General features: G+C 43.2%; 1 protein-coding gene across 3 annotated transcripts; it reads right to left on the bottom strand.

Annotated features, from left to right (window-relative positions):
- Positions 1-12,440: 12,440 nt before the first annotated feature.
- NDP (norrin cystine knot growth factor NDP) lies at positions 12,441-33,975 on the bottom strand. Of its 3 annotated transcripts, none has more exons than XM_058829553.1 (4): positions 33,685-33,975; positions 23,698-23,754; positions 22,672-23,026; positions 12,441-15,529 (listed from the first exon to the last, which is right to left on the bottom strand). In XM_058829553.1, the coding sequence occupies exons 3-4, from the start codon at positions 22,888-22,890 to the stop codon at positions 15,302-15,304; spliced, it is 447 nt and encodes a 148-aa protein (XP_058685536.1). In that variant the 5' UTR covers positions 22,891-23,026; positions 23,698-23,754; positions 33,685-33,975; the 3' UTR covers positions 12,441-15,301. The 3 variants fall into 3 exon arrangements, with proteins under 3 accessions (XP_058685536.1, XP_058685534.1, XP_058685535.1); XM_058829551.1 differs by lacking the exon at positions 33,685-33,975 and adding an exon at positions 32,708-32,845; XM_058829552.1 differs by lacking the exons at positions 23,698-23,754; positions 33,685-33,975 and adding an exon at positions 32,708-32,842.
- Between the last annotated feature and the right edge of the window lie 34,913 nt (positions 33,976-68,888).

The following is a 68,888-nucleotide window of genomic DNA, read 5'->3' as shown; positions in this document are numbered from 1 at the left end:
AGAAAAGAGCCTTAACATGTAGAAGCAGACAGACATTTGCCTCAGTCACGGTGCCTTTTGGAACTGTTCAGAAACACCTGGACAAAGGCACAAGAAATATCTCATCTGATAATTCTTTTGACAATTAAATATGACTTTTAATCTGTGTCAGTCAAGTGAAGCAATGGAAGCAGTTCTGTCAGTCAAGTCTTCTGCATTCACAGGCAGAAATGCCTTCGCACTGAGGTAAGATTTTAATAAACCAGGTGTATTTGCATACTTTCATACTTGAAGAATGTGTATAGACAACGCCAGAAAGCACTGGCCTTTTGAATATTGGTTAGTGATTTCAAACACCTTGAGTTCATAAGAAAAGTCAGCATTTCACCTGGGATTGACTGACCAATGAAAGTGATAGACATAAGCAAAGTAAACATACTATGATTAATTAGCAAATATATGTGGTATTTTGTATTTCTGAAAAAAAAATCCTGACATTTTCAGATGAGGCTCTGGGATTGCACATTATATAACCACGAGGCTTGCTTAATGAAGGAAGGTATTCTGAAATGAGATACTTTGATGTGCCTGTATCTTTTAAACTAAAATAGCCACATCCCCATGAACACTGGCTTTTGCTACATTATATCAGTCCCTTGGCAAGCAGGTATAGCTTTCCCCCTGAACCAGGTGTTACACACCATGGAATTGCACAGCTCCTGGAGATCACTATGCATAAAACCCTCTTCGAGGTTCAGCCCCTCTGCAGACTGTGTTGCAGAGCTGGGCTGGCCAGTACTGCCTGTATTTACTCAGGTTGATCAAAAGGTCAGGGATAAATTGACCTTTAAACCCATGCAGGCTTCATGTGAGCTCTGTGTTGGTGGAGGGCCATGCCTTAAACCACGACAGACTCCTTCCAGGGAACTCATTTCTGCCTAAAAGCTTGACTCTTCTCTCCCAAGTTATTGTCTGGAATTTTCCACAGCTGGCTTCCCTTTGTGCAATTCTTTCTAAACCACTACTGTGCCTTCTAAACAGGATTGTGAAATTCTGTTGTGTAGTTGTCATCTAGTGGTGATATGGCAGTGCTGCTGAGCCTACACCCACAGTGATTTTGCTGCTCCTGAGGAAGAGGTGTCAGAGCTACAAGACTTTGCAGTGAACAGCACACAGGGTGATGCAGGTAAAGCTGACATGAAAGACTTTGTGGTGGCAGGAGTGCAGGCAATGATGTTTAATTGATCCAGATGTGGAATATTGTCATGACAGCTGTTCAGTGTTGATTGATTTCTTCATTAGGAATAGCTGTAATTTGTAATTTGAATTTGTCTTCCCTCCCCACTGAAAAGTACTGATGAAAACAGCCTATGCAAGGTGTCCTGGGCTCCAGATGAGAGCTGACCAACAGCTGCAGAAGGAGGCATGGCAACTGTGAATAGGACATGCTCTAATAATGCCAAGCACAGGGAGATGGAAATCTGAGATCCCTTCCAACCCCAACCATTCTATAATTCCACAAACCCAGGGCACTGTTCCTCTCTGGATAATCTTGCAGGCAAGCAGTAAATCTTATATGGCCAGAGCACTCACTTTTGGATTTGAGGACCTTCTTAAACTTGGGGACATTGGAACCTGTTTCTGAGGTTCACATTTTAAGATGATATTATGCACTTGTGATAATTCTTCCCCAAATGACCAAGGCTAGATAACCATAGAGTCATTTAGGTTGAAAAAAACCTCTTGTGATCATCAAGTCCAATTGTTTATATGCTGTAATGGACAGGAACTGTATAATTTCTAAAACAGTTTCTAACATTCATAACCTGCCTTCACATTCCACCAACTGCAAAGTGCATCCTGAACAAGGGCCTGATAATGGTGCTGCTTATTGGCCACCAAATAATCTCATTCTGAATTCTGAAGGCTCCAGGCTTGGCCAGGGGAAATCTCCACTCCTGCCCCTGGCACAAGGAGCACTGCCCATGGGTCAGGGGTGGTGATTCCCCAGGAGAGGTGCCTGAGCTCTGGAGGAAAGTCACCATCCCTCCTGTCCTCAAAACGGGCAGCAAGGAGGACACAGGAAAGCACAAGTCCATCAGCTTCACCTTCATCCCCAGAAAGGTGATGGAACTCACCCTGCATGTCATCTCTGAGCCTGAGGAATCATCATGGGTTAGTAAAAGGTGCAGAAGCTCCTCAATTGGGATCTCAGAGCTGTAGTACTTTAGCAGGGGGATACACACAGCAGGGTTCACCCAGGGAAAGACTGGGAGCCACCCAACATCTTCACTGAACCTTGGCTCTTTGCCTTTAGCAGACTCCAGTCACCCCCACAGGCTGCCCTGGGAGTGTAGCTCCATGTGCCTGCTCTCTATGGAACCATCATTTGCCTCTTTTATTTTGCTTGGTAGTTCCCTGTGCTCACCACTACCTTCTCCCCTCAAAATATCTTCTCTTGGACTGTTTTGTGAGGTTTCAAAACACATTTTCCCCTCTCTTTGACTATCCCCTTTCCTGTATAGCTTCACAGCTATAAAGCCTAAGCCTCTTATGATCTGGGCACTGTACTTCAGACCAGTGGCATAGCTGTTTAGAATCATCACTCCTGGAAACAAAATGTGGGGGAAAAAAGGAGTAAGAGCACAAGTAGAGGGGCATCTTCAACACTATGGGTTCAATCTATCTCAGATCTACAGCCAGCTGTAGCAGAAACTGAGAGTTCATACTTGCAGCTGCAAGCTTAAGCTAGATTTTTCTCTGGCCAAAGAACAGTCAGAAAAAATAGGGTACCTGATCCTTCACTTTAACATGCCAGGTGTTGCCAGGCCTCTGCAGGCTTCCCTGCTGTGTGAAACAAATTCACAGTATATTTAATTTTCCTAAATATTGTAGCTCTGCTGTCTTTTTAGCTCAGTTTTAGTGGCAGTTCGCAAGTGATTCTCCTTTTCTGCTTCCCAATCAGAGTCCTTTTGATGTAATTTTTCTGCAGCAGCCCCTCCACCAAGGACACAAGCCTTGACTTCCTCCACTTAGTTTAGTGGCACAATTGTTTTAACCCTCTCCTTGGAGGTCATGAATCACAAGCTTACCCAAGAGAAAGATGCTGTGACAAAATGGTCATGATGCACTGTTACACATCAGGGCATGGAAAGAAACTGAGCAGGTAATTTAATTAACTGCACCATCTGGAGGCAGGATTGGCTGTACCTAAACATTTATCTAAACTTCTTAAAGGTGCCCAAGGATGTGTCTTAACAGCCACCTAGTGTATTTTCACCTCTTCTCAACAAGAATGTTGCTTTCATTATGGATACTGTGAGTTTAATCCCTGCAGCTGCTTATGTTAATATTTTCAACAGATTTTTCCCTTATCCTTCTCTTCTCTAGACTCTACAGCCTAATTCCTTCAATTCTTTCTTGCAAGAAGCAGTGTTTTCATGCCCTCTGATTATTTGAATTTCTCTCCTCTTTACATTCCTCCACTAGTGAACATCTTTCTTGAGCTGGAAAGTGATCCCACTATTCTGGTTGAAGCACCACTAACACTGAATAAAGTGGAAGGGTTGCTTCAGGTACCTCATGATTCCACCTAGTATTGCATTTAGCTTTCTCATAACAACATAATGTTGACTTATGCTCTGCTGTAACCCACCATAATCCCCATATCTCCTCCTGGAGGAGGTTTGTATTTGTACTGCTGATTATTCTTCCCTGTCTCGCTGCATCTTTCAGGTCTCCCTTCTGTTTGCTTGAGGCAGTGCCTTCCATTTGTCAGGATTGCTTTGAATACTAATTTGTATTTGCAGCCCCTCCTGCGTAGTGCCACATGCAAATACAATAGGCATCCTCTCTATTCCATCATCTCAGTCATCAGTGGAAATGTGAGGGGCCTGAACTGATGCAATCTCACTCTTGGACAGTGTTTGTTAGTAGCTACTCTTGGTAGGTACTCCAGGTGTTACTCACCTCTCAGAAGATCCATCTAGCCCATGTTTCCTCATCTTATTTGTGAGGATATCAGCAAAGAGATTACATTGACAGCATCTCTGTGATTCCTATTGATCTCCACAGCTGCTGTACGGCTGTACATGGAGCTGCGTTCTTTGAGTTAAAATTCTCCTTTTCCTTTTTTCTGTACTGTGTATTGATCTGTATCTGTGACTTTCTGCTGTAAGAGTGATAGTAAAATAATAAATTAGAGTGAGGAATTATTCCTCTTTTTTTCTCTTTTAAGAAAGAAATAGGTTGATTCAGCTTGAAGATTAAAACTGGAGAGGCTATGTCTACCTCTGCAATAGGTGTCTAATTTCCTGTTATAGACCACAAGCATCTAGTCAGGACAATCAGTCTGGAAGGTTACTCAGCTCACCCAGAGATGTACACTGAATGTCTGCTCAGGTGACTTTAGGCTCAGTTGTCTCACCTGGATCTTCTCCACCTGTAGTAGGAAATCAAACACAGGCCTGATTCTGGGCCCCTTAATTCACGAGCCAGATCCTGCCTGCTAAATTCTGTGTAACACACAGGATAACGTGCTGTCTTCAGGATGTTCTGGTCAAGCTTTGTTGAACATTTTTGGAGTGTAGAAGAAAACCAGAGAAAGGATAATATTTACAGTTCAAGTTGGAGTAATGCTGCACCACTGGAATTTGTTATTGCAATAGCAACTTCCAGTGGTGGGTAGTGACCTGCAATGTGAAAGGGGTAGTAAATCTTCCTAGCTAACCTGAGATCAATTTAAATTACTAATGTTGCTTACAGGTATAGTAACTGGACATTGTCCTGTAAACAAAAAAAAAAAAATTTAAAAAGAGGGGCTGAGGAGGAAAGTAAAGTAACAGAATCAGAAGCTACACATAAAATTTGTTTCCCTTGTAGGTGGACTTCCTTTCAAAACCTCTCTTACATTCATGAGAAGGAGGTCAGGATACTGTTTGTGAGAGATCACAAAATACTGAAGAGCTTTTGGCACAGATGCAGTTTCAGCTGATGAAGTCTTTTCTGGGAAACGTCACAAAACAATTTGCTTTTTCACAGATCTTCACAACTATTAGGTTGTTGTGGGGAGTGTTTCTTGCATAAGTAGAGAGAAAGATGAGAAACTTATGAAAATCTAACTGAAACAAGCAGGCACTAAAAAGCAAGAAAGAAAAGTAGCCTCTCCTGATCACTCTTTGATATCCATGCAAGATGCTCACTATGCCACAGCTGGCAGCAGGATGCCCTCAGTGTAAAGTTTGCTGTCCCAAACATCTGTTTACCCCAGGAAACTCTTAAGTGTAAAAAACATGGTAGGCAAAATTTGAGGTCATGTCATGATCTTCTGTGAGCAGGGTGGGATGTGCTGGCAGCTTCATGTGTTACAAAAGTGGGTTGCAATGATTTGACCTTTTCATATTTTGCAGATTTAAGGACCATTCCTGTCCCCTACTGCAGTCTAGAGCTTTTTCCCTACCAAGGGCACTCTCATTCTTCATCCTCCTATCAGTGCCTGATAGCACTTTTACAGTGTGAAACAAATGGGCCTTTACAAGCCTGGCTTTGTTAGACAAAATGTGACTAATTGCAGTCCTCAGTTGATTTGGTGTTTGCTGCTAGCATAGAGCTTTCTTCCACTTACTCCTGCTCCTACTCTCCAGCATGTCAGATCCCACAGAAAGGATGGAGGAATTAGGAACCACACACTTTGTATCTGATTCCCTATGCTGAGCACAAACCCTGCCCTCCTGTCCTAATCACACAGTCACAGTCTGCCCTCCCTATCCCACAGCCCAGTGCAGCCTTCTCCAGTCTCCCAGTGGAATGTGCTGGGTGCATCCCCTGTCCTGTGCTCCCATCCACACAACACCTCCAGTCTCGTTTTTCAGCTTGTGAAGAGCCTGGCTATTAACCCAAGCTGTGAAAATCAGGAGATTATTTCTGTTTCTCTCCTTTCAGGGCTGGCCCAGGGCAGCTGTGTCCAGCAGGAAAAGCAGTGGTAAGTGAGCTCCACCTAAAGGCTTATCCTCAGCTCTCTCCCAGAAAGAAAGGAGGGATTCACAGGGATTTCATCATTCCTGAGCCTCACGCTGTGCTCCACCTCCAGGGGAAAGTGTAGGTTACTCAGCAAAATCTAGGAGCAGTCAGTAATGCCTTTTGCCTCCATTGCAGCCATGTGCACTGCTGACTTAGCCTCATTTTGTATTTATCACCGTTTATTTTATTGTTTTCAAGGTCATTCATGCAGTTGTTTTATCTGACAGCCATGGCACTATCGAGGCTTAAATTCATAAAAATATATTCATGAATATGTAAAAGTAGGGTTGTGCATGTCTCTGTATGTTTCTCTTGTAACTCATCAAAGGACTGTAATATAAATAATTCCAAAAAAGCTGTGGTTATCCGAGTCAAGGCTAGAAACTACAGCTTTTCACATCCCAGAATAAACACCATCTCATCTGCCCTATGTGTGTGTGCATGTGCACATACACATCATATTCCTGTATCTATCATTACAGTTTAAAAGGAAAATATCACAACATTGTGCTCTGAAGTTCATGGTGCCTGCAGATGAGAAGCCACAATTAACACCTCTATTTCCCCCTTGAGTCTGTTTCCAAGCTGGAGAATACAGATGAAGAGTGTTGGGCTACCTGCTGCTCATTATTCAAGGCCTTCCATAAAGGAGGAATCAAATATAAACAAAGAAACAGCATGGGAGAAATCAGGGAGCATGGGAATGGCTTCTCCCAGCGTAGGGACTCTCTTGTGCATCAAAGGGAATGAAATATGTGAGGCAGTAGCAACTCTAGTCCCTGGAGAAGTAATATTTGAACATATGCAGCTCATATAAGATTAGAATCACTTTAAAGTTTGCAAAGTCTTGCTGCAGCAGGTGACACTTCCAGTTACTGGGAATGTTTGGACAGTGTGGATGCTGGAGTCTGAAACACAGAGTGCAAGCCCTTGTTTCTGATGCCTAGCTCTGAGATCCAGGAGAACACTGAATTTCATATAACATGAAATTTATGGGCATGTTTCCATGGTGAAACATGAAAACAACTGTTAAAGTTAGATAGAAAAGCTAAGTGTGTGTAGATTAGAGAGTTTTCTTAAGTCACTGAGTGAAAAAGTTAGAGTTTAAACTAGTTTAGAAAGCAGAAGACAAGATGGAGGATTTAGGGTGTTGTCTTTTTTCCTTCTTCTTTCCTCTTCATGTCCTTCTTCTAGAGGTTTTTGGGTAATAGTAGATGATTGGATAGAAAATTCTGCAGTGCAGCACACAGGTGACGGGTCATTGGGTCATAAGAAAAATAAAATACTTGTCTATTGTTAATTGGATAAGAATAGATATAAAGATGAGACAGCCACATGGTTTGAGGCCATTTTGTGCCATCAGAGCCAAAATAAGCCAGGTTGCAGTAAATTAAACTTGTGCAGAAAGTCTGGAGAGACCTGCCAAGTTTTGTGATAACATCCTAATAAACATGAGAAGCAAGACCCTAACAGGCTTTGGAGTTTTCTTTCTGACCCAGAGAACTGAGATGAGCAGAACTCCACGTGAGGGAGTATTCCAAAAGAGCCCAGCTCAGAGGAGGCTGGGAAATCCACGTGTGAGAAGAAGTGCAGAAGAAGCAAGGCAGAATCAGAGAGAGAAAAAACAAAGAAGTTACATGTGTCTGCCATCATCAAGGTGATCATTTCCACATGCTAAGTGGTGCAGGGTAAGTGAGGAGGAGCAAGGTAGGCCAGAAGGATGAAGAAAATGAATATAACTGTGTTTTCCTCAGTTACAAGCAGCTGACTTGTGAATATCTGTTGCTGAGGACTGCCAATATCCTGAGCAGGTTCTTTGCAGGAATGAATACTTCCCTCCTTGCCTCCCCCATCAGCCTCAGGCAGGAGGCTTTGCTGGCCAGGCTTTGCTCTCACTGAGGTTGCTGATTGCTTTTCTTCTGTGTGAATGAAAGCAGAGTTAAGTCAATATTGAGCACCCTTGAAAAATCCCACTCAGAATTCATTTAGTGTTTATTCAGTTGAGTATTAATGGTGGGATTTCTCTGGCTAAAGAAAATCCTTTACTGTCTTTTCATCAAAGTCTACAATATGGTGTCTTAGTTCCCCCAAGCATCTTCTGCTGTGTTTCATCTTCTGATGTATTTTTCCCCACAGTTACAGTCTGAAGAAGAGAACTACCTTTTTAAATATTGTTCCAGATTTGAGAAATGGCACAATTTCTAAACACCATAAAACAATTTTGTTGAAGTTCCAATAATCTCTTTGTCAATGCTCTAAAGGGGAACAAAACAAGAGTTGGGAAAATCTGCATTTAGAAAAACTAAACCCATAAAAAGCACAGATGGACAGAGTAAACACAGACATGCAGTTTCATCATGGGATTTGGCTCCAAAGAGTGACCCCTGATGTGGCCACAGAGAGCTGTGTTTGAGCAGTCAGCTCAGGGACTTGGGAGGATTTGGGCACCAAGTGGTGTTTCTCTTCAGGAGAATGATTCAGGCCACCTGCTTGCTAAATTTTGTCTTCTTACAAAGAGTGGTGAAACATAGCGGCCTTCTAAGAGCATCAGAGAGGCTCTAGTAGAGGTCTTTGCTCTTCTCCAGGCTTTCAGAAATGGTGGGGGGCTGTGAGACTGAAGAGAGATGTCTGTGAAATAGAGCCTTGTTCTGTGCATATGTGCATATGTACATATCCACAGGAATGGGGCACAAAGATTGAGAGTAACTACTCCTAATAGTACCAAACTGCATCTTGGTAAAGCTATGGGGCTGTTTGCCCTTGTGAGTGTTTGAGTTCTGCAAAAGCATTTTTAAGCCATTATCAAGGAACAAAGCAGACAGTGAGCATGTAATTTCAACACTTCAGTACTATTTTTAAGGTTTTTTAAGTTTTAAGTTCTTCAGATCTAATTTCTAATTCACTCAGACACCAACCTGGGACATTTTCAGCCTCACAATTTTAGATAAAAGTCTCTCTGACCAGCAGAGGTTGTATCTGCCTTTCCTACAGGGACTACCTGGGACCTTACACCTGCAGAAAACTCAGCAAACCCAAGTGCAAAGAGCAGCTCAATATTTCTGCCAATGCTGAGAGCCTGCTTAGCTCACTCAGACTGCACTGCATTTACTGACAGCTGCTCTGGTGATTTTACCTCCTCACTTTTGCACAGCTTCTGTGGGAAAACTTGGGCACCCAATGGAGACTCATCACAGACCCTTGTCCACTCAGATGAGGGGTTTTGATCCCCACCTGTTACAGAGCTGGTGACTGAAGATTTCAGGGTAGAGGATTTAGCTCCAAAAATTATTTTGGAGGCAGAACTAGATCCAACAAGTCAGAGGCTCTAGTGCTTAGGGTAGGGAGCTGGGGTAATTAATCCTGCCCCACAATTTACTGCAGCTCCCCAGACTAATCTTTTTTATACAGTGATTAACTATACTACAAAATATCAGTGCAAACCTCCATTATTTTTTATGTCTGAAAAGCCTCAAAAGAATGGAAAATTATGAAGTCTTGAGATTCATGTAGAGCTTGGAATGCCAATTGTGCATCTGATCAAAACAGCTGTAACTCAGGATTTGCTCTTTAATTCTTTCAAGAATAAAAGATCACGTTAATATATGTAGATTAGCTGGGAATATGATTAACTTCTTTTAATATTTCATGGGATGCACTGCTGGTTAACATCTAAAGGAAGTATTAATTCTGACTCAGACAAATGATAGATGTCCTTTGTATTTTCATACATGTTTTTGATTCCTTGACCTTTTCTGAATGATCTATTAGGAAAAAAAAAAAAAAAAAAGGCAGAACAAATCACTTTGATACATCATTCTTGGTGCAAGCCAAACAAGATTACTTATTCTGCTTAATAAACTCTGAATATTCTTATCTTGATACACAAAGCTTTTTTGTATAAAACCACCAAGAACCATTTTCAATCATCAGACTGCTCACTAACATAGTTTGCAGTTTAGTGGTGATTATCCTCTCTCTTTTAATCAAAAAACAGAAATTGTGACCCTTTCCTTGCAAAATAAAATTAATAGACTCACAATTTGGATTTCAAATCAGCTTATTTGTACACACGTTTGCAACACAGCAAACTTAACTGGGCTGCTCATTTCCATCACTTTTGTAAGAGTATCAGTCTCACTACCTGTTAGCCATAATGTAATCTATTCTAGGAGGCTGTCAGCTCCTTGTCTTTCAAAAAATTACAGTCAAAGAAAGCAAGACACACCCTCCTTCCTCTTCCTTACACCAGCTTTTTTTAATGGCATTTGGATTTTTCAAAAATATTTATAGCCTAAGTCAGAGAAAAAATGCTCTGCTAAGCAGAACTGTGTTTTGTAGAGGGTTTAATTCTACTTCAGGCAATTTCTGTATGAAACTACTGTCTCTAAACAAGTAGAACAAGACACTGAAAAACACTCACCCACAGGAGGGAGCTCAGAGGCTTCTCTTTTTCTCACATCAGGGACGAAGAACTGAGTTTAGACACACAGAGCAGCAGAGCATCAGACTGTTCCTATGGGACAGTGACCTCTCCTCTTTTATTTCCCTCCTTTTTTTCACAAAAACATTCAAGCCACACAGTCCTGCCTGAGCTTTAGGGCTTTGTGGTAGGTCTGGAAGGATTTGGTGAACAGATTTAAATGAAGGCTTGGGGGAAAGCCCACCACAGGCTGTGGTGTTCCATGGATGTCAGGGAGTTTTACCTCTCCTTTATCGCATGAGCCCTGGGACAGTAACTTACAAAAGCTCTGATAAAGGCCACTGGGAGACAGCCAGGCTCAGGAACTCTTGGCAAAAGTTCTTCAGGGTCATCAGGCAAGGTGAGGTGTCAGGGTGGATATCACCAAGAAAGTAATGGGTTATTCATTTAATGATTCTCATAAAGGTTGAACTAGTATAGTGGCTTTAAAACTGGGAGCAAAATAATTAAAATTTTCTACATCTTGGGCTCTTTTATTCTGGCAAATCACAGATTATTCCTGATGAGCACAAACTTTGGGGGCATTGTAAGGCTTTTCTTACAAGCAAAGGACTCCACCGAAGCTCTGGTGTTTGCCTCTGGTCTCCATGTGTGGGAAAATGACTGGGGATAAAAAGATAACAGAACAGATATTATGATGGAAAATACAGCTCCTTCTCCCTGGACAGAGCGTGGTCAGCATCCCCAAATTCCCACACAGTTTAGGGGGGACTAAACAGAGGGTGCAGTGGAGTGGAGTGGAGATGCTACAGCTGGGCTCTGCTGAAACCCTTGCAGAGATGGTAACTTGGTGGGACTTTCTGATAAGCCACACAGCATCTGAAAACTGAGGGAGATAAAGATATCCCGCTGTTGAATCAGCAACTGTGGCAAAACCTCTCTCCTTGGGTAAGGAAATGTACTCTATGCATGTTGAATGATCTTGAGCTGGCTTTTATTGGGGACTAGAGCTTGTTAGGATATTGCTTTGAGTTAATATGTTGTTTGAGTAGTCTTTGTAGTCAGTTACAATCACCTGCAATCCTTGAACCTTAACCTGTGACTGTTTTATTAGAATATTATCCCATAAGCTGTTAATGTGAGACCTTTAAGTGTGAGCTGCTGTCAGTGGATGAATGTGTGGAGACCTAGAAGGAGGTTTTTATGTTTGGTGTGTGACCCTGAGCAAGTCAGCCAAACCATCCTCTGGCACAGCAGGGCTGTTTTGGGAAGAGTCTCCATGTCAGGACACTGACAGACTGGTTGGGCTCAAGGGTCTTGGCTTTCCTGGGGCACTGACAGACTAATCAAATACTAAGGGTTTGATAAAATCTCCCCTTTTCACAGACACCATGACTACAGTCAATCCAGCCAAAGCATAACCCCAACACTGCTAGGAGAGGTGACTTTCACAAAAAAAGCCAAGCTCATTTCAGAAATTTAATCAAAAGAGAGGAGGACATGGGGAGGTGACAGTCAGAAATCTCTATCACCTCATCCTGAGCAAACCACAGGGTGATCACAGCTCAACCAGCCTTTCTATGGGGGAAGACAGTGCCTGAAGGGTGAGTGAGGTACAGTGAGGGGGAAAAAAGGGACAAAGCCTCCTCATTCAAATCCCAGCAAGAGAATTCTCTAGCAAAGAACAAGCCCCACAATATCTGGAAAGCTCGACATTGTCCTCCCTGTTGTTCAATTTAAGAATCACACAGTATTCTCACTTGAAAAGCAGAGCTTTACTATCCTGAGTGGTGTCTGACTAATAAATCAGGAAGCCAGCTCATCTCCAAGCACCATTTAGACTCCTTCTCACCATGAGCTAGATGCTGTAGTTTTTACCTGAAGCCTCATTTTTGTTTGCTTCAATACACCATCTGAATTTAATATAGGTAGCACTTGTGTGCTTCATTCTGAACTGAATTTCCTAAAATACTGACAAAAAAGTATCAAAATATGGATTTTTAACTGACTTTGGTGAATTTGGTAATGAAGAATAGCTTCTGGTTTTCTGAAATGTTAATATCAAGATTGTCTGACAAAGCCAAAAGAATTTGGAAGTTTGATTCATTGTTTAATATCAAGTTGTAGGTATTTACAACTGTTTCATTTTGCCATTTATGTTATCTGTTATACTCCATCCATGCATTTATTCAGCTCAACAGTTGTATTAGAGAATGTTGAATTCACCTCAACATTTATGCCTGGAAAATGCCTTTAAGGTCACAAAGTGATGATTTCATCAGAGGAACCGAATAAAAGTGGAAGGAATGGAGGGGGGATGGGGGAGAAGAGTAAAAAAAAACCCTTGTTGAAACATAAATTTCTTTTGTGAGGCTGATTTGAGCAGTTACAGTTCTGGGCCTGTGTTAGTGAGGGGATGTGGGTATAGGTACCACCCAAGCTCTCCTCTCACTATAGATCTTCTCTTTTTTGCTAAATTGGCTCAGGCATGGTCTCTGCTGAGCCCCGCTGTCTCTTCCGACCTGAGGACTACAGTCAGTGCTATGCTCTTCTGCCAGGTCCCATCCAAGCCTTTTAGCCACTTGCAGCACCCAGATTTCATGTCACAGCCCCTCCATTTTGCACTGGCAAAGGGGACCAGTGGCAGCAGGGCCCAGGGGGAGGTGATGCTGGATATAGCAATTATCCCTCAAGCATTCCCACTCCTTAGATAGCTGCTCAGTACTGCTGGTGTGCAGCAGTGTCTGTACCCACGCTTAGAGGTCATGCATATTTTGCAGTGTAGATATTTGGCTATCAAAGGTATTGCTGACGTTTTGAGTAAGGACTGGAATTTGCTATATATAATTAACAGTAGGGGGTGGTGCTTTTTTGGATAATGAGATCTTTAGATGCTGGAGGTTGAAAGAGAGTGGAAAAGGGATGCACATATGATATTTCATATAAAGTAGTCTGGTGATAATGCCCAGCTCACGCTCCCTGGACAGGCCCTTTGATGTTCAGACCATGCATGAGATGTGAAAGGAATGACTGACAGTCCTGGGACAACACATGGTGTCTAATGAGCTCACTGGGGCTCATCACTCCCAGTTCTGACATTTCAATCTGAGCCCCTCAGCTTCTGGGGGTGGGATTCACCCTTTAGTTTGCCCACAGCTCTGTGTCTTTGAAAACTGACCATCTCTAAGTCACCTCCAGAAGACAGAGCTCTTCTCATGTATCACAAACCTCTCTGAATGGTGTCTGTGGTCATACCTGTCCCCCATGTCTTTCCATTGCTGACTGCCATCCTACTCCAGGGTTTGGCTTACAAGGCCAGTGTCTGTCTCCTCTGCATTCACATCCCACACACATTCAGCATGAGGAGGCAGAGGCAAAAGCATTAGGCTTTGCCTGAGCAGCCACAGCAACTCCTGTCACTGAGCTCCCTGTCAGACCCTGGGGATTCCCTGTCTCACGTGTGCACCCTCGAGCTGCTGCACACGGCATCTGCTGCAAATAACCTGGCTGGAGTTGAACAGATGGGCTGAACTCTGATCTTGGAAGGACTTCCCCTCCTCCCCATGGGACCCTGCCAGACATTGCTGTGCATGGGAGCCAATCCAGCCTATCCCAGACAATAACTGTAGGACTGTGCTCACGGGTGCTACTGACCCTGAATCCTTACACAGCAAAGATGCTCTCAGCACCCTCACGACTTCTACCAGAACAACAGCTCAGCCAGATTTCTGTCAACAGCACAGACATGCTGATGGCTGACTGCATATGCTGCCATTTAAGAACATAAGAATTTTAATATGAGATAAGAACTGTTATGTTTTTCCCTTGAAGCCACAATAGACTGTGACTGAACCTTCCTAAAACCTCATATCAATGGAGGAGGGACAGAGGTTCTCAGCATATACCATTCCCAAACTTTGGATCCCCTGATGTTTTGAGATTTAGGATTTGGGGATTGCCTGTCTTTAAAAGGCAAAATGGTATTTGCTTAGTGGCCTAAGAACTATAGATGAAACTAAGTCCTAGGTTTAGTCATCTTTTTGGTGACTCTGGTTCAGTACATCAACAGGTCTACTCATATTAATAAATTACTCCATTTAGTATGTGGCATTTTAATATTTGATTAGTTTTTAACTTTCAAATAAAGTCTTTTGTGACAGATGTTTTGTGTCACATTTACAGGCTTTTAGAAGGTAATAGTGAGTCTCATGACCTTTCCCTTCCCAAGAGTTGCTCAGACACTGAACTCTGATGACACATGGCACAAATAATTGTTTCAGCTAGGCCGGGTATTCCAAGCATGGCATTTCATATCCAGTTCACTTTTCAATGGTTTATTAAAGTTATCCAGCATTTGGCCACTAGGTCAGTAACAGATGACCTTTGCCGACAGCACAATGTGCTTTGAAGGCCAGTAAAACTAGAAAACTGAGAAAAAATTGATAGGTTAAGATGTTGTCTGTGGGAACCGATGCCCATCCTCTGTCCAAACGCCAGTTTCCAGACTGCAGTGCTGTCATCCTTCTGACCTTCTTCTCTGTTCCCCTGCTGCCCATGGCCTGAAGTAAAAGCACCTCTCTGTAGTCAGAGCTGAGTCTGAGAAAGAAGAAACTCTCAAAAAAATCCTTTCAGAAAAAAAGAAAGGCTTCATAAAAACAAGTCCTCATGCTTTCGCCTTTGTCACAGCCCACTCTGCGATACCAGCACCATCCAGCAACCCAGGGTATTTTGGATACTTCTGCTCTCAGATTCCATCCAGCCTGGTTAGTCCTATCCTCGCTGCAATCGGGTGCTGGGGGCACCGGCCTGACCTTGGATGGTTTCTTGGGAGTCTTCCCCCACAGCAGCACGCCCTCGTCCCCCGTCTGCTGTGCCCCTTGGTCCCTAGGAGTTGCACTCCTCGCAGTGGCAGGAGAGGATGTAGCGGTAGGTGGCCGTGAGCCGCATGCCCCCCGAGCACCGCAGCCTCATGGCCTTCAGCTTGGAGGTCTGGGGCCGGCAGCAGTGGCAGCTGGAGCGGAAGGGCTGCTTCAGGACGGTGCTGAAGGAAACCATCGGCTCCGAGCGCGAGGTCTGGCTGCAGCGGCCTTCGCAGCGGGCCAGCAGCACCATCTGCCAAGGAGAACACAGCGGTTAGCAAACGTGTCCCCAGCACACAGCTGACACCAGCAGGTGGGACCCTCCTTCCAGCCTGGCTGGGCTTTGCCCTTGGGCTGTGTCTGAGAGAGTGGGGGACATAAAGTGAGCAGGAGGAAAAGCAAGGCTCCCCCTGCAATCCCTGGCACTAACACCAACAAGGAGAGCAGGGCCTGATGACCTTAAGGCTCCGAATGATCTCAGCCAGCCCTGCTTTCCAGACACCGTGACTGCAACTGAGATTTGCTGACTCCAGATCTGTGGCGGTCAAGCCCTTAAATCATCAGCCAGGCTGATTCTTTGGTTGGGTATTTACCAGTGTTCTGAGTATACACGCCAGTGATCAGCAGAACTGGCTCTCATGCCTCAGGTTTAGATATATGGACATGTAAAGTAGAAATATAAAGATGCTCAGTTTATTGCTTTGAAGAAGCATGTTTGAGCTCACTCCTTTGCCAAATACCTCCTTGAACATGTATTTGCAATTACATGTGTATCTACGTATCTGTGTATCAGTTGTTTCTATATAAAATGCACTGCATAGCATAAGACAATAAAAATGTAAAAAAAAGTTTAACTAAGGTTGCCAAACATGAAGATTCCCTAGTGATATTTTCAAAAAACAGTGCTGCTCCAGGTTACTTCTTCTGAGTTCAGATGTGAGCTGTGACCAGAACAAGGTAACTTGCATGACAGGAGGCAGTAAGGAAACAAAGTCCATGAGCAGTCACCTACTCCCCAACAATCCCTTGAGCAGAGGACATACAGCATTAAGCACTACATAAATCTTGGAAAGGACCTTCTAAAGCTCAGCAAATGATGTGTTAGAAACAGCTGTTGCCACCTTGATAACGGGTGTTGTACAAGTTTGAACAGGCTCCCATGCTTTCATGGGGACGGAAATAGCAAATCCATATCAGCTAATTTTGCTTAACCAACATAAACTTCAATATCAGCTTATTATATCATCTTAAGTAGGCAGTAAAACAGTTGTAAGTCTTTCTTATAACCAAGGGAGAGCATTACATTTTAACCAGGTTACACATATCTCACCTTTTTTTTTCCCAGAAAACCTGAAAGAACAACTACAAATGTGACAGGCAATACCTTACAGTGTTAAACCTTTTTGGGCCTCTTTCATTACACAAGCTCAACTGGCTGAAAAATCTCTAAGTTATGCAAGCAGGTACATCAAATGTTTAATCTTCTCTTTAGTCAGAGTTGTAAGGAAAGATGACATAAAAGAGAGAGAATATTCCTGAAATCAAGTAGGAAATGCCAGCATTGTCTGTGTCCATGAGAAATGTCCCGATCATCCATTGTACAGTGCTTAAAAATTACTCTTCCAAGAATACTTGCATGCTAAATGTTTTGCTTGAAAATGTATTCATGTATCAACAACTACACTTCCAATCAACACAGGTCACAAAGACGTCTTCATGAGTTGATGATCTCTGCTTGGTACCATCATGCTTCTTAAAAGAGATGGGTTTTTGTTCCTCTCTGAGAAGTCTGTCATCCTTTAAGGTTTGTAGCATAAATTTATGGTCTCCTTCCTGTGGTACTGCATATTCATACATAAATTAACTTCAGCTGTTTGTACTAATATGGTGGGAGGGAAATTTCAGTGTATTGTTGAGTCACACCTGAGCTTTACACCTATCAGCTACACCAAGCTCCTTAATAGCAGAGTTTAGTGTATAGAGAACATGAAAGGGACAATCACTGCAGTGCTGTCACCCCATTACTCACAGATAAAGATCCACTTTTTTTCCCCTCTGGAAACAAGCCTCACTTCCCAGACAGGCAGCTGGTGAAGGTATCTAATTAAATACCTATAAATAGCTATGCAGATTGGGACATTTAATCCAGCAATTTCCTTCCCAGCATCTTGACGTCTCTTGTTAGGTGCCCTGCTTTGACCAGTTCACCAGACTGTGCACTCTGTGTTCCCAAATGTTTGGCTGAATCACAGAATCACACTGGAACAGACCTTGGAGATCATCAATAAATTTTGGGGGTGAGGAGCAATCCAACAGCACCTGACAACTGTTTGAAGGCTTCAAAGACAACAGAGTTGAGCTCTCCTCAGGAGTGGTACAGGGGGATGTGCAACAGCCAGAAATTTCTTTTGGGGAGGTTCAGGGTATCCCTGGAGTCCCTTTTAAGCAATCATTTCTATGATTTCAGCCCAAATGTGACAGCACACACTGCTGTATGGTGGGGCTGACTTCTGATGCTTCTGGAGTTGGAAAAATCAGTCATTTTCTGGTACAATACCCTAAGAATTCTTATGGCACATGTCTGCTCATGTATCTGCAGGTACTTTCAGAAATGCCAGTAAAAATAAAACATGAAACTGGCATGACTAGAGAAGAGTTGTCCAGAGTAATTATAAGGTAAAATTATGTGATGTGCCAATATCTCTGTCTCAATATATTTCCCATAAACAGCTGGCTTCCTAAGGCAAAGCCAGCCAATATTTAGTCAATGTACCACTGTATTTATAATTTATAATTTATAATTTATAATTTATAATTTATAATTTATAATTTATAATTTATAATTTGTAATTTATAATTTATAATTTATAATTTATAATTTATAATTTATAATTTATAATTTACAATTTACAATTTACAGTTTCTAAGCCTTGTCTTTAAAAACTTGTTTTAATCTGTGGAGGCTCTCATTTTAATCTGCAATTTTGCTGGCTACTTTGTTCTTCATAAGATTAAGGTCAGTGTTTATATAATGTAGATGTTACAAAAACCAATGCAGTGTTGGTTTTATGCCTTGTTTTTGGATGACAGTGTAAACTCTTACCAATGGCACAAACCCAAAGTTATCAAGTTTAACTTTCAGGCTAAAAAAATTATCAGATTTCTCATTTTCATAGCTTTCTAACCTTCTGGGCTACCTAAAGTCCTACCTAAAATTTACCTTCCTCTTCATAAATCCAGAACAGCCAGTGGATTTTGGCAGGTGTTCAAATGAGCTGGAAATAGCATGTACTTTGAAAGCTTTGCTTTGCCTTTTAATCAATTGCACCAGCTGCTTGTTGCTTTGTGTATTATAGTGCAATAGAGATTATCACCTAGATAATTAGTAATGCTATGATGGCATGGCACAATGATATAGTGTACAATGGGTGTGTATATATAGTAAATACATGTGGTTGTTTTATAACCTGACACCTCTTGGCTCCCCTTGGCCCCTGCACACATGAATTTGTGCATGTCACCTTGCAAGGCTGGATCCAGAAGCACAGTGTCCTACAAGGGAGCCACGTGGGTCTATGAGCAGCTAGGGAAGAATATTATTATCATTATCATTATTTTTATCATTATCATTATTTTTATCATTATTGTTATCATTATTGTTACCATTATCATTATCATTATCATTATTGTTTTATCGTTATCATTATTTAAAGTCAATGGTCTCACAGGTACAAAAGAGAGCAACCTGAATCTGAGGCAATATTTGACTCCGATTGTTTGAGCTGTATTCTGGAAATCTAGAAGCTGTGAACTGGTTTTTTATTAATGGCATTTGTAGTCCTCTTTTCTGCACCTTCAGCAACAAGCTGAAGCTCGAAAGCAGATGGGCTGAGATGCCTAAGAACAGATTTTCACACAGTTCCTGTGGCCTGGCTGCAAGCAGGCATTGCTGAAAATCTCCTGAGCTACCTCAGGAGTAAATGTCTTCGAACATCTGCTAAATCTTTCTTCATCTGCTCTGTGTCTCCCTGGGTTGGATTCTTTAGTGCAAGACTGTCAAGCACACTTCTGGCACATCTGGACGAAGCACTTGTGACAGCCAAAACTGGAAATTAGGAGGCTCTGGGAGCAGTGAGGGAACCCAGCACATTGATGGAGACCAATGGGTCTCTGTGACAGAGGTCGGGGTAAATCAAATAAAGTCAGGAAAGATAATACCTCATGAGTTGATACAAACATTTCCTTGAAGACAAAGGAAAACACTGCTTTTCTGGAACAAATGGCCTTCTTCCATCCCTCTTTTGTGTCTCTTTTGTGTGTTTTGTTACTATAATAGACTATGTTTCCAAAGGATTTGGAAAACTGTTTTCATCGCCTGCCTGAGGCCATAAGCAAAAGGGATTTTAATGATTAAATTATACTGACTGGATGTTTAATGAAACTGCTTCCCATGTGGGTACATTTGGCAGCCTCCTCAGAGAAACACAGTGGACGTAATCCTTTTTCAACCAGGACAGACAGCAAACATAATATGTCTTGCAACTTCTGAAGCCACTTTTAACTTCTGTAACTCTACGCTGCACCAAAAAGGAAAACATATGGAGAGAAAAAGAATATCTCAGTGAAATCAGTCTATCACCCCAAAAAAGGGCAAAGTCTCTGCTTGACACTGTCAGTCCAAGCTTCCACAATGGAAACTTGGTGGAAACAAGAGGTACCACAATTCCCACAGATACTCCCACAGAACTTTCCTTTTTTGTCTTGGTTACATTTTATCACAATATATACATAAACAGACATTGCATCCAGTTTTAATTAGCATGTCTAATATTCCTCTGTGTTTATATGTTACTAGATCCAGAACAGAAGCCATACATCTACCAGAATGATTCAGATACCCAAGACCTTAAAACCAAACCAAATCAAACAAAAAAAAAACAAAAAAAAAACCCCAATAACAACAACAAAACAAACAAACAAACAAAAACTAAACAAAACAAAACAAAACCAAAACAAAACAAATCCAAACAACAACAAAAAAAGACTTTGACTTAAGAGAGTTTTCTAGGAAATTATTTCACTTTGTATGGAAACTGTTTTCACTTTCCACTTCATGAGAAAGTCCATACAATTCACAGTATTTTTATAGAAGTGTTGTTGAAATTGTTGTGGAATTTGGGAAGCCAAATTATGTGATAATATTTTCAAACATGATTTCCATTAAAGGCTTGCTTTTAAAATAATCACTGACTTTTGCAGCCAGAATTGTGAATGTGTATGTCAACAACTTTTTTCCCTCAAAGCTCAGTTTTGAAATTATATGGTTTTCATTTCACTGTGTTCTGTGTTCTTATTCCCATCAGCCCCATTCCTAAAGGCCTGATTGTTTTTTTTGTTTTCTCTGTCATTGGGGATGTTAAAAAAAATGAATTGTCAATCAGTCCTTCCTTCCTTCCTTCCTTCCTTCCTTCCTTCCTTCCTTCCTTCCTTCCTTCCTTCCTTCCTTCCTTCCTTCCTTCCTTCCTTCCTTCCTTCCTTCCTTCCTTCCTTCCTTCCTTCCTTCCTTCCTTCCTTCCTTCCTTCCTTCCTTCCTTCCTTCCTTCCTTCCTTCCTTCCTTCCTTCCTTCCTTCCTTCCTTCCTTCCTTCCTTCCTTCCTTCCTTCCTTCCTTCCTTCCTTCCTTCCTTCCTTCCTTCCTTCCTTCCTTCCTTCCTTCCTTCCTTCCTTCCTTCCTTCCTTCCTTCCTTCCTTCCTTCCTTCCTTCCTTCCTTCCTTCCTTCCTTCCTTCCTTCCTTCCTTCCTTCCATCAGAAAACTGCAGAGATGGGAGGATTGGTGGCACACAGATACCTGTAAATGAAAACCACCCACACACCTACATTTTGTCACTTTTGCCTCTTGCTGAAGTCAAGTGCAATAAAAACAATATTGCACAGAGATGCACCTCTGCAGTTCTATGTGTTAACACCATATGTCTCCCAGATGGCAGGGAGCTCTAGTCCAGCCTGAAAGCAAATCAAAAGACCTCTCCTGAATCTCAAGAAAAGCATGATTTTACTGTTTGGATTCAGAAGAAGTAGGGTAAAAGTCTCTGGGCTCCTGCTGCTGTGAATCAGGCTCGGTTATGCTAAAACAGGCAGACAGCAGTGCTGAGAGAACAGCACAAGGAGCCCAGAGCAGAGCAGGCTCCCTGTGCCCAGTTCTGAGGCTGCCAGCCCCTCTCTGCTGAGCTGGCACAGGATGAGCCTGCCTGCAGAGCCTTAGCCAGGGCAGCAGCTGTCCTGGTGCACAGAGCACCCAGCAAGTCCTATTTTCTGTGGACACTTCTCTCTATGCTTTATTTTAGTTTTTATGATCTGCAACTGCCCCTCACCCCTGCACTGATTACAGGAGGCAAGGAACTCCTGCACACGAAGGCATCTGAGGGTGTCCACAGCCAGCACTGCATCCATCTCAACTCTGGAACCTCTCTGCCAGGATCCCTGCTGCTGGGGTTTGCCACCAGGCAGGCACCCCCCTTGTGATAAACCCTGTCACACACTGGCCTCTCATCCCTTACTCAACACAGGGCTGGCAAAAGCGCTGGAGCTGGCAGTCCTTCCCTTTCCTTAATCCTGGGATGCGAGTGCCTGAGGCAAAGCCCCTTCCCATGGGACAGAGGAACGGCCCAGTCATCTGAATGTACAGACTGTGTTAACTCAGACAGAACAAATTAGGACAAGACAAAAGGGGCCAGCAAGGATTTTCCCATTGTTTCTCCCAATTCTTTTTCTCCACACAATGAAATAAATTGCTTTAAGCTACATGTACAGGCTGCTAAACCATTTTGACACAAAACTTTTCAGGCTTGAAATCCCAAATGAAAGTCAATTTTGTATTTCTGTCTACTCCTAATCCCTGAAGTTACCATCCAAGTGTCATTCTGCATGAAAACAAAGGTTTTGAAAAGGGGGTAGGCAGGGAGAAAATAAACAATGCTCTTCACAACCTTTTTTAATCACCATTTTGCAATTTGGTTCTTTATCTCAGTATTTCATCTGCAGTAGCAATGAACTTGCCCCAGATGAAAGTTCACTTGAAGGATGGGGTGACCAGGGTGATCTATACTTCCAAACTAGCCTGTCCCCTTGGGACCATCAGCTGAGATCCCAAATGTGCTCCTTTGAATCTTGTGATTTACTGCATGTAAGCTTTACTATCATCGTGAAATTCTCCTTTTGAAAAGGTGAAAAGGGAGTCAAAGAGCCTTTATCTCCAGTCCCAGTTACGTACACACAGGATGCCTTCACATCTGCGTGTCCCTGCTGCTGGATTCTGGTAGATAGGAACTCTAGCAGAGAAAACCACCCAGAATGGCTCATTTTAACAACTCTTCCCTCGCAGCACAGAGGCCTTACCTTGGAGCTGCACTTGTAGAGAGGGTGGCTGATGGAGTCCACGTAGTGGTGCCTCATACAGCGGCTGGGGTCGGAGTCGATGAGGAAGGACCCGTCTGTTTTACTGTCCGTGTCCCCCATCATCACCAGGAGCGAGAGCATGGAAATCGAAGCAGCGAGTACATGATTTCCCATTGTCGAGGAACTTCTCGCTGGTAACAGCAGAGGGAGGTAGAGCATTAAAAACCCTCCAAATTCTGAGAGCCAGTTCCTTTCCAGGATGGTGAAAAGTCTGGTTTAAGTGTCTGAGCTGTCATTCTTCTTCTCAAGTTGGAGTCTGACGAGATTTTAATCCATCAAAGAATCTCCTGCACAGCTGGAATAAAAGCAACATAAATCACAATCCTGAGCAAAAAGACCTCTGGAGAAAATAGACAGAAATAGTATTAAGGCACTTAGGACCTTTGCTAGCCAAAATGCTGCTCAGAGTGAGCATCATTCGCACAGTAGGTAGGGAATATGGCCTTAAGGAAGGAGATCTCAAGGCCTTGTTACTTTTAGCATTTTTCTATCATTTCAGGGAGAACCTTTCGGCTTTTAACATCACAAGTGATGCAATGCCGTTCTTTTCCACTTGGTGACGATCCTATTGTGTTCCCCTCAAAACCGGTGATCGGTGATACGTCAGAAACTTCTGAAAATTGGAAGGACTCTGTATCCACTCAAAGTGTCAAAGAGAGGCAAAGCTTGGCTGCCTTCCTCATTTCAGATGGGAAGGTCCTGGGGAGCCCATGGAAAGGCTGGAGGCAGGTTGAGCTGTGGCTGCCTGGCAGTGCCCTGGAGCTGCTGTGCTGCAGGGACAGGAGACACCCCCAGGGTGGAGGGATGCTGAAGGTCCCAGCCCAGGCATGAGCAAGGTGGTCCCCCAGGGAATCGCTGAGCCCTGACCTGCACTGCATGAGGAGCTGCCCGGGCCTCTGGCTGCCCTGCCCTCTTCCAAAATTCCAAATTCCCATGCGCACACATCGACAGGCTTTGTTTGCTTACTTGTCAGGCAGCACTTTCTTGGTGTCTGTCTCTTCCCAGCTAATTAAAGAGCAGCATCTGAAAAATACATTTATTGTTCCATAATATCCAAGTACTATCCCAGCTATCACTTGGGAAGAAATATGTTCAGGTGGAGCCATATGGCTATCTACCCAGGCATCTGGATTTCTGGTTCATGTTGGAGATCAGGAGATTCCCCAGGAAACAAGTTCAGGACAGCCCCTGAAATGCTGCCCAGAGCTTTGTGCCAGCAGGGGAAGGAGAATATCTCCATCAGCTGCTTCTTCACAGTCCCTTGATCCTTCTCACAAAGCCCTTAGTCCCAACTGGATGATTAATTTCACTTTTACTACAAACAGATATAACTTGAAAGAGCTGTGAATTATCCATCTAAACACAGCCCGATGAAGGATAGTCAAAGGATACTCATCAGTACGGTTAAAAGTGCAAGGACTTTCTGAAGAAACTTAAGATAAAACAGTTCCCTACTCACAAAGAAATGCTCCGGCAGAGCCCCTTGAGTATTTAAAGAGCTGATGTGTGCCTTTACTGCCTTATACAAGCCTCTTTCAAAACTGTTTTCTGGTTTGCTGGCAGTGCTCTAAGCCGGCTGATACTCATCTCCCAAACAGCCTCCTCACCAGAGTGCTTGATGATTTGTATGTTGGTTTCTAGCCTCCTCCAGCACTTCTGTGAGAGAGAGGAGTGCCTAGCCGTGACAAACGCTTCCAGAGTTCATCCAAGTTGGGATGGCGCTGATGTGACATCCGAAGTCTCATGCTGGGAAGAAATGTTATTAAGGATGCTCTGTGTGTTAGAGAAACAAAGATGCTCTGTGTATTAGACATTTTTGTTGTTGTTGTTTCAGGCTATTATCCATGTGCTTAAGTAGGAAAGGAAAAATTACGTGACTGTGGATTTGAATGACAATATCTTTTTTTTTCCCAGGGTCCGACATATGACCTGGTATATTTTCCTCAGCAAATGGGGCATTAAAAACATACTATGTCTTTGCAGTACAAAGAACTTAAACAAACAACACTAAACACTTAGGATGTCAGATACATTTATGCATAGCCTCATTCATGTCAATAAATATCCCTCCAAACATTTTAGCAGCATAGGAGAGAAATCTCTCGGTCATGGGAGCTGGGACAGACTCCCTCCCCGAAGTGAACTGTGCTACTCCAGTTCATGCAGATGATGCCCAAGGATTAGCTAACAGGAGGAGGGATGCACTATTTTTTTCTCCATGTTTAACCTTTTACCTACATTCCTATTCTTTTTTATAAAGAGTCTGACCAAAACATGCTGCTTGGCAAGGTCTCCCTCCAACATAGTTAATCATTATTACACACCCAGTAATTCCCTCTCAGTCCAAATAAATTTACTTGATATTAGACAGTCTCATTTCACGTGATATTACACCCAGGGATCCCCATTTCCCATACTCTCCGTCCCACTGTTAATTCTGTGCTTCTATATCTTTCCATGGTTTTGATCAGTATGATTTAATACAGTGAGAGAAATCTGAAGTCCTGGCTCAGTTTTCAAAGGCTTATCTCCCTAGTTTTCTTCAGGAAATAATTGGATGACACAGAGTCTGCCTCATGAAAATACTTTGAGAAAGACACAGGGAAAAGTGTGAGAAAAGGAACATGGCTGAACCTTCTTCAGGATAAGCACAGTACAAAAAAGTATTAACACTTCCACAACCTTTTAAAATTGCCCTGATACTTCACTAACAAAGAAATCCAGCAGGTTTTTGTAACAGTACTTTGAAAAAGTGAAATGTATCACATATTTATAAGAAAAAAAAAGAGAAAACCATTGTAAATATGATCCATCTCTTGTGAAATAAGTGCTTACAGTTGTTTATAGGCATACTGGTAAAATGTGTAGGTGTATCTTCTGATGTACCTATGGGAAGCATGCACATACATTTTTCAAGCACATATGCTATATATAACATAATATGGAAGAAAAAGTCTTAGAGGGAAATTTAAACACATGGAGGTTAGGGTATAGATTTTTGATTCTGCAAAAAAAATATCAAAATATTTTCACTTAGGTACATCACCATGATGAGGTATGTTGGCATGATATTTTCCATTTCCAGCTGGTATTTCCAGCAGCGGTATTTCACTTGAATTTAGCATTATTTTTTATTTTTTAAGTTAAAAATTGCATTCCTTTTGAAATGCTGTCTGAAATTATAAAATCCTAGATAGCACATGCTATCAGGATTGGCATAAGTAGTTTCCAGTCTATATTTCTGTCCAAAAAAACAGAAGCAAGTACAGTTGTAATCATAAATCATCATTACAATGACATTCTGTTTCATTTGGAAAATGCACTTTTTTATTAAAATAACACTTTCACAGAGAAATTTTTTCCTTTAATTTCAGCTGTTTTTTTCTTCACTTCCTTTTCATGCAAAAAATGTGGTAGATAGCTCATCTGCCAGGCTAACACAAAGGAAGCCTAAACCCTCCCTCTTTGCATCATCCTGTAAAGCAAAAAGATGCAAACGTGACCTCATATCCTCAGGCTGAAGATTTGCTACAAAAATAAATGGCCTAACGGGATGAAAATCACTACACATTTTTTTCAGAATGCACTGAGATATGGGAAGTACATTTTTTTAGCAATGGCTTAGTTTCCTTTCCATATAACCAGTTTTCAGGATTTCATAGAGACATAACATACTAAAGCTTGTCACAGCTGTTACCTAAAACCTCTACAGCTGTTAACCTAAAAACTTCAGGGAAAAATAGAAGACATCCCAAAGAAAAACCACATTAACATACAGTCTAAGAATATATTGTATATAGGTGCAAAGTTAGGGTTATTTTTCCAACTCCACGTTCTTATTAACTGCTTTCTGAATAATAAAGATTTCTTATTATAGTTTTAATATCATTTAGAGAGTGGTGAAGGCTAAGGTTTTGTTTTGCTTTAAGGACAGAAGAACATTCCATCATCTGGAATTATTTAGCCAGTCACTTTGTGAGAACATAAACAGAAATTCCCTTTTTGCTATGTATCTTGGAAAAAATAAAGAGCTGAGCAATTCTCCAAAGGTCTATTGGAGCTGCACAGCTTTTACCCTGGGAGGTAGGAAGGGAGCAGTGGAAAAGCTCTTTTATGGTGTTCCTCTAGTTAGTTGTTCCCTGAGCCCCCCATGTTTGGCATGCACGTATGTTCAGCTTGGCCTTCATTTGCTGGGCATTTTCTATGTTTGAGACTCCTGCCTGAAGATGAGGGCACCCTTTAAGTCACTCAATGCTTTTTGTGTTTTGGAGGCTGCCAAAATCCCGTTGAAGCAGTGCTGTGTGTATATAACTTAAGCCTGGCCTTGCATGCTGTGCATATTTAGTAAACACAGTTACTTGAATCCTACCGTGTGGTTCCCTCAATCTGAATTTGTTATGTAAACAGAAGAGTTGCAAGACTATCCAGTTTCTCCAAACTCCAGACCTAAAAACGTGTCACCAACCATGTATGTGTATATATATGTGCATGTGCATCAACTCACTGCTGCTGTTCTGAAAAAAAAAAAAAAAAAAAAAAAAAAAGCCACAAAGTTCTTCATGAGTCGAAAACGGATTTCTCAAGAACTTTATCGAGTTCAAAAGAGTTTTGATTTTCCAGGAAGATAAGGATTTGGGGACTTCACTCTCCAAGATCTGGATTGGAGTGGAAACAACTGTGACGGGCAAATTATTCAGTCAGGCTCCACCAGGGCTTTTTCTGCAGGGTTAAGTTCTCCACTGCCATGACAAAGGCAGCGTGTTCTGTTCCCAAAGATCCTTCAGCACCCACAGAACTTGGTGGTTTACAGCCCATGCAGCCATCCACACCATGCCTGGGAACAGCTTGGGAAGCCCAAGAGCTGTGGGACTGAATCTCACCAGTGACAATCTGAGCCATGCCAGAGAACAGCTCATGGAGTAGGAGAGGCAAGCCCAGATGAGAGGCTGTGTCTGACCCTGCTTTCTGTAGAACCACCTCAGAGTCTTTGTCAGTTCCAGCATATCTTTTAGCTCTGTAAATAAACACAGTCATCTTCTTATCTATTTTACCATGGCCATTTCCATGCCAGCAGTGAAGGAGCTGACCTTCTGTGTGTGCTGTCAAAAATCCTCATTTCACTCTGCAGCTGCCTGTCAAAACACCTGACAGAGCCACTGAGTGGCCCCATGGCAGCCAGGCAGCAGCAGGTGAACACAGGCAACCCCAGTTGTCTGAGAAATGCCTCCACACAACATTTGAACAGGTTCCTTCCCATCCTGAGGCAAGGCAAATACCAAACCAAATATTTTGAGTGAGACCCTTACAGGGCTAAATAAGTGAATGTTCCCCCAAGGTCTTGTTGTGCTTGAGAGAGTTTGCTCGACTGCCATCCAGCTGTGCTGGAGCTTCTCCTCATCCATGGCAAGGGGAATACCTTCATCCATGGTCCAGGAGCTCCCTTACACAGCAGGGCAGTCTGTGCCTGCAAGGAGGGTACACAAACAACACACACTCCTGGCCAGAGCTGGCAGCAGCTGGTGGGCAAGAGGAGAGTGGAAAAAAAAAGGCAATAAGAAGGAAAACAGGCTCAAAAGAACGGAATTTAAGCCTCTACATCTGGTTGTCCATGGTAGAGAAGTCCATCTTCTGGTCCTACTAAGGCAGTGCTAAGACAAGCGCCTGGAAACCATTTTTCTACTGTGAGACTTCCTTAAGTCTTTTAATATTTCCGGAGATGAATACCTGTCACTGTAAGTAGAATGAAAAAGAAAAAAGTAGGAAGACCACAGCATGTGAAGCATAAGAAGCAACATAGCAATTGCAGCAAACACAGTGGAAGCACCCTGGGAGCCTCAGCACACGTGGGATGAGCACACACGGTGCTGATTCCCTGGGCTCATTTAAGGCCCCAAAAGTGTTCCCACCACGGGGACCCGGTGCATGAGGTGGAACAAATCCAGCTGAATGGCACTTGAGCTGCCTGAACTTCCCTCTGCTTCTGAAGTCCCCAAGAATATTTCCAGCCCTTCAGGTTGCAGGAGAGGGGGAGCAGGAGGTGCCTTCCTGCTCAGCAGTTGAAATAACAAACTCCAGTGGGTACTGTGGGCTGGCACCCGGCCAGCAGACAGGCACGGGCCAGCACGGAGAAAAGGGTTTAATACACTCGCAAAGAATAACCACTGGGAGACAAAAGAGTGCTTGTATTTTTATTCTTTCCTTTTCCTGCTTCCAGGAAGCTTTAAATAGATTGATTCGGGGCGTTCATGGGATATCTCTCTAATGAGGGAGTAGAGCCTTTTAATGGTGAGGTGATGCCAACCTTGGATTCTTTCTTTATTCTTGTTTCTTGCTGAGTATCAGAGTAGTCATGGTCTTGAGTCTCTGACAGCAGAGGAATACAATTTTCCACTTGAGGGAAAGGGATGCTGGATGAGATTGCTCCTTGGTGAAGCACCAGGTGCAGAGCTGAGCAGTCTAGGGCTGCACATCCCTCTCAGGAGGCAAACCAGGGTGGCTGCTGGCTACAGTGCAAGTGTTCCCAGCCAAGCTTTAGCTATAGGATTTGCTTCACTAATTTCCTCTACTTCAGTCTTATGACCCAACATGAGGCAAAATTACCCTTGGCCAAATTACAAGTTGCTAAGAGGTCTAGGGCATTCAGGCATGTGTCCTCTACCTCTTGGAGTGTTTTACAAGCAGGTGGACAGTTTTTGTTCTCTGCCTTTCATATATTTTCCAGCAAACTCAAAGGCCTGTACTTATCAATAGATGCAAGAGCAGGAATGGGTCTTTTTATTCTTCAACACTGAGCAAACACATCCCTGCCACTGGGACCAGCAGAGAGTGCTATGCATGCTGGAGACAGCACGTGATTGAAGGGGATCTTCCCTTTCTTCTGACCCCAGGGGCAAAATCCTTTCCTCTTTTATACACAGGCAACATTCAGACCACCATCCATATACCTCATCCTCTGATAATTAGGGAACCGAAATATTTGGCTCATGGTAACAATTCTATGTCTTCTAACAAGGGGAGCAGCGTTCCCCTAGGTCCCACTCCCTTTGAGCCGTGCTGCTATGACAGCAATGTGATTGTCACTGCCATGGTATGCTTAACCTTTGCCAAACCAGAGCTGAGGCATTAACTCAGATCCTCAACCCACATGTCTTAAAGGGCAGTGTAACCTGTGCTGCCTCGGCCCGACACAGTCTGCAGCTCAGTAATAACAAGCATGAAAATGTGACAAGCGTGAGCCGTAAAAATGATTGATGCAACTAGAAAAAATAACAAAGAGAAGCTGAAAAACAGCAATGAGGAGGAGGAATTCCTGGGACCAGTGTCTCCATGGCACCAGCAGCCCCCTACCCTCACACCAGAAGAAAGGCTACACTTGCCTGTAGTAGAAAGGATCTCCATGCCACACAATGAAATTCCAGCAAACGGGACAAGGACTGATGGTGTCTGGAAGTGGTAGGGCCACTGCTACCAGATAATAGTTTGAATTAGATTATGTGAGAAAAGGAGGAATATATAGACGACCAGCTGCTCAAAGGCTTACTTCAACCTTGCTTTTATTGTTCTGCTAAGTTAGAGGTGGGGCATCAGAGGGATTCCTAACATACCACTACTGAGAAATTTTAATATGTTCCACACTGACACATATAAAAAGGAAATAACAGCTGATCACAGCCAGCAGAGACTGCAACATCTCTTCATATGCATGCACAGAAGTGTGGTCAAAGTGGGGTGCTCTTGGCTCAGACACCTGAGCTAACCTGACCCAACCTTTTTCCTGCCTTTGAGCTGAGTTTCAGCAAAAGGACTGTCAAGTGTGAAGTCAGGCAGTAGTAAAAAACGTGATCTGGATGTGGCTATTCACCCCATCCTGAGATACCAGGACATGGAGAAAGGCAGGAGAGCTGAAAGGCAGAACACTTAACACTGATGAAAAGAAACACGTGTTTACACAACCGACAATGATCCAGGGGAACAAGATATCACCGAGGGCAAAAGTTTAGCTGGGCTCAGCGAAAGGACCTTCTGTGTATGGGGGGTTACAGTCACAGGGGTTTCATTTCTGAAGAGTTTTTGGAAGCGTTATAAACTCTCAGGACTCTGAGAGTTCAGTGGATGGGGTTAAGGAAAAATCCTTTGCCCCAGAAAGTTGCCCCATAGCTGCTGCCACAGGATCTTTGTGTCTTTCTTTGATGTGGCCGCCTCCAGAGGTGGATTGCTCAAATAACAGGGGGCTACAGTCTCATATAGCAAAACCTTCCTAAAACTCACAGGAACAAGTCTCTCCTCATACTCAGAAGGAGTATGAGACAGAGAAATTTGTAATACTTCTAATGCAGCTATCAAATATTTATAATTACAATGGTGATTGGGAGGTGGGGAGGGGGAAAGAGAGGATTTTGTTTTCTTTCAGTTAAATAATCCACCAGGCAAGTTGCAAAAATTAATGTCTCAGTGGTTTTGTGCAAGTTTTTGCCATAGATAGTAAATTCTCTCCAAGTTCCAAGGACAACCTTGAGCACTTCCTAGTGCATCTGAGAGCAGACAAGCCAGGGAGGGAACAAAGTCAGCCCCAGGAGAAATGGGGAATGAAGCCAACCACAGGAGTACTCCCTGTCAAATGAGTCACAGCAGGCACCAGTGTGAGCTCCCAAGGAGCTGGCTCATTCCCCTCCCACCTGGGCAAGAGAGACTGCAGTGATACCACAAGCCTCAGAGGTGAGTGAGGGATGGTTCCAGTGGGGCAGATGGCTTTTGTGGAAATCAGCCATGCCTAAGGAGCTACCTGGAGTACTGCTACTGCAAACTGTACCCAAGACTGTCCATAACCAATATCCTGCTCTGCAAAGGCCAGTCATCAGCACACATTAATCTGATCCAAACCAGGCACTGCACAAACACAGCAAACCTACATGGGACACCTTCAGGTAGAGAAATGAGACTGTAACTAATCATCAGCAGTCCCTAATTATACCCCATCCCTAAATCAAATTGCATTCTACTTTGTAAGCTTGAAATACCTTTTCCTTCCACATTTGTTTTTAACTGGAAGGTCTTAAAGCATTGTTTTATAATACAAAATGAGATTTCATTAACAGCAAGAGCATATCAATGTATATATAAGTCACACAGGGAACCCCTGATTCAAGCTGGTATGTAATTACTCACCAAATAGTTCTATTTAGGTCCAGGAAATTATTCTTGTGAATAACTACTCACAAATATGAGTAAGGTCCCACAGCAAGATCAAAAGTAAGCATTCTTAGTAATTCAAAAGGAAAGGAAAAAAATAATTACAGGTCCTAAAATGTAGATATTCTTATATTCTTTTAAGAAGGAACAAATAACAGCACTGTGATTATTACAGCCACACTTATTGCCACACCAGGCAGCTGGGTTGCTTCTATTGGAAAATAGCTTTGCAATAAAGTATGGATTTCAAGTGACTTTGTCCCCACTGATGGTTTTAAACAATCATTTGCCTTCAAGTGAGCTTGTCCTATTACTGGTTTTAAAAAATCTTTTGCCAGTCCCTTTTCAACAGGCAGAGTTCCTGCCTGGTTACAAAGCTATAGGAACTGTAAGTACCATGTAGCATATAGGAAATATATTTTTCATCTCTAAAGAGCTGCAGAAACCTTAAGGAGTTACTTGCCATGCCATCTCTCCAGGCAGAAACAAATAAGGTGTGTTATGGGGAAGCTATGAGAGAAATTTCAGTGAACTTGTAGGGTAGGATAAGAAATCTGCCTGGCAGTCCCGCCAGAGTCAGGGCACACACACAGACACACAGACACACACAGACACACAGACACCCAATCCTGCAAATCCAGATTTGTCACAAGAATATCGCCCCTCCAGCACACACTGGGGGTGACACCGCAGCAGTGGCTAACCCAGTCCTGAGACTGGTCTTTGTTACTCTGTTCTTTGCTGCCGGACCCATTCACTTGAACTTTTCTAGGATGAATCCACTCACCTGGATCCCGGCAGGGAGCCGGGGCTCTGCCTCCGCCGCGCTCTCCCGGGGCACTGCCGGCTCCGAGCCCCGCGGTGCTCTGACACTCGGTCCCCGGGCTCACAGCAGCGGAATCCTTCTTTCGTCCCAGAGAAGCAGCGAGCAGTCCTGCCCGTGCCTCTGGCGCTGACACACAGGGAAATGATCTGCCGGGAGCGGAGGAGAGCCCAGAGCCTCCCTCTGTGCTTCAGCGGGCGGGCTGGGGTCGCGCAGCATCCTCCGGGCTCGGAGCCACGCCGGCCACCGACCAAAGCTCGCCGGGCAGCGGGGCTTTCCTCCCAGCTCTCAGCCAATAAACAGTGTATGTTAAATCTGTCCTAATCCACAACCAGCGCTGTCCGGTCCATTGGAAAGCCTTGCGGGAGTTTGGATAAATAATAATGTGCTAATTATGAGTGCTCCCGCAAAGCGTGAGACACAAAGCTAGAAATAAATATTGCCTGTTGTTTCAAATTATTCTGAGCGCTCCAGCAGATGACTGGCAAGAGAACAGCAGGCGTAAGTAGTGATAAAAGTAAACAGTCCAACTTTAAAGTAGCAGGCTTGCCCGTGTTCACAGAGCCCTATTGCAGTGGGACAAAGAGGTGCTGGCCATAGCAGAGCTCTCCCGGTGAATTCCGGGCAGAGTCCAGCAGCTCCATTCACTCCAAAGCCACACAGCTATGAGCAGCACAGAGCTGCAGACTGGAGCTCTGTGCTCACAAGAATAGGGATTTAACCAAGTTTCTACCTATCTGCCCTCAGACAGGCAACCCTCAGAGAGCAGGACACAGGGATAAGGACACACGGACTAGAGCTGTGTTGATTCCATTTAAACACAGTTTGATTTAACAAACGGTACAAGGAGAACAGGTCTCTGTCAGATAAAGAGATTAAGCACTCAGTTTAAGTCCGTGTAATACTCAAAATCTGTAGGAATCTCTTATTTGCATGCTTACCTTTGGAAAAATGCACCACTCCCTCCTTCCCTCAAACTCCTCGGAGAGCTAAGAGAGGTCCTGTTACTTCCAAATGCTTTTGTTCTTCTGTGCCTCCATCACATGGCTTGCCTTTTATATTTGCAACACACAAAAGTTAGAGCTGTTGTCTAAGAGAGAGAGGGAGAGAGCGGGAATGTCAAATGGAAAAGTGCCATTGCAGTCATATATCAATCAGGGCAACAGCAGCAGCAGCTCTCTGGCAAATGGGAATTCCACAGAAATGTGAAGCTCTTGTTATCTGAGAAATCAAAAAACACCACCAGCCAAGCTTCCCTCTGCAGGGACTTCTTATTATTGGCAAGCCAGGAAATAGAAGGAAATGTAGGCGCTTTTTAAATTGCTGTTATTGTTTCAGATCTGGAGATAAGGAGGCTGTGGCATGTGTAAACCAGTGGAATATAAATCCTGAATCAAATTCCTTCCTAAACAAATGCACCATGTGCAAGATAAAGCAAACCACTGAGAAGCAAGGTAATGGAGCTAAGTGAAGAATCTGACAGTAATGATTTAAAGAATTTGATAACTGCACTCGGAAAATATCCATAGAAGAACTACCTGCTCCCTGGATTACTCATTAATCTCCTTTTTTTTTTTTTTTTTTTTTTTTTTTCTGACCAGTTTTTCCTAGGCTTTTTTTAACTGTGATTGATCCCAGATAGCCTTAATTCAAGCTGTGCTGCTTCATTACAATTGGTCAGCCAAATCATCTGACATTACCTGGCTCACCAGCTGGGTAAGCAGGTGAGCATTTTCTGTATAAATACTTGTCTGTAAATCTGCAATTCCCTTGCTTCAGACAACCTGCCCTGAAATTCTGAAGTATCTGTCAAATAAACCCAGAATTTTACTCAGAGAAGAAAGCATTGTCTTTCTACTTTACACATTTTTCTCTGAAGAAGGCCAAGTTTCAAAGAAGTTATCCTTACAATGTTTTATATAAATAAATACATAAATAAATGCATAAGTAAATGCATAAATAAATACATAAATTTCTCTGAGAGGCTGAAGGCAGTCTCCATTCACTGGAAAACCCCACTTAGAACAAGCACATCACAGCTCTGGATGCACCAACCCTTCTCTCCGCAGAGGAGGGTGTTTCACTTCCCTGTGGAATGCCCCCTAGCTATCCTGCAGGATTATGGGAAGCACAGACCTAAACTGGTTAATTAAAAATTAGGCAACATAGCTGGCCATTCACAAGCTGGATCTGTTCAGAGGCACTGGCCAGCAGATGGACTGGGTTCTGTGTCGATTGTGTTTGATCTCTAAAGGAAAGTTGGTATTTGATGGATGATGTTATTAGCTAAATGTCTTATGTGGTATAAGATCAAAGAACAGATGGGAATTATGCTTTAAAAAAAGAATAATCTAAAAGGAGAATGGCTTTTAGATGAGCAAGCATCATGGAAACAATAAAAGAGACTTTCTTTGGCTTGCTTTGCTGCACAGCCAGGTTTGCCTGGTGGGATAAACAAACACACTTAGGACCAAAGTTCTTAGGATATGAGTTTTGCTGCACATTTTTCCCTTCATATTCAGTGTTTACACTGTTTTGCCTCTTGAGTCAACCTTGTGTTTCCCTCCCTGAACAAACGTGTCCCAGCTCTCTGTTTCCTCGCAGATGCCACTGAGGTCACCCAGGGTGGGTGGTTGCAAAGCTCATCAGCACCTTCCCCTCTCTGTAACCACAGACTGAGACTGCTGCTCGTGCATGGCACTCACCTTAAACTCAGAGACTACACACAGCAACCTTTTTTAATTTACACAACACCCTCCTTTAAAATGAAGGTTATTGGCCCTTCAATCACTGTACTGCTGTGTTGTCTCTCTTTTTTCCACTGGCAAGAAAGTTATTTAAAAGTGATTTAAATACTCTGGTTACTTTTTGCTAAGAACCTCCCACTTGCAAGACAAAGTAGCCTCTGGATGAAGTCCTCCAGGAGACAGTGGATATCCTACTCATGGTCCTCACTGAAAATGGTGCTTTAGGGTTTTTTTATTTGCACCACTTAGGCTTCTTGGCTTTGTGTCATCTGCAGGTGACAATATCTGTATTATTTTCTTTGCTGGGTGCTAAGCATACTCAACAATTATCAATAATTCCTCAAACAGTGGTATATTTGAGATTTAGTGCTCTGCAGTTTGCTACCACAACATAAATTCTTAGTACGGGAAAATCAGCAAAAGTGACTTTCAATTTTTTTATCTTCAGCTTCCAGACTCTGTTTGGCAGCCAGTGGAAGTTAATCAGCAATTAATTGACTGCACAGCCTGGTGACTTATAAACTGACACTCTCATTTGTGGCCTTCTGAATGAACTTGCACGTGATCACAAGCACAAAAGTAGAAACATCTAATGTAGCCTCCCCCCAATTCAAGAACACCGTGGCCCATAACTTTTTCATAGCTGTTCATAAATCTTTAGGCTCTCTCAAACGCTGTGACTTAATCCTACCCATAAAACCAGACATTTTGAAGAAACAAATAAAAGCAGAAAGAACAGGAGCTCAGAGCTCAGTTTTCAAAGACCACTAGACATCTGAGATGACCCCAGATATAAGATAATATTTCCAGAAGATTTAAGGTATTCTGCTCCCATCAGTTCTGATCTGAGTTCCCTTCAAAGGAGGCTTATCTCACTTAGAAGTATTGGCCTGAAAACGAAATTTAGGCTCTTCCAGGAGCAAATGTAGAGTTTCCATTCCAAATTACTTCTAGTACATGCTCAATTCATATTGACAACAATAACAGTTTTTCTCTCTGTGAACAACAATGGTTATTTTTCTGACTCAGATGAACTAAATGTATGTATATATAATTTTTAGAGAATCAGGATGTAATTTTGAAGAGATAGAGATCCATTACTTCATGGAGGTCTACCAACCTCCCTATTTCAGTCCCCATAAAATGTTTTGGAGACCTGTACCTTATTCTTTATTCCACCACCACCGTATGACCTACAAGACTCATGTTTGTCCTCAGAAAAACATTGGACTACCATTAGCTGCAGTTCAGTGGGGCCCAAATGTTTGCCCTGTTGGCATCATCAACCCCCATGTTCCTTCTTCAAAGGAGCAGGATTTCGCCTCTCCATCATGCATGGATTGTGAAATGCATTCAGACTTGTGCAGAAAACTCAATATTTCATTTTCATCTTAGGGATTTCCCAGTGCTGCCCCTTTGTAGTCTCCCCCAGGCAATTTTTACATTCTCAGACAGCAGGTTACAGACCTCAAAATCATCAAACGTGCTGTGAGAACAGGCATTGCTTGGTACCTGTGCTGGTTGTGTCTGCAAAGACCAGGAAAGGAGTACAAACTCAAGGACAATCTTCACATATTGATACACACTCACAGACATAAATACTGCACCCTTTTGCTGGAAGCAGTTGGAGGGAGTGGGATGCACAGGAATGCAGGTCAGGGAAAGGCCATGCTTTGTTCCATTATTGAATTGATGAAGGAGGGTTTATATTTGGGGATTGGCCATCAGTATTCTTCTCATAGTTGTGAATGTGGGAGGAACTGAAGGCATTGTAATGGCAATCTACAGCAATAAAAAAATGTAATACTTATATAATGAATTTGTACTTTGTATATGTAAGAGGTACTCAGAATTCTTAGAGGAAGTATTTCCTATCATTTTCAAAATAAAGATAAATATTAGGCAAATAACATTCCCAATAAATCAAACTACATAACCACATACAGCAATGAAGGAGCAGGTGGCACAAATGTCTGTTAAGACACTCAGTGCTTTTCATCTTTCTCCGCATGGTGCTTTATCTCAGATTTGTTATGCAGGGATATTTAAATGCCTAAACACACATAATCTTCTGTAAACTGAATGGGTCTCTTCTTTTAATGTTTATATGTATTAATGAATGTGTGTTGTTAAGAAGCAGTAAATGGAAATGTTTATTTAGCAATTTTACACAAATTTGGTACAATTGACACAAATACTGTTATTTCAGCGAGGCTCCCATCATCTGGGGATAAGGCTGCTATGGAGAAGTCTGTGAAAATTAGGCTAAATTATACAGTTACTAATTTTAAGACAGAAAGACATTTTGCCTGTGGACAATACTTAGCCTTTAGTCTGACTTGAAAATGCAGCTGCAGAAGGACCAGAAGTTGGTGTCCCCCTGGCTCCTTCAGCAGGAAGAAGCTGTTGGCCAGGCAGGGTCACCTCCTCTGAAGGGTGCTGCCCACAAGGCACAGATCACTGTGGACCATCAGTGCTTAAAAAAGACAAGCTGAGGAGCCTGACAAGCAAACAATGTGCCAAGGGGAGATCCTGGATGAGCAATGTCCTGGCTGTGTCTGGAGGAGAGGCAGGTGATGCTGTGGCATTGGAAGGTTTTCATGAGTGATTTGGGCACACAACGTCACTGCCCTGCCCTCAAGTCACATCCAGGCTGACCTGCACTCACCAGGAGCCCCAGCTGATGGTTTGTACAGGACAAGTGCAGAAGCCTGTGGATTCCTACATATTTTTTCCCCATCTCCCTCATGGTTACTCACTCAGGTTTTTCCCCTGCATAACCATCAGCTCCTTGATCCCCACATCTGTTGACTTTGTGTAATTAAACTCTTTGTCCTTTGCTCTCTCCCACAGTTTTTTTAACTGCTTTTAAAGCCTGTACAAGACTGCTGGCTGAGCAAGGGGCAGCACACTCTCACTGAATAGCAAACACATCCTGTGGCTTCTTGCCTCCTCAGGCAGCAAACTGTGAGTGCTTTGGTTTCCCAGTGCAGGGCAGCAATAGGATGCAACATTCCTGCCCAAGCACCACACCTCCTCACATGCCCAAGAAATTGTCCAGAAACTTAGTTTTCTCTCTGAGATCTCAGACTTGCTGTTAAAATTGGTTTAATTTGAGCAGATGGATGAAAAACTGCAGGGAGACAGTAACATCAGGGCCAAGAGACAAAAGGCAACTCATTTCTACAAGAAACTTGTAAATAAGAGAGTAAAAATATCTGTTCTACCTTCAGGCTGCTGAAAGGTGATTTCCCTGTAAGAGACTGCTGATATCCTGATCCGTGTCCCCATCCCCTTTGGAGTGACTGGCTGCACCTCTCTGGTGTCCCCTGCCACAACTTTATGCCTAGTGGAGAAAGAGGAAAGCTACTGTGTTTCCCTGAATTTCAACAATATGGATCAACAGTTCTGCAGAGGTTTGCAGAACTGTGAGGTTAAACTTGTGAGGTTTATCCACCCTTCCTGAAGGCAGCTGTCTCAGTTTCAGCTGGGGTCCTCTCTCTCTCAGTGGGAACAGCTAACAGGTACTGCCTGAAGGGCTGCTCATCCCTGTCGTGATGGGAGGAGGTGGAACTGCCTTTTGGCAGTGTCTGTTTATTAATAACCAAAGGAGCCAAAAGTCAGCTTGATTTAGTCATCCAGCTGTTGAACGCCTTGGTTAGGGCAGATGAATTCCACCTTCAAGGTTGTTTCAAATTATCCTATAAGCATATGCAGTAGATGCTTAACATACCAGCTAACAATCTACAGCTGCACATAGGTCAGTGTTAAATATCACACCTTTCTCCAAGGCTGCAGGGAAAGTTTTGCATCAAACACTGTGGGATAATGACACCTGACGTTCAGTGGGCAACTTGCAGCATATGTCTTCCACCTGATAGAGAGAGAAGGGATCACTCTGAAAACTTGTAGTATGTCAGATGTTTATCTGAGTACCAAAGAACAGTTGGGATGTGTCCTACAGGATCCCCAAGCCATATCTAAAAGCAGGCTGTATTAACCCCAATCTCTTGTAGGGAGGAGTTAGTCATGGCCCCCAGGCTTCCAGTGTGGAGTTTGGGACTTTGGGGTACAGCTTAAATGTGGGATTTCTGGCAATTTCTTCCATGCTTCTCCAGCATTTGCATCTCCACCTTCCCACATGGGTGAAGTGTGGTGCACCTTGTGCATCAACACCTATCTCTCTACCCCACAATCCCAAACCACAAACAACAGCATTTCTCCTGATTCCTGTCCCCAGCGTTTCTCAAGAGGTCTGAGCTTGTCAGAAAGTCCTAAACAGCATCCAGTGGCACAGCTGGAAGTTTTGCATGAATACAAACTGAGGGTTAAGGAGTCTAAATGTGGCTTGAAGTAGCTTCCCTCAGCAAGGGTCAGATCCTGAGGGCTCCTTTGAAGCTTGCATGTCACTGAGCATCAAAGGGCAGCTCCATTTCTAGGATGGCTTGCACAAGAAGGAGAAAACTCTAAGGTAGAAGGAATATCTCCACTCTTTTGAGAAAAGCATCATTGCCTTCCTCAGGATAATATCAAGTTATGATTGTGGTTTGAACAACATTTCCATAATGACAAAAAACTACCCATAAATTTGCTTAGAGCTGTAAAACTGACCTGGCAAGATACAGTCAGCTACTAAAAATAGCAACCTTATTTTATTGCAGTGTCCTGCCAATACCCACGCAATATTATTTTCTTGTAGTAAAAATGCAATAAGCAGAGTGGAGAAGATGTTTTTCGATGCTATTTACTATGAAAAATTAAAGTGAAATCATTTTTCTAGGTTTGTGTGGCCGCTCCCTGTGCAACACCTCATGTTTTAAAAGGAAGCACTAAATGAAATTCAGCCTCAGCGAGGCAGTTTGGGTTAAATCTGCAGGGCAGCTCATCGTATGGGAAGTTGCTGAGAAGAAATGCTATTTAGGGCAGGAAATTGGTGATTCATAATTGACATTAACTCCAGTTACCTTCCAATGTTCATGCTGTACTTCATGTGAAATTATTATAAGGAAAGAAAGGCCATTCCCTTGAGCAAGTTCAAGTTAATGTTTAGGAAACCATTTAAGTTATTATTAGGACAAGAGTCATTACAGTGGAATGGTCAGATGCTCTGACTGCACCTTTAGCTGCAAAGCCTGTGCATTTTAATACCTCTTTGCAGGTAGCTCTTCTGACATTTGGTCATTTTGGCCAATTCAACGAAATTGCAACTTCACCAGTGTCCCAGTCAAATCTCCCTACTGGACAGAGCCAGAAACAATTCCTTTTTTAGCACTCCCTATCTGCACTGGAGTCCAAGCTGGTGTCCAGTTGTACACACACAGGGCCCTGTGATCCTGGAGGAGCTCCTGGAGGAGGTGGCAGAGGAGCCACAGGGACGTGCCCACGCGCAGCTGCATCAGGACCTGGCCTCAAGGCAATACTGTACTGGCAGATACCAAAGTTCATCTTGCTGCAATTCAGACAATGGAATGAGGCAGCCCAGGGGCTGGGTCCTCACCTAATGAAAGCCAGCAATGCTCTCTGGCTTTTGCTGTAAGCTGTGACCTTTCACCAGGGGCAAATCTGGTGCCACCACTGCCTGGTCCTTGACAGCTGGATGCTTTGTTGCTTGGTCACCTCAGCAGAGGTGAAGCTCACTGAAGTTCCTCCAAGTACTGCCCTTTATTCAGTCCAAAAGGACATATGAACTTAATTATTCCACCACAACATTAGCCTAGAATAAAGAATTGAATAAATCTTGTTATGGATTTTGGTGTGAGTAAAGCTTTGGCATCTTATGCAATTTTTTATGATTTCGGTTTTTCTGAATAGAACCAGAAATATCTTTCTAATATAGAATATGCCTTAAACTGCAAGTGTAAATCAGAGGCAGGCTTTAGGTAAAGAAAGGATTAAAGACTCATACACTCATAAATTTAAGTACCTTTGAGCTTAAGAAAAACTCTTTAAACCACTGCCTCATCATTACCTTTAGAAAAGAGGGATTTGGATTCCTCTCTACAAGGAGAAGTGCTCTATAGCCCCGGTGCTGTGCATGAGCAAGGATCCCAGAAGAAAAGCCAGTCACTCTCTACATCTGGTCAAGTTCCTGGGGCCCTACGAATTGCAGTGGATGCTCGGGGCTCAGAGAGGTGACAGGTCATGGAAAGACAAAGCATTCACCATTCTTCTTGAGCTGCTACTTGGGCTGTGATAAGTGAGACAACAGAGGGATTTTTGGGGGGTGGGGGTAGCAGGAGCATCATCACCCAGCCTCAGGAGCAAAACAACCTGAGAAAATATTCTTTGTTTGAGACCAGAGGTGCAAAAAAATCCTGGCAGAGCTGAAGCATGTTGGAGTCAAAAAGGATACCAGAAAAGGGTATAAACTGTGGTGTACTGAGAGGGATCATGGTAAAGGGCTTGCAAGGCAAAGGCAGAAGAGGCAGGAGAAAGAGCCATTCATTGGTGGTTCCAAATAATCTTCAATTCTGCTGGGCAAAGAAATCTTTGTAGAAATGTGAGTCCTGTACTCCATCTGAAAGCTAAAAAGATAAATAAGAGGTTATCAGACAGAGGCTAGAAACAGGAAAGTTTGCCCTCACTTAGCAGGGCCAAAGCTACAGCACAGATCCAGGAGCTCCAGGAACACATCCTTGGCAAGAGCCTCTCTTGGAATTACTGCCTGGGTTAGAACTTGGAGGCTACTGCAAGAAGCAGAATTAACTCTGGAGCAAGGAACAAGGATTTCCCAAGCAGAGAAAGTCAATCAGAACAGGCTGAGGCTGTTGATGGAAAGATGCACAGAGACTGAAAAGAGCCCTGAAATGGAAGGCAAAGCCCAGTCTGCTGCAGTGGGAGACACTGAAAACCACATATCATGTACACACCTTGAGAGGCCACAGCTGAGCTCAGAGTTTGGGAAGAAAATAACAACAGATTACCTTTTCTGGGAAACAATCAACATGAGCCTGTGGTGCACAGCATGGGAGAGGAGGATGGTGACAGCACCATTAGAGGCAAGGGGCTTATTTACAGGAACCATGAAAAATGCTGTGGGGCAAGATAAAAGGACAACCAACACACAGACAAATGGCGATAATCAATTTTCAGCTGGATAGAGCTGCAAAAGCTGATAAGGGTCTGACAGGTATACGAGCACTGAGAGAAAAGATACAGGCAACATAAGGAAGAGAAGAAAGGGCTCAGAAGAACTGTTCCTCACTGAAGGAGATAAAGGCATGTGCAAATGAAAGAGAGAGTTCATAATAATGCCAGGGATTTTTTAAATGTCACATCCTTGATCTCACCCCCAGGGTGAGCACACTGGAGTCAGAACAGCAGAAATGGCTGGGAGACCCCTTAAACTGCAGAAGAGAGCACAAAAACACCTCACTGTCCCCATCTCCACAGGGATAACTGGAGAATTGCAGCTCCAGCCCAGGGTGAGGTTTGAAGCACACTGCTGTGAGAATCAGTTCACAGGGAGAACTTCAGATCCAAGGACAAATTCAGCCCTGGAGACACTCCACATCCATCCACAGGAAGAAGTGTTGCTTCTTTAGCAAATAATGAAAATGAAGTCGTTATGTGAAGAGGGTGTTTTCCTCTCTGCCCAGGGGGAATGGATTCTAGCAGACAGCTGACAGCACATACAACACCTGACACACCAAGGAGTGCTCTGGTATTGAGAGTTCAGAGGAGGGACATGAAGATGGTTAGAGGGATTGAACACCTCTCACAGGAGAAAAGGCTGAGAGAATTGGGATTGTTCAGCCTGGAGAAGAGAAGGCTCCAAGGCAACCTTTAAGTGCCTGAAAGGAGATTTAAACTGGAAGGGAAATTTCAAAAGGGCGTATAGGGACAGGACAAGGGGTGATGGCTTTAAACTAAAAGAGGGTAGGCTTAGATTATATATTAGGAGGAAATTCTTTGCTGTGAGGGTGGTGATGTATTGGAATATATTGCCCAGTGAAGTTGTGGATGCTTTATCCTCTCTTCAGCTGTACCTTCCCTTGGCTGCACTGAGACCCTGGGTAGGTACAGCTTCTGTAAGATTTGGTTGAGGTCACAATCTTCCACCAGCCTGGAACATCTCTTGGAGTGACTGCAGTGATGCTTTGAAACTGGATGGAGTCATCCAGATAAGCTCACCCCTTCCATTTCAAAAGGCCACTCTGGAAAGTAAAGCAGCCAGGCTGTATCCCTCCTTTGCAAAACAGGAGGCCTAACATGAATTCTATCAATGAGTCCTAAATTCACACCAACACTGGAAGATTTCCCCTTCCAGCCATACAGTGATAGTACCTATTTTGGTATTTTCAATACTTATTGATCTAATAAATCAAATTAATGGGATGGTGCAAGCACATTGTTTCAATGCTTAAAACACAGTACTGTAGGATGTTGATTTCTTATGGAAATTTTGGGAAAGAATCATGGCTGTGCTCTGACATTCCTAAAACCCTCTGGAGATTGGGAATATGGTACCTGCATGTACCTCCAGTTCACTGTACTGTTGTTGAACACAGAAAAGGGATGATCAGCCTGTAGGAATTGTTATTTTTTTTTCTTTGGTTGTTGATGTTCTCACTTCAAAAATGAGAGGTCTTCAAGATTAGTTGTCAAAAGAGAGATACACTCATAACCAACAAGACTAATCATTTTAATGCCACAGATCAGATCATGGAAGAATACAGGCTCTGGGAACTGTGCACACAACAAGTGCACCTTGGTCCCTGCCATCACAGCTGCAGTTCCTGTGTGCCTGAGCTGCCTGTCCTCAGGTCTGGCACCTGTAAATATCCATGCAAACTCACTTTTCTGGTGCTTCTGAAGTGAGAGTTAAGGCTGTAGGGCCTCAGTGGAAGTAGATCAAGCCCATTCACCTATGTGGAGCACGAGGAGCTGTGGAGTACACGAGACACCAGCATCTCTGGAGCTGTGTCTTCTAAAGCTGCTTACGGGCAGGGGAAATCCCTGTCCTTTCTCCATCCAAATCTCTCTCCTGTTGTTCCTGGGGGTGAATTGCAGCTTCCAGTTCCAGACTGCAGCTTCCACAGCAGAGAAAAGTTGTAGTGCCAAGCCCCTCAGAAAATGTTGAGGGCAAGGAAGACTTTGCTACCACGGCAGGGCAGCACAAACAGCGACCCTGGTGCCACATCTTGCAGAGGGCTCCAGACCAGGAGGCTGCTCCCAGGAACAGCCCTCTCCCCAAGCTTGGCTGCTCCTCAGCACCAGCATCCACTGCTGGTCAGTGTGGAGCAGGATTCTGGCTGGGTGGACATCTGTCTGGTGCATCTTAGGGCTCTGTGGTTGATGCAGTAAGATTTGTTGTGTCATGGCACAATAGTTTACTGAATTAAGAGAATCAAATAGTGAGGTCCAAATGAAATGGTTTTGCTTCTTCAGAGCAAAAATTTTCAAAATAATTAGAATCAAGCCTTCTGATACAGAAATGCAATATCATGGTTTGATGGCTTTGTTTTTCTAAAGGTTTCAGTTGCATTTTTTTCTAAGATTATTACATTTTCACAGAACATTTAATTTGCATTTATGCTGTACTTTCCTGTAGAAAATTATGTCATTAGAAAACATAATTTATCTCTTCTGGAGTTTTGGAATAATAAAACTGCAATTCAGGTTGTCTGTAGTTGTAAATCAAACACACTTCTTTTGATGGCCTTGTCTTACTTTAATGGCAGAGCTGGAGAGGCCAGCTCTATCCATCCAGTTTGTAATGAATTGATGAACATCCCTGTTCCCCACAGCAGTCTCAGACTGCTCATAACACTCAAGCACTGATGTCTCTATAGGAACAGTTTCTTTAATTACCATTGCCAATTCTGATTTTCCAGGTAAAGGCAGCCACCTTGCTCAAATGTTGAAATCATTTATCACCTGTCATGAAGCAGAGAGAGTCTCTTGGCATCCTCCTGTGCAGTAAAGTATGCTTTGATCTCAAAGCATTCTATCCACAGTGTGGTTAAGACAAAGCACCACCTGCTATGAAGCTTGACAGACTATATAAAATATAATTTATGTACATTACCATCTTGTCTGACATAAAAGAATCACATAAGAGAACAAAAAGCAAAAAAATTTTGTAACTGTAGTCACAGGCACAAATACCTTTAATTTATGACTGACTTAATAAAATAGGTTTTCTCCCAAATACACAACTCTTTCCAGGAGCTGTGCAGTGACTTCATTTATATGGTCTTAAATAAAAAGAATGCCTGTAGTCAATACAGTGCTACCAAATGAAAAATAAAAAGATCCAGCAGATCTGATAAACCTGTCTCATCAGTCTCATGTGTAAAAAGGGCCAGAAATCTAAAGATAAGAGCTAAACCCACCAGTCAACATGTAATTAATTTTCAGATCTTCAGGTGGTAGAACTCCATTAGCAGCAATACTCCAGCACCCTCCCAGCTGCACAGGAATGAGCAGGAGCATTGTCAGGAAAGATGAGTTCCAGTTCACACTAAAGGACATCACCATGTCCAGGTCCCTCAGATGATCCAGAGGTGCCACCCAATTCCCAAAGAGAAACCAAAATTTTTCTGTTCATCAGCAGATTCTAGGTGGGCAGGGGCCACCTTAAAAAATGGGCAGAAAGAAAACAAGTGTTTGCTGCCAGAGGAATCTGGTGGAATGGGCTTGGGGGCTGCGGTGTCAGGGATGGAGCAGCTCCAGCAGCACTTTGCAGTCACTGCACTGGGAGGGTCCAGGCACATCCCCTTGTGACATGCAGGACATCAGGATCCTGCACTTCCATTCCTTTATAGACATGGCATGTTTGTGGGGCTCTGTCTTTCAGGGAGACCAAAGAGATAATACTGCAAGCACTTAAGATATTTCATTGTCAGCCCTGCTGTGTCCCTCAAAGCATTTAGCTTTATATGCATCATGAGAGGGTGAAGGTCCTTGATAGACAACAAATCCCTCCTTGCCATGATGCATGCTGCAACACTCAGAAGTAAGACACAACAGGGGCTTGTGAACCTCATTTGAAATTTTCATTCGGGTTTTCAACTCACACTAAGGTTGGGGAGGATGGACATCCCCTTCGGCCCTCATGAAGGAAAGTCTGGCTGAAGCATGGTCTGGCATCCTGCTCTACCCTTACAGAGGGGTGGCAGGGTCACAGCTGGGAGCATTTCCCCCCCAAAACTTACTTCCCAAATTCTACCTTTGTACCCAGTACCCTCACCAGAAATATGCAGTGGGGCACTGCTGCCCACAAAGCGATGGGGAAGTCTTGGCATCTGGAAACTGAAACCCTTTGTGAGAAAGCAAAACTCAAAGGGGATGTTTGGGGCAGCTCTGACTCACATTAGGCAGCAATGGGCTTTCTCAGGAGGGCACTTGTCCCACAGCCCAGGAGGGAGGCGAGAAAAAGGACTTTTGCAACCTCCCAACACATCCATGGGATGCCTGCACTGTCCAGCCACCCTCCAGGCACCAAACACCAAGGACCAGACAGTGGCTGCCTTGGGATCTGTGGAGTCATGCAGTTCCGAAACAGAAAGTCATTTTTACACATATAGGTCTGGAAAGGAGCACACAGGTTTGCAATTTTTCAGGAATCATTGCATGATGTTTTTTTTTGACTTGGTCCATCTGTACTACTCTATCACTCCTTTTCCCAAAACAAGCCAGAGCTTTCAGCTCAAATACAGAGATGGCACAATTTTGTTTTCCCCCTTTGCTGTGCAGCTGCAGAGGGTGAACACACAAACCAATGCAATGTTCACTTCTCATTTAGATTCAAGTACAGTGCAAGAAACTGATAGCAAGGGTTACTCAACCCTGCAAAGTCAAGGGTCTTTTTCTTGTTTGCTTTCCAAATGAAAAGGATTTTTTATGTTGCATTTTTGATGGGGAAAATCAACACGTCTATTGCCCCTTCCACATTTTTTTATTCCCTCAGTAATAAACCTCTCTCTTAACGCAAGAACTTCAAAGAAAGCCGAAGTGATTTTTTATGTTATGAATTTTCCCAGACACTAAACGTGTTTAAATTTCATCTTTCATTTTCTGTTATGTCCTTATAAATTAGATTATATTGCTACTGTTCTGCAAATTTGTTTTCAGGGAAAAAAATTCCAAACCTCATTTCTCACTTTCTACTAAAGTTTGAAGTTTGTTCTTAAAACTTCCTGGAACCAGAACAAAAATCGTTCAAATTGTCACTGTGTTGGAAAGAGAAGTTTGGTGGGAAAAAAGCAGGGAGATACTAAGAGCAAACAAGGGTAAAAAACCAGTCTTGTATTTACTGAATCTCTAATTTTCAAGTGCCCAACCTACAACTGCTATTGCCAGCCAATAAATGACGTTTATACATTTTCTTTTGACATTTGAAGATTAAGGAAATCATGTTTATGTGTGATAGTACCAGCACACACTTGACTCCAGTCTCTCCCCACCTTTGCAGGACCTGTCACCAAAGGGATGCTATGGAAACAGCATCAGGTGGAGATGGCCAGGAGCACACACCCCCATGCAGGAGACCACCACAACTAATTAATCTCCTGATTAAAGGGAACATTGACATAATCTCCTGCTCTGCTTCCCTTCTGTGCTGAGCAGTTGCTATAGGTCTATGTTCATGTGCAAATCTACCTGATAGGCATGTGCTTGTTATCTCTAGATTTATGTTTATTTACCTCTTCAGTTTTTAGTAAGGATACAATTAAGGATACCAGTTCTTGGCTGCTGTTTGTTTTATAAAGTAAACATGAAGCAATTGACTGTAAGTATCAAGTCTGCACTGCTTTACTGAGGTTTCTAATTAGAAAACCACTAAAATCTCCTCAAAGGCATTTCACTTTCTAAAGGTTTCTGAAAGGTATCTGAGATTGGCTTGCAAAAGCAGAGTTTTTACCTTGCCTTTATTGTCATTTATTTCTGATCCTGCTTCATGGGGCTATGAGTTAATTTCAGCAACTTTTGCTGATGGTGAGAACAGACTCCAGGAGTTATTTTTCCTGACTATTCCCATTCTGTATGGAGAATGAAAACAGTTGAGTCACACATGGATGAAAAAAAGAATGGGAGGGCAGGCAGGCAGGGAAAGAAAGAGAGAAAGAAAAAGAGAGAGAGAGAGGAAAAAAAAGAAAGAAAGAGAGAGAGAAAGAAAGAGAGAGAGATAGAAAAAGAAAGATAGAGAAAAAGAAAGAAAGAGAGAGAGAAAGAAAGAGAAAAAAAAGAAAGAGAAAAAGAGAGAGAAAAAGAGAGAGAAAAAGAGAGAGAGAAAGAGAGAGAGAGAAAAAGAGAGAGAGAGAGGAAAAGAAAAGGAGAGAGAGAGAGAAAGAAAGAAAGAGAAAAAGAAAGAAAGAGAGAAAAAAAGAGAGAGAGAGAGAAAGAAAAAGAGAGAGAGAGAGAGAAAGAAAAAGAGAGAGAGAGAGAAAGAAAAAGAGAGAGAGAGAGAGAAAGAAAAAGAGAGAGAGAGAGAAAGAAAAAGAGAGAGAGAGAGAGAAAGAAAAAGAGAGAGAGAGAGAGAGAAAGAAAAAGAGAGAGAGAGAGAGAAAGAAAAAGAGAGAGAGAGAGAGAAAGAAAAAGAGAGAGAGAGAGAAAAAGAAAAAGAGAGAGAGAGAGAGAAAGAAAAAGAGAGAGAGAGAGAGAAAGAAAAAGAGAGAGAGAAAAAGAAAAAGAAAAAGAGAGAGAGAGAGAAAGAAAAAGAGAGAGAGAAAAAGAAAAAGAAAAAGAGAGAGAGAAAAAGAAAAAGAGAGAGAGAGAGAAAGAAAAAGAGAGAGAGAAAAAGAAAAAGAAAGAGAGAGAGAGAAAGAAAAAGAGAGAGAGAAAAAGAAAAAGAAAAAGAGAGAGAGAGAGAAAGAAAAAGAGAGAGAGAAAAAGAAAAAGAGAGAGAGAGAGAGAAAGAAAAGAGAGAGAGAAAAAGAAAAAGAAAAAGAGAGAGAGAGAGAAAGAAAAAGAGAGAGAAAAAGAAAAAGAAAAAAGAGAGAGAGAGAGAAAGAAAAAGAGAGAGAGAAAAAGAAAAAGAGAGAGAGAGAGAAAGAAAAAGAAAAAGAGAGAGAGAAAAAGAAAAAGAAAAAGAGAGAGAGAGAGAGAAAGAAAAAGAGAGAGAAAAAGAAAAAGAAAAAGAGAGAGAGAGAGAGAAAGAAAAAGAGAGAGAGAAAAAGAAAAAGAGAGAGAGAGAGAGAAAGAAAAAGAGAGAGAGAAAAAGAAAAAGAAAAAGAGAGAGAGAAAAAGAAAAAGAGAGAGAAAAAGAAAAAGAGAGAGAGAGAAAAAGAGAGAGAGAGAAAAAGAAAAAGAGAGAGAGAGAAAAAGAGAGAGAGAGAAAAAGAAAAAGAGAGAGAGAGAAAAAGAGAGAGAGAGAGAAAAAGAAAAAGAGAGAGAGAAAAAGAGAGAGAAAAAGAGAGAGAGAAAGAAAGAAAGAAAGAAAGAAAGAAAGAAAGAAAGAAAGAAAGAAAGAAAGAAAGAAAGAAAGAAAGAAAGAAAGAAAGAAAGAAAGAAAGAAAGAAAGAAAGAAAGAAAGAAAGAAAGAAAGAAAGAAAGAAAGAAAGAAAGAAAGAAAGAAAGAAAGAAAGAAAGAAAGAAAGAAAGAAAGAAAGAAAGAAAGAAAGAAAGAAAGAAAGAAAGAAAGAAAGAAAGAAAGAAAGAAAGAAAGAAAGAAAGAAAGAAAGAAAGAAAGAAAGAAAGAAAGAAAGAAAGAAAGAAAATGCAAACTGTTTTAAAACCTTGATTTAACACCCAGTCTGGGCCAGACCTGTTATACAGAATATGTTTCCCTGGGGGTTTATAATGAAACTACTACAGAGAAACCAGCATGATCTGACACAGCATGAACTATTCAGCAGCCTAGTAAAAATATGAATAGCTCCTAATGACAGGAGAATCAAACTGTTACTGTCTGGAATGTGAGATTATAAAACGTGAGATGATAAATATCATGATCCAGACTGAAAATCAATATATTTGTTAAAGTTGCCAGCAAAGGAACACAGACTATTGGAAAACAGTCAGTGTATTCCCTACAGTTGCTACCAGCATTCCTTGGATAAGGCGAGAAGTGGCAAGTTTAAAGCAAAAACATATTAAAGGGTTCTTAAATCAACTTAAAGTATTCAAAAATAGAAAATTTAATGGGAAGCAAGAAGTGAAAATCCAGACTGGAGGGGTGAACAAGGGAAAGAAGAACAATAATGACAGCTACATTACCCTTATCTGGAGGGGTTTTCAGAAAGTGCTTTGCTGAAGGGCAATGCCCTTGCAGTATTTAAAGGGATTTGCTGTTAGAAACTCTTGGATTAGGAAATTTTACATGCACCAAGTGAAATATCCAAGAGAGAACTAGCCAGCCTGCCAGGTTAGTCACTGGGGTTGATGCAGGTAAGTAATAGCAGTGAAGTATCCCTGCTCAGGTAAGAACTTCAACAAATGTTTAGACTGTGCATATTGCTTAAGTGTTTATTTTAGCAATTTAATACACCCAGGCCAGACTAATGAAATTCAACTGCTATTCACCCTACCACACAAGAGTGTCCTCCATACCATAGATATGAAAGCAAACAAGATAAAAAGTGAAATAAGAAAAGAGGTGTTACTTATCTGTGCTATGGATTTTGTATTAGTATTAGTATTATGCCATTTGTAACCAATCCTTAGCATGGTTTGTATTAAGTCTGGGTCAGAAATGACATCTACCATGCAGCTGTTCACCTCTGGCTCACAGGTGTGTGGCTGGTGTTTGCCAGGGGCAGATGGATGCCTTAGAGGGACCTTTCAATGCAGAGACAGAGGGAAGGGTGAGGGCCTTCAGTGTTCCCTACCTGTGCTCCCTCCCTATTACACTTCCTGTTAATGAACTGCAAGTCAGTTTGTATGGAAATACTGATTGGAAAAGGCTCCAGATTTTCCTCTAAGGTAGTGAAAATTGTAGTGAATACATGAAGGAGTACAGGGCATGCTGACTATGAAAAAATTATTGCTTAGCAATCCAGGTGAAGCTTCCAGCGACAGGAATTCAGGATACAGCCTTTGGCTGTGCTGGGATTGCAGAGTCCATCGTCCTGACTGTGTGTCCTGCCCCAGGGGACAGAAATGGGTGCCTTAGATTAAAAATCTGTCAAGTACTCCCAGATATCTGGCACTGTGGTTTGTACACACACCAAGCATCCCTCCACATGGCAATAAAAACCCCTGTATGATGCAGAGCTTGGTGCTCCTGCTCCCCACAGGCTGAGGGGCCAACCCTGGTTCTATCTGTTAGATATTATGATAAATTTCTCCACAGAAAGTGTTGTCAGGCAATGCACCAGGCTGCCCAAGGAACATGGTAGAATCACTGGAAGTATTCCAAACATGTCTGGCTATGGCACTTGAGGACATGGCGGTGGTTCTAGGTTGACAGCTGGACTTGATGATCCTGGAGGTCATCTCAAACCTTGATCGTTCTGTGGTTCTATGCAAACCTGACTGGAGAGCAGGACTTCTGCACTCTTGATAATGTGGGGCCTGTGTAACACATGGGCTGCAAGGAAGATAAACCACATCTTGCCTGTATTCTCCCACCCATCATAGCTGAGAAAGTAGAAAGCTGCAGGGCAGAAGGATGCAGGAGGCAGGACGGGCTGAATGAGCAGGAATTCATCCCTTGCATTACCAGCCTGGCACTTTCAGAGCCAAGTGCAGCAGGGCTTTGGCAGGGGAGTTTTGTTGGAGAGGAACAATGCCACAGACACGGGTGTAACAAAGAGATCTTTGTGAGCACCATTGGCCTGCAGCACAGGATCAGGACTTCTTTTCAGGCTGGCTGCCTGGAATACTGAAGGAGGACAAACAGCTCCCCAAGTCAGAATAACATGACCGAAAATCCCAGTACATCCCCCTGAGCTCCCTGCCTGTGCAACTCCTCAGCCGTGCAGCAGCCTCTTCCTTGGTGGGAGGATTTGAATGGAAAAGAGGGGGAGATGTGGGGGCTCAGGCAGTGGGCAGAGCAGGAGCTCTTTGCATGCCTGCACACGTAGCTCTGGCCGTCAGGAGAGGCTGCCTGGCTGCAGAGTTTGGGAAACCCGGAGGCACACAAAGGTTGCACTGAGACAAAAGTCCTAAGTTCAGTGCTTTTGCCTTCCTGAGCCAATGAAAAAATCCCACTCTGCCCCCATCCCCCCCCCAACTTTGGCAGATCAACTGCTTCCAGATTTCCTGATGAATTATCCCAAGGAAGAGAAATCATCCTCAGCCCTCCCTCACTCAGAAAGCTGAGGATTTTTCCTGTGGTCTGCATAAAATGAAGCACCTCAAATTAGCATCATTCATGCTGCCATAGCCAAGAACCGCCTGTGCAACAGTAAATCTTACATGCCCAGTAAGAGTGTTGCAGTAAGAACCTACAAAATAAAATGTATGCACAGATTCCCAACTCAAACACACCACCAAATTCACCCACTGTATCTCTGGCTCCGCCAATTTTTATTTTTTTTTCAGTAAATTTAGGCCACAGGAACCCAGTTTACCCCGAAAGATTCCAACTTCTTTATAAACCAACTTCACAGAAGATTTTTCTTTTTAAATAACTATGTCACCAATCTCTGCTTTAACCAACATCCAGAAATCACATGCTCACCAGCTGGATTGGAAGCCTGTATTTTATTTTCAGTTCCCATTGCAAATTCAATCATCAACAATGCCATCAAGCTGTCTCTGAAATATTCTTACACCTCTATCAACTTCAGGGGCACTGTCATTAGCGAAGTGAGACCCTAAATCTTCCATGCACAAGCATGCCTGCAGATCAACACACATATTGTCACTGAACTTGCAACCAAATATATTCAAAAGATATCACACTGCTGTGCCTTAAAGGAGACTCTCAGGGACCACTTGGAGGAGAGAAATGATGGCACTTGCTTGTCTGGTCTAAGACTGGGTTTTGCCTTATCAAAAAGAACTGCCCTCACCTTACAGTGACTTCATTGTGTCTTCAGCATCCTCATGAGGGGAAGCAGAGGGGCAGGCACTGATCTCTTCTCCCTGGTGACAGGACTTGAGGAAATGGCATGGATCTGAGTCAGGGGAGGTTAAGGTTGGATATCAGGACAAAGTTTTTCACCCTGAGGGGTGTTGGGCACTGAACAGGCTCACCAGGTCAGTGGTCACAGCACCAAAACTGACAGAGCTCAAGAAGTGTTTGGACAATGCTCTGAAGCACATGGTGTGACGCCTGGGGTGTCCTGTGCTGGGCCAGGAGCTGGACTCCATGATCCTGATGGGTCTCTCCAACTCTAATTATTCTGTGTAGAACCAGAAGCTTCCTGCACCAGAAGTGCAGGAATCCAAGTCAACCAACTGCCTCTATCCCTCAGGTTTCACATACTAAGCCCCAATGGGATCCAAATGGAAAATCACCAAGTAACTAAAACCAGCAATAGAATTTCATGTGTTTTGAAATATAATTCCCCCAGCATCTAACTTTCTAACTTTTAAATAACCACCACCCTCAACAAAGTCATAACCAGAAGCAAAACAAACCAAACTCTCCCTCGCTAAAATGAACAGCAACAAGCAGAAAATAAATAGTCTGTGAAGCCATTTGTGCAGCCACTGCCATGACTGCCCTCCAAGCAGCCTCACTGCAACCCAGGGAGCCTTCACGTGCTCCCCATGGAACCTGACACACAGCACACCTGTGCACTTCAGGACTGATGGACAGCATGTATGTGCTGAAGTGGACTCTGCTGGACAGTCAATAAAGGACCAGAGCACACAGCTTCCATTTAGAGGATATTTTTCACCAGCTGTTCTCACTGATGTCTCAAAGGACCATCCTGAAAAGTGGCTTCTGATACAACTGCAAAAGGCAACACTGGAAAGAAAAATGCTCAAATCTACAGGAGTGGAAAAAAAGAAAGAAATTATGGACTCAACAAAGTCCATGTACTTAAGGCCTACTTTGATCTTCCTTCTGTCTGAATGAAGCTCATTCCACAAGGGCTGCCTGCCAACACATTTCCCCCTGCTTTTCTCTGAAGAAAAGAACATGTTATCAGCTTCCTCTTGCTAAAACCTCCTCTGGTCACAGACTGTAACCACCCTTTTTCTCTCACATTGGCTGGTCATCTGGCACAACTGTGTTGAACAAGGAGTCATCATCTCTCACCTCTGTTTTGGCTTCCTGTTTGGAAGATGCTGCTACTGGTTTCTGAGTCATGAGGTGAGAGCTGTGTGTCCACCAATGTAACTGTCAGGTTTTGGGTTTTTTTTTCACATTTCAACTGGTCTAAGGAAAGATTTCAAAATGCTCTTGAGCCCTTCACCCCACAATGAGGTGTCCAGGGAATAATGCTGGGGAAAAACATGTCACACAAGTGCCATACCTTCTTCCTTAGGCCACAAGGAACAGAGTTCAGGTGCTTCTCACACCCACTGGCCTGTGCTGAGTGAGAAATGAAAGATACACTCAAACCAGGTAGAAGTTTATAGACATCTTAACAAAAAAATTTGCTTCAGGATGGGAAGCAAATTTTGACTCTGAGAGCCAGGGCAAACTCCCTGCTCCCAACCCCTTGTACCATAGGGAACCTCATCCATCCTCCAGGAGTTTGGCTGCACTGGCTGTGCTTTGTGGCACCCATGGCAGTGGCTGCTCTTCCCTCCATGCCCATTCCCACGTCCATATTCCACATGCAGTGACAGGCCAGCTGTAATCCTGAGGCTGTGAACCTCTTTGGCACAGTGTCTGCTGCAGAAACAGCTTTCCTGAAATGCACATGAGACCCCGTGATCCAGTTACTTTCAGGAATGTGCCCCTACCAAGGATTAGGCAAAATAAATATTGTCTGTTTCCATATCTGTTTTCAAGTTTGCTTATGCACACCTGCCTCCAGCCCTGAACAATGCTTAGACCTGCCAACATCTCCTAGTTATTCGAGAGCATCTCAGTTTTACAGGGTCACTTTTCACTTTCCAAGAGCCTTTTCTTTAGAGGACAATTGCATCTGCCTGCTTCTGTTCCCTCCCTGAAGCCATAGATATCATATGTAGAGTTACAGTTCCCTACAGAGGCACTGCAGAGAGTAACCCTGCATTACAAAGAATTCATGCTAAAACCAAAAAAAATAGGAATACTAACACCTGCAAGACTTTCTTGAGTGTTCTAGTGAGCTAGGGGTGTCCAAATATTATTTTTCCTGTGGGACTTAGGTGAACTGCCCTCTTGGTTACTTAATTCTTACTTTCTTCTGGAACACTTTGGTTTTTTTTTTTTTAGCATATTTTCCTCTCATTCATAAAGCACAGCTTCATTAAGTATTGCTTTTCTTGCTCCATATTCAAGCTACTGCTTCACAAAGTGGTCCAGATTTTCCTCTAGTTCTCACTGATGCTGCCAGTGGCATCTGTAAAGTGCTGCCCCAAAGCTCTACCTGCCCAACACCGCTGATTTTTAGTGGACAATGTCCTTCCTCTTCCCGCACCCAAAATTTGCAGCTATGACAACTTCTGGTTTTCTGGAGATGAGAAAACTCCTGTTGGATTTTAAGGGGAAAGACCAACTCTCAGACTTGGAGCTGCAATGTCTCCCTTTTCCAGCCCACTTTAGCAAGCTGCAAGGGAAGCACAGGGATTGCAGCTCCAAAATGAGGGGTTCTAAACTTCAATTTTCTCAGCAAAAATCGCTGAGCAGGTGGCTGCACCACCAACAGATTCCTCCTTACAGCCAAGAGTGGTGACATGTGAAGCTTTAAGCTTCAAGGGGACAACAGCATTCAGTAGAACAAAGCACAACTTGAACTCTGTCCAACTTAGGCTGAGTGAGAGAAAAACCACAACTGTCCACAGTGGTCTAATTCCTTTGATGTGCACAACTAGTTTTGGTTAACCAGGTCCTCAACACTCTCCTGTTTTATGCCAACAGAGAGTTTGGCCCATAAAGTTCACATTAGCACAAAAATCACAGGCAGCTCTTAAAAATGGCTATGGGTAATGTAGCTTGGGAATTTCTGTGGAGGGTTCAGAGACAGCTCCTCTGCAACCATGGAGAGCTTCAGGGTGGCTCTGTGGTACAGGCAAGCAGATAGATTTGCACATGACCATGTGCAGCTACGGGAAAACTCCCCAGATGTGTTTTGCAGAAGAGATGGTCAAGAGCACATGGGGCTGGACGTTGTAGGTCATGCTGAATGGAATTTTTGGCTATTGCTTCCTGTGGAAAAAGGAGACAGAGACACAAATTACCTCAGTTCCAGGCTGGAGCAGCACCTACTATTGCCCAAACAATTAATGTAAAAACCCCCAGGACCGTCAACTTTAGAACATTTATAAATTTTGTGCCAGGGTCCAGATGAGTGCTGTGTGTGGAGCCTTGTATTTCTGAAAGCTAATGAGTGTACAAGAGCATTTTTTGGCCCCATCACCAAGCCAGTGATTTTGCCAGCAGCCCAAGCAGTGCTTCAGGGCAGATCATTTAAAAAAACTGGTCCCAAACCTTTCAGTTGCACCTGAAATGTGGCACTTTACAAATGAGTTGCAGACCATTTGAGTTCTCTTTACCCATTTTGCATGAAATTCAGCTTTGTGGGGAAGACTCAGGGTGAGAGAAGAGTGTTTGCTACCCTTTGCTTCTTCTGGGTGATGCATGTCAAGACCAGTGCACAGGAGGAGACAAAACTCTTCTGTGAGAAAAATCGGGTTTAACGAGACATGAATAGATTTGTAACTGCCAGGAGGACTGCAAGGAAGGAAAAAAGATAGAAAAGGAAAAGAAAGAAGTCATCCAGTGGATCTCCAGAGCTGTCACCAGGCAGCAGTGAGTCCCCAGAGCCGTGAGAACCTCGCTGCAGCCCAGGCAGGCAGGGCAGTGCCAGGCCGGGCTGGGCTCACTCACCACTCCTGGGCCATGCCCTCAGCAAAGAAAGGAGCCCCTTTTCTGACAAACAAGCTGTGGGCAGGGTGCCAGCTCCTTGGAGAAAGGCTGGACCCAGGCACTGGAAAGATTTAACCCTTCCAGGGTTGGTTGGTTTTGCAGAATGTCACAGGGGGAGCTGGTGTGCCCAGCGGACCAAAACTCAGCAGTGACAAATCCTCTCTAGCACAAGCTGATGAAGCTCACTTTCAAAAGTGCTGGGCATCAAAAGCCCTCATGCAGCACCTCCAGAGCAGACAGACATCGATTTAATAATTTACAGTGTAGTGCCAAATCAAAGGCATGACAGCAATTGTACTATCCCCAGACATTTAGACACTTACCATATTTCACATGGTGGTGTTGCAGTCTCATAACTGTGCAGGTGTGTGCCCCAATACTGCTCAACAGTGCTGCTCAGCATTCCTCATTCCAAAAAATATGCATCATCTTGCAAAAAAGAAGGCAAGGACAGCTTGTGTAGTGCTGCCAGTTTGGTTTCTTCTGCAGCCAAAGGCAGCTGATCTTCAGTGCTAAACTTTAAGTCTGTTTCCCCTGCACCCCCACCCTCAGTTTATTTGTTTGTCAGATGTGTAAGGGCATGCTTTGTTCTTCTTACTTTTTTAATCCATCCACAGACCACCCTTCTGCTGTCTCACAGACCAGCACAACGTGTTGTGTACCACAGACTGAAAAACACTTTCCTTTCCCTTCCAGAGCCTTGGCATTACAAAATGTTGAGTGAAACTACAGCTTTATGTTAAGAAACAGCATCTATAAAATCCTTAGAAACAACCTAGCAGGACACCTCTAACCTGTTACAAAGGTAGCAGTTAAAATACAGAAGGGCTAAAGAATATTGTCTACTTCAGAGAAAATGCAAAAGAAAGTTCTTCTCAAATTACACATGCTTTGTAGAAACTTGTATGAGCAGGAGGCAACTGAAGCAGTCTCAGAAGATTCCACTGTGATTTACTATGGGTTTGGAAGGAAATGCATAAGTTAAAAATATTGCTGGTCAGTTTTTCAGGTCCTGCTAAGGGACATGAGCATCACACTGCTGCTACAGCTATGAAGAGCTCAGATAAGAGTCGCTTGATCCCATGTCACATCCTACAATTGATCTGGTCCCTTCAGGCTTGCCCTGGTTCCTGACCTTTGTCTCTGCTGTTCCCTGATGCCCTCAAAGCATCTTTTCACACCACAGAAAGCCTGCTCAGGGGCAGCCCATGCATTATGGATGATACATGCCTTCCTGCACTGTGCCTGAGTGCCTCGGCACTCGCTGCTCAGGAAAGCTCACTACACGACCCCTTGCCCTCCTGTGACTACCCAATAAAGCACTTATCCTTCACATGAAATTATAAACTCATGTGCCTCCAAAAATAGGCAGTGTCATCTGGTTTGGAGTTGTGAACCTTAAATCATTGGCTTAAAGACCAGGGAAAAGCCTGCTCTTTTCCATTAATAGGAATAAGTAATTTCCAGGATGAAAGCCTACACAGAGCAATTTGGCCTAGAAATGCCCACATCCCACTTTCCTTTTAAATGCAGGTGATTCTGGTTTGAGTGGTACCAGTGCAGCAAATTTGGGAATAATTAAATACTAATGTGTTGTTTCATCCCCTTTTTTATATGGCTCATAGAACAAAATTTCAAGTTACTATAGCAACAGGCTGAAACAATACTCTGGAACTTGTCGATATTTATCCCATGATCTAATAGGGGCTTGTTGATTGTGCTACTCTGCAAAGCAAGGGCATTAAGTCAGAGCTTTATTCTTTTACCATATGGTCCCCAGGAAAGAAATTTTCCTTTACACTTTGCACTACACTGAAGTGCACCAACAATAGGATTCATAAAGAAAGCCATTAGTTACATGTGATTAAATCCCACAGCCCAGGTATGGATTTAAAATTTATGGAAATAAAATTATAAACGTAAAACTGAGGTTGCATAGATCCAGATGAGTGTTAACGAGTGCAAAGGGCTGCGAGAGTCATGTGTTATTTTACTGTTATTGTAACATATGTTTATCTTTAAAGAAGGCGCCTGTGAAAGGTATTGCACAGGGATTTAATCATGTGGGTAGGTGCAAGTAGCACAGGATTAGGTGGTTGGGGGACCAGGCTAAGATGAAGGAAGTTACCTCATTCCCAAATTCAGAAAACTCAGGAGTGAATCTCAAAGGAATGGGGAGAACTCCAATAGAAAATTCTTTAAGACAGAAGTAAATGAGAGGATGTTGCACTTTTTTGGTTAGTGTTTTTCTTAGTTGTTGTTTTTTGGGGTTTTTTATGGGTTTTGGGGGGGCTTTGTGAGCTGTCTTCCTATGACACTTTCAGAAAATGTAGCAAGACAGACAGTGATCCTGTTGGTCAGCTCAGGGATCACTCTCAGACCTGTACAGAGAATATTGCCAGCACTCCTGGCAATCCCAGAAAGAGTGTTTCCAAAAAGTCAGGTATGAATGAGTTTTGAGATATGGGATTCACTAACCAAGGGGAAAAGCACTGTTCCTGGCTTTAGAATGGAAGAGAAAGTCAACATGGACAAAGTAGTCAGTGGAAGCTCAACACCATGAAAAATGCTCAGCTGAATTACTGACAACCAGTGACTCTGAGAGCATAAAGGGAAGGAAAACAGCCAGCGTGGATTTGTGAAGAGCAAATTGTGTCAAACCAACTGAATTTCCTTCTCTGGCAGGGTCACAGGGCTGGTGGGTAAGGGCATGCTGTGGATGTGGTATATCTTGGCTTCAGAAAGATTTCCAACAGCATGAGGCTGGAGAGGTCTGAGCAGCACTTTCACAGACAAAACTGGATTTCAAAGCAGCCCTGATAAAACAAAATAAAATGGATCTAAAATCAGCAGGGTGATACTCATTGAGAGGGCAGCATTCAGGAAGAAAAACTCAGGTGCCCAGAAGAAGGCCAAGCTGGGCAGATGGACTGGGCTGCTGCACAAACCAGTCTGGGTGGCAGAGAGAAACGAGAATTGAGCATGAATTGACAATGTGATATTGTTGGAAAAAAGGCAAATGTCATTCTGGGACATGCCAGCAAGTGCTGTAAACAATTATTCTGCTCTGCTCTGCTTTGAAGAACCCTGAGGAGCAGCCCTGTGCCCAGACCTTGGCACCAGGCTCTGCTGAGAATTTAGGCAGATGGGAGCATATAGGGAAGAGGAGCAGGAGGAGCTGCAAGGGACTGAAATGCATTATTCATAGGGAAAGGAAAAAAGAGTAATTTGTTTAGGCTGAAAAAGTGTTCTGCCATAAATAATACACAGAACAATATTAAATGAGGAAATTCATGGGGGTTGCTGGCATGGGGCAGCTACGCTGGTGATCTGTGAGAGACATCAGGCACAGAAATGGGGAACTGGTCCAAAATGCTTGGGAACAAACAGATCTGCCAGGAACCAGGCAGATACACTGGGGCTTGCTGACCTCCCAGGCTTCATAGTCCCACCCTCTTCCTGACCAAGATCCAAAGCCACCAGAGATACCACCTTCTGTGAAACCCTGGTCTGAGCTGACACCTCTGGTGAAGGGAGCAAAGGGGACCGAGTCCCATGCTGTGCATCTCAATGGATGTTTTCCTTGAAATGCTGAGCCCCTGAGGATGCCATGATGGGCTTTGGGCATGCAGGACAGAACCCTGCTGTCAGTCTGTCTTCTGCCACATGGCACCCTGGGGTAGCTGGGCAGGAGTGCAGCAAGAATACTCTCCTGAAAACAAAAAAACAAAAAACCAACAAACAAACAAAAAAACCAAATCAACCAATCAACAAACAAACCAACCCCCCCCCCCCAAAAAATAAAAAACAAACAAATAAACAAACAAAAACAAAAAAAATCCACAAAACTCCCAAAAAGCTGGACCAAACCAGACCACCACCACCAAAAAAACAGCAAAGAAGACAACAGCAAATAATTTCTGAATATGAAGCAAAGGGCATCTGCAGGTGGGTTAGCTCCATGAAAAGAGTGAACCAGTCAGCTGAGTGAAGTTGAGCTGGAGGTTATTGCTCTTGTCCAGGACTGTCTTCCTATCAACAGACATCAGTCTGGAGGGTGAGGGCAGGATATCTCCCTCCCAGCAATACAGTCTGGGGCTATCTCTGCCAAGTACTACTCATTTTGGGGTGGGAGGCTGAGGGGCAGATCACATGTGTCCCTGGCAGTTGCCAAAATCAGGCTTGCTTGCCTCTGGAAAACCAAAATCTCACTCACCTTTCCTATGCTTTACACAACAGCCCTCTCTGCCTGGGTCTATCTGGAAAACCACAAGGTGACCATGAACTTTGCTTCGCAGATCACGACAATAAGAGCATGGTGTCACTATTTGGCTGGCTCTGCCCTGTACACAACATGACCAGGGATTTTCTTACAAGCTGCACCTTGGCTGCTTTTACACTGCCCCTCAGCCTTCCCTCACCCATTCACCTTTCCTGGTGAAAGGAGGTTTGTGATAAATGATTCAAGACCGATTCTGGAACTGAAGAGCACTTTCTTTATTGGTTTCTGGATTTTTCATCAACTTGCTGTTTTCAGACTAATTTTCTGAGTAGCTGTCCTTTGTAGTCCAGGATTGGATCACATTGGAGAGATCCACTAAGCTCTGACAGTGGTCCAGAGGGTCCTAGGCAGGTGCAAACCTTCCCCAGGTCTGCAGCACAGCTCATACCAGAATACTCAGGGCTTCCCATGAACCTGCCCCAACCGAGCAGTAAATCTGCAGCACTGTGATCTTACCCAGGGAAGAAATGTCTTTCCCATCAAAGGACATGATTTAATGCACGCCTGCTAAGCTGTGCAAAGCCCTGTATTTTACTGCTAGCACATCTTCTGGGACATCCCTTTGGATTCTCCTGGAGGTGTCCCATTCCAGCTTGGAGAAAAGCAGGGGGAAGTTCTTTCCTCAGGGAACTGAAAGATACCCTCCCTGCCCTCACCGCCATGACTTCTTCCTCACAGGGAGCAAGCAGTGTATACAACCAGGCCTTCTGAGAACAGAAGAGAAGCATGTGACAGTGCTTTTAATGGCTGCTGCTTTTCTCAGCCCTCCCCTGAGTTTGTTTCCTGGGGTTGTACACAGTCTCCAGCAGAGAAAATATTTTTGAGCAACCCTTTGAAAATCCTCCTCCACTGTGTTCAGGGAGACAGGCCTGTGAGACAACACCAAGAAACAAAAAACATTGTGGGCTTTCTAGTCCAAGGAATACTCTCCAGCTTGAGCACAGGTATCCATGGAAGGCAGAGATCAAATGACAACAGAGAAGCCCCTCAGTTATTCTAATTAACTCAAATGCTGACTCTCACAAATCCCTCATTTCCATTGACTGGAATTGATGAGTCTGGCAGTTGCCAAAATCAGGCTTGCTTGCCTTTGGAAAACCAAAATCTCACTCACCTTTCCTATGCTTCACACGACAGCCCTCTCTGCCTGGGTGTTTTTGAAAAAACACAAGGTGATTTTTAAGCTTTTAACTTACCAGGAATTGTGAATCTGCACAGATGCTTTGACAGCCCTGGCAACATCCCACTATGTTCATGTTCTGGGTTATGAAACTGCAGTTGCTCCAGGCTCAGTGGGTTTGCTTTGTTGTATTACATTTTGGACTTTCCATTACAGAAGAAACACAAAACAAAAAATTGCTCAATATTGGGGCCCAATATTCAGAAACTGAGGCTCTGTCCCCACTGATGTGCATTAATATGTCATAAAGAGTTATGGAGTTGGTTGATATCTTCATTCTCCATTATATGAGCCTTCTGTTCCCATACTGGCTCTCAAATGCAAGGCAGCTGTCATGGATAGGGAAGCTCTGGCTCTTCAACAGCCATGGACATTGATCTGAGGAGATGTTGCTGAAGTCACTGCAGCCTTACCACAGGCCTTTGCACAGAAAATGACTTGGAATATGTGCTGCACATAAAAAATTAGTGTGTAAAATAACATGTATAACGCATTTTCAAAAGTTTTCTGTGTAACCTCATGACTGGATGGTAAAATCTGTCATATACAGAATTTTACATAAGAACCCATTGTGAGATGGAAGGTTTCCCAGCATTAAAAAATTCTGGTTGATGGCAAAATTCAAGAACTTGTTCACTTGAGGTCTATAAATTAAATCATATCAGGCAGCCCTAGCAAATTCCATGATTCCCATAACTGCATGGGAGATGGAGTTCAGGGAAAAACCATCCCCCAAGGAGGTGGCAGAGACCAGTGTCATCTATCTTCTCTTCAGTACAATATTACTGTAGGAGGAGGAAAAACTAGAGGTCTGCTGTAAGGCTGAGAATTTACGATCATTTCCAAACAGTTGCATGTCATTGGTGAATCACACTTGTCACACAAATTAGAAGCAGGTAACATCATGGCTTCTGGCTGGACAGAGGAATGTTGTTTACAGCTACAGTTTTTTCCTGGAAAATGCTGGCAGATATTGACAAGAATAAGTTCTAAATTATGCCCAATGTTGCCTTGGACTGGTCAGATAAATAAGACCCTAAAAAACCCTGACAAAGTGAAAAAAATAATTACATTTTCATACTTTAAGGATGAAATGCTATGCTTTCATGTCTGAAAACACAGTTCCAGTTTCAGTTATGTACTTGTACTGTTTGATTTCAGGCACAAAAAGCAATTTTTTCCAGTCACAATTTTTTTTTATTTTTTTTTTTTTACCCTTTGGTTCATCTAAAACACTTTGAATATTCTCATTTTGGGACAACCTGAAACAAACAGTGGTTTAATTCTTTCAGTGCTGTCAATGAATTTAAAAAAGTCCTAATTATCTAATCTTTATTTGCAGGTCCCATGCTCTGTTTTAATCCTTCAAAGCCTCTGTTTTATAGCAATTGTGGGTATTTCAGACAAAGCATGTGTGTACATTTATCTATAAAATAACTTCCGGCACAAAACTTTAGTAAGACAGGAAAAGCTTTTGGATTTATGAGCTGCTTTGCTTACCTGCCTGAAAAGTAAGACTAACTTAAAGAGGACTTGAGAAGGATATTTTATTTTAACCTAGGATTATAGTGGCTTTAGCTAATGATGTATAAGATTGAAGTCTAAAGATGTACTTTCTGTTTCTGTCTCAAAAAAAAATCAGTTCTCATCTTTGTTCTAGAGGTTTTGATGATATTGTGGATTTTTTTTATTTGTCATTTACACGTGCCTGTGAAGTGTCAGATGGTTTGAGTCCTTAATGGTTATCTTCATAAAGAACTAGTCACCGATTTACATGAGCGACAGAAACCGAAATCAAAACTGTCTGTCACCAGAACAGGAGACAGACTGAATTGACACTGGGATATCTCTTCAGCAGGGGAGCATTTCTGGCCCAGTGAAAAGCAAACCATCTGACTGAGCACCTCTGCCCTTGGAGCTGCCCTGTGGTCACCCTGGTTTTTGTAATGCCACCACTTTCCCAGCTGTCCCACGAATGCGGCACCTTCCAGGAATGCAAGATGTAGGCGATTTTTTTATTTGTCAGCTCCACAAACCACATGAGAACTGAAGCAGTGCCAAGGCTTTGGGGCCCAGGAAGATAAAAAGCCTCAGACCAGGGCTTTACTCTCCCAAGGGTTACACACAGATGAGCTAAAACTTGTCCTTGTATCTATGGCTGCGTGAAGCAGCAGCCCCCATGTGCCCTGTCCTCCCCTGCCCACAGCACCCCAGCTTTGCCCTCTTGGCCACTGATGCTCCCAGCTGCAGAGAAGAAATTGTCCAACCTCAGTGCAGGTGCTGTGAAACTTGGCCATGTAGAAAAAATAAACCCTTTATAAACCAGAGCAAGGCTGATGTTAAAAGCTGAGGTTTGCAGGGTGGTGTCTGTGAGAGGGGAAGGGCTCAAGAGAAAATTAGATGTGGTTGTGTCGCACCCAACCCTTGATCTCTCCAAAACATGGACTTTTTTCAGGGTATTTTGTAGGCAAAAAAAAGTGAAAGAGAAGCAGTTTTGAAGTGCTGCTATGTGTACAGGATGTCCATCCCACCCAGGCAGCTCTGCTGGGAACATAGATTAATCCACTCATCTCTTTCACTAACAGATAAAAATGAATGCTCAACAACATAATGATATCTCCTACTGGTGATTCTGACATGAAAAATACATGATGTGTGTGTCAGATATTCACAAACAACTCACATTCCTGGAAATAGCCAGTGGAAGTAGAGAAGCAGATTAAAATGAGATGGGTGAATAAACAAATAAACCAAAAAACAAACAAAAACCAACCAACCAAACAACCCAAATTCTCTTTTCCTTATCTTTTTACAAAGCTATTTTATAAAAAAGAAATAAAGAAGTTGTCTCCCCTAACACCCTGCAAATTTATGTTTGTATTAACACAGACTGTGGACAAGAATTTTCCTTTCTCTTCATCATGGTTTCAATGACCGCATGGGACACAAGATTGTATTCTCCTTTAATCTAGCTCTTCCTTCAATTTTAATCCAAGGTCTACAGAGCTAAAACTGCTTTTGTCTTCCACATACTTCTGCCTTGGCAACATCAGCTGTGGTATGAGAGCACGGGCTCCCCAGTGGAATATGGTTGTGGCTCTGAGTTTACTATCTCTCAGAACAAATATCCCACTTGGACTACTAGTAAATTCAATGAGAAATATGTCAGATGTGCTGGATGCAAAATTTGCTATATTAGTGGCAAAAGTAGGTGAGTTTAATCTTGGTTTTCTGCAGCAAAGCTCTTTCTGTCTTCTGAAGGGCCAAGCTTTCACTCACTGTGGTTTTTCTAATTAATAGATGGGCAGTGCCACTCAAACAGGAATCTTTCTGCCCTTAGTCCTCCTAGGAAAAGTCCTACATCTCCAAAATGCCACACAGATGGCCAGAGAAAGGAAACATGCTCTATTTCTTTGGACAAAGCAAAAAATAAGAAATAATTTATTTTATTGCCTCAAAATTGTGCCAGCTGCCCCAGGGTGGCAGAAGAAAAAGCCATATTGTTACCCAACTCAGCAAGCCCTGCTTTGAAATGATGCAGCAAAACATAGTGGCTTCTTGGAGCAGAGCTGCACATTATCATTTAGCTGGATGAATGCATGACACAGAAAAGTTGTTCTTGATTAAAAACAAATATCCAGCATGGCAAGAAAATGAGTAAGGATAAACAGTGATTAAGTGTGATATGTCTGAAGGCTTCCCACAGTATAAAAGCCATATGTGGGAGGCAAGAACCTAAAATTAAACTCCTAACAGTGTGAGTTAAGGTTTTTGAAAGAGGCACCTGACAAAATCCAAGGGGGAAAATTTGAGTAATTGGCTCATCGAGGGTGGTTCTCACCACTTTCCCATGATCTGCACCTTCCTTCTTCCCCTGTGCTCATCCAAGCAGGGAAACACCATCCAGGGGTCAGCCCAGACAAGCTGACTTACTCATCCCTCCAGCTCTGCTCATCCTAAGGAGTTCCCGTGTGGAGAAGCAGCTGTGGGCAGCCCTGGCTAAGGCACTCAGAGCTAACCCAAGCCCTGGGAGGCTGAAGGTGGCACAAATGCTAAGTCATCCTATTGCAGGCCAACCAGCTAAAGCCCTGCGCCACAAGCTCCAGCAAGGGAGAAAAAGACACATCTTAATTGCAAGAAGCAATTGCTTGGGACAGAAAGTAATTAACACAGGCCCCTCCTTGCAAACAATGAGCTGGTGGTTGTCTCTGTGGTGGTGTTTTAGCCTCAATGTCCTGACAAGCAGAAAGGCAGAGAGGCCTGTTTTCACTTGAGGCTGCCACTTTTTATTCCCTTGGTGGTGCTGCAGTCTTGGATTCCACAAAGAGGAATTGTGATTCCTCCCAACAAGAATCTCATCTGCCTTTCCTGACTCCTGGTGGTCTCAGGGACAGGCAGAATTCCCAGGGTCTGCCTGGCTTGCCGCCCTGTGCCGAGGGACCGAACGCCCCTCCAGGGGCTCCCACCCCAGCAGCCGAGGAGAGGGAGCGTCTCATCACTGGGAATGCCGTGTCTCCCAAGGCTTCATGACAAGCTGCTTGCACTGGCACTCACACCATGTCTCGAGGTAGCTGCACAATCAAGGGCTCATTCACCCAGATCAAACTCAATAAACTGCGAGTTGCTTCTGCTTGCTGCACACTCGGTATTCTGGTGTCTTCCCCATTAGTCTTCATTATAGACCCAATCAACAACATCTTCTCATTTCTCCACTAAGGAAGAAAGACACCAGAGGCAGCCAGGCTACGTTTGTAGTGACTGGGAAATCCTGAAGTTTCAGGTTCTCCTTGTAATGCTGAAAGCCTCATTCCTGCTTGGCCCAAGGCCTTTGTAGAGGGAGGCCACAAAGCAAAGGCTTGCGAGCTTTTCCCCTCCCTCTGGACACATTGAAGGAGTGAGATGAAATCGCTTCCATTACCACCCTTGCCCACACAAAGATCTGCTGTGACCATGGAAGGAATTCCAGCTCATGCAGAGCATAAGGAGCCTGCACATAACATGTGTTGCAAAATAAAGGTCTAAATTTGCTCTACTGAGAGAAACAGTGGAGGCACAAACCCTGAGGGGGCCACTATGACTCCCAGAATATAAGCAAAACTTGCCAGGCTTTTGTTACTGACCCCTTCAGCAGTTCAATAGCTTTCCTCTCTTTGGGTGGAGAGACTGTACCTAGCCAGGGAGCAGCACCCTCAGCCACCCCTGGCTCTGTTTTGGCAGCCCCAGGGCCCAAGCTGTGGTGCCTGGAAGGATCCTGCACAGCCCTGGGAGAGGCAGGCAGCTCCCTGGTCCACACCCTGCTGCAGGATCAGCTGCTACAGTCAGATCCCATAAGGAAATGCAGGGACTGGATTTGCTGTTTGAAGCTATGGCCCATCCCGTGTCAGGAGTGAAATTCATAAATCATTGGGAAGGAGAGCCTTCCCTGTTCTCTGCCCGTGGAGGAGCTGTCTTCATCCAACCCTACACTGCTCCAAGATGAAGTAATTTTGGCTTCCTGAGCTTTAGCTATTTGAGATAACAAACTCAAATTCCTTAGTCATCCTAGGGCCAAACTGTCTTTATATTATGCCTTCATTTTCACTCTGACCTGTGCTCTTGGATTAGCAGGACACAGAAGCTGCTCCCACACGAGGCAAGTTTCCTGAATGAGATGTTGAGGAAGGGCAAGAGGTGAAATTCAAGCATTATCACTAAAATTTCCATGCGGTGCCCACACAACTGTTAACAGGAGAACTTAATTATTGTAAAGTAAAACCAAATAAACAGATAGAAAAGCACACTGGGGTTTGCATTGTTGCTTACAGGCTGCTCTCTCTTAGTCATATCTGTTTATTGAGGCTGGACACAGCAAAGGGATTAAGGGAAAGATCTTCCAAAGATTTATCTGTTACTAGAAACCCAGAGCCCCAGAATGCTCCAAAATCCAAAAGGAGCACTTCTTTTTTACCATCTATGTTGCACATAAAATATTTTTAGACAGGTGAGTGCACCTTTCTCTGTGTTGCATCACAGATATAGCTGGATAAGAGAAATGGTCACTAGAAACCTGATTTTTTGAGCTGCACTTCTTT

The sequence above is a fragment of the Poecile atricapillus genome, chromosome 1, assembly GCF_030490865.1.
Source record: "Poecile atricapillus isolate bPoeAtr1 chromosome 1, bPoeAtr1.hap1, whole genome shotgun sequence".
Lineage (NCBI taxonomy): Eukaryota > Metazoa > Chordata > Aves > Passeriformes > Paridae > Poecile > Poecile atricapillus.
Note: the sequence above shows the minus strand (reverse complement) of the source record. Positions and strands in the feature narration are given on the sequence as shown.

Coding starts and splice junctions, on each gene's coding strand:
- NDP (XM_058829553.1), bottom strand. CDS start 22,890: ATGCTCTACCTCCCTCTGCTGTTACCAGCGAGAAGTTCCTCGACAATG. Junction 15,530..22,671: donor TCTACAAGTGCAGCTCCAAG/GTAAGGCCTCTG, acceptor TCTCCTTGGCAG/ATGGTGCTGCTGGCCCGCTG.